The sequence below is a fragment of the Rutidosis leptorrhynchoides genome, chromosome 5 (assembly GCF_046630445.1).
Source record: "Rutidosis leptorrhynchoides isolate AG116_Rl617_1_P2 chromosome 5, CSIRO_AGI_Rlap_v1, whole genome shotgun sequence".
Classification (NCBI taxonomy): Eukaryota; Viridiplantae; Streptophyta; class Magnoliopsida; order Asterales; family Asteraceae; genus Rutidosis; species Rutidosis leptorrhynchoides.
The window spans coordinates 409185260-409257348 of record NC_092337.1 but is presented as its reverse complement, the minus strand read 5'-3'; the positions used below and the strand labels follow the sequence as shown (position 1 = coordinate 409257348).

At 32.9% G+C, this 72089-nt stretch overlaps 2 protein-coding genes across 2 annotated transcripts; one reads left to right on the top strand and one right to left on the bottom strand.

The window, feature by feature from the left end:
• The first annotated feature begins 42041 nt into the window (after positions 1-42041).
• Positions 42042-42606, top strand: LOC139849918 (secreted RxLR effector protein 161-like). The gene is made up of 2 exons (XM_071839530.1): positions 42042-42164; positions 42352-42606. Exons 1-2 carry the CDS (start codon positions 42042-42044, stop codon positions 42604-42606), a joined length of 378 nt encoding a protein of 125 aa, XP_071695631.1.
• A 3265-nt stretch (positions 42607-45871) lies between these two features.
• Positions 45872-46829, bottom strand: LOC139849917 (uncharacterized). Its single transcript, XM_071839529.1, has 2 exons — positions 46483-46829; positions 45872-46394 (listed from the first exon to the last, which is right to left on the bottom strand). The coding sequence occupies exons 1-2, from the start codon at positions 46827-46829 to the stop codon at positions 45872-45874; spliced, it is 870 nt and encodes a 289-aa protein (XP_071695630.1).
• Between the last annotated feature and the right edge of the window lie 25260 nt (positions 46830-72089).

Here is a 72089-nt window from a genome sequence, read left to right as displayed (position 1 = left end):
CATAAAACTAAAATCAACACGTCAAACATCATGATTACGGAAGTTTAAATAAGCATAATTCTTTTATATCATATTTTATTTCCTTTATTTTATATTTAATTGCACTTCTAATTATCGCACTTTTATTTATTGTTATTTCATTTTATCGCACTTTTAATTATCGTACTTTTTAATTATCGCAATTTAATTTTTATCGCATTTTTATTATTCGCAATTTCATTATCGTTATTTACTTTACGCTTTAATTTAAAGTCTTGTATTTATTTTATATTTTACATTAGGTTTTAACTGCGACTAAAGTTTTAAAATCGACAAACCGGTCATTAAACGGTAAAAACCCCTCTTTATAATAATAATATTACTTATATATGTATTTGTATTTTTATAAAAGTAAACTAATATAGCGTTGAGCTTTGCTTAAAGATCTCCCTGTGGAACGAACCGGACTTACTAAAAACTACACTACTGTACGATTAGGTACACTGCCTATAAGTGTTGTAGCAAGGTTTAAGTATATCCATTCTATAAATAAATAAATATCTTGTGTAAAATTGTATCGTATTTAATAGTATTTTCTGCTAAAATTTAATAGTATTTTATACCCCTCTGCTTCCACATCAAGTATTTTTGTTAATCGCACTTCTAATTATCGCACTTTTATTGTTATTTAATCGCACTTTTAATTATCGTACTTTTAATTATCGCAATTTAATTTTATCGCATTTTTATTATTCGCAATTTCATTATCGTTATTTACTTTACGCTTTAATTTAAAGTCTTATATTTATTTTATATTTTACATTAGGTTTTAACTGCGACTAAAGTTTTAAAATCGACAAACCGGTCATTAAACGGTAAAAACCCCCCTTTATAATAATAATATTACTTATATATATATTTGTATTTTTATAAAAGTAAACTAATATAGCGTTGAGCTTTGCTTAAAGATTTCCCTGTGGAACGAACCGGACTTACTAAAAACTACACTACTGTACGATTAGGTACACTGCCTATAAGTGTTGTAGCAAGGTTTAAGTATATCCATTCTATAAATAAATAAATATCTTGTGTAAAATTGTATCGTATTTAATAGTATTTTCTGCTAAAATTTAATAGTATTTTATACCCCTCTGCTTCCACATCAAGTATTTTTGGCGCCGCTGCCGGGGAACTAACATTCGCCGAAGCGAAACGCCATATTTTTAATTTTTAAGTTATAATTAGTTTTTGTAAAATTTATATTTTTGTTTAAAAAATTAAAAAGATAAAAAAAAATTAAAAGAAAAGCTTTTAAAAAGAGAAAAAAAAAAAAAAAAAGTATTTTAAGTATATTTTTAAGTTTTTCTTTTATTTTTACAAAATTATAAAGTATTTTAAGTTTATTTTTAAGTTTTTATTTTAATATATTTATATTTTAAATATAAAACAGAAAAAAGAAATTAAATATAAAATAATACGTGACCCGTCATTTGAACCAGTCCAGTTGAACTGGTCCAGTTCAGTCATGCGACTCGCATGACCCAACCCCTAAAACCATGCGACTCGCATGAAGGGTCTGACAGGGCCACATTCAAACCCTAATTTCGCATTTAATGCGTATTAATTTATTATTATTATTTAAACCCTAGTTTTATTTATTATTATTAATTAAGTTTTAGTTATTTAAATTAATTATTACTTTTAACTAGTTTTAATTATATAATACTTAATACTTTAAATTATAAAATATAAAAATAATATTTTTATAAAATCTAATATTTTTATAACTTTTTATAACTTTTATATTTTGTCCCTTTTTAATCGTTGTAGCGTAATATTTGTATTTTTTTTAGCTCATAATTAATTTTAAACTTAGTTTTCGCTATAGTTATTTTTACTCCTATATTTTTAGGCTTCGCCGTAGAACTCCTTAAGTGCTTTTTCTTTAGACTAAGATTTAGGTGCTTTAGAATTTTGCGACGCCTTTTTACGTTTTAGTTTCTTTTTAAGTTATTTCCATTTGGGATTTAGTTTTTCCTGTAAGCTTTAATATTTTTAGACCTTTTACTATGTATCAATTATCATTTCAATTAGTAATTTCAATTTGCGATTATAATTTTAAGTTAGTTGTAGTAATAAGGTTAGGTTAGTTAAGTATTTTTAAGTTTTTATAAGTTTCTTTTATTTTTCCGTCACCTTTTATTTTTCAACCATTTTTCTTTTTCGACCTTTTTCGACGAACTCTTTTTCTCTCTTATTTCTCGCTATTCTAGTTTTAGGACTTAGAATTTTTTCTACTTCTTATCTAAATTTCTTAAAATTACGAAAATTTATTTTAAGTAGTTAAATTGATAGACATAAAAATTTTCTGGTTCGTAGTAATAGTTGGATTTGTACGTGGACCGGGTTATTGGAGCCAAACAGTCCTCAATTATATTGAGACCAAACGAATCCTGCCCCTCTGCTGCATCTTTTGGCTATTCGAAACGTGGGCAAAATCAGAAAAGTCTATTGATTGGATAACTTATTATAATTTTTCTTTCCTTTTTAAAACTAATAGGATATTCTGTGAATGCACCGAGCAAGACGTTCATCACCTTTTGTACGTTCACCACCTGTAACTCGATCAAGACATCGTTTAACAAATATAACCGCCGTTGATTTTTCTTTAGAATCGTCATCCAGTCGACCAAGTACTTCAGTTCAAATTTCCGATAATCCATTTTTTGAACCCAACCTCACAATTGAGAATCCAGAAAATATTCAGGAACGGTTCATAGATCCTGAACCATTAAACTTTCCTCCGGAACCACCAATCATTCAAACAGAGATTGTTGAGGAACGAACTATTAAATCAGAACCATCTAGTGATACCGATTCAACAAATTCAATTATGGAGAATCTGGAACCTTTAAGTATGGAAGACCGAATGAGAGCTAAACGCACTGGCCAAGGTCACGCAATTACTCATCCAGACATTAATGCGCCAGATTATGAAATCAAAGGACAAATTCTACACATGGTGACTAATCAATGCCAATTTAGTGGTGCGCCGAAGGAAGATCCAAATGAACATCTACGTACCTTTAATAGGATCTGCACACTATTTAAAATCCGAGAAGTGGAGGATGAACAGATATATCTCATGTTATTTCCCTGGACTTTAAAGGGAGAAGCCAAAGATTGGTTGGAATCGTTACCTGAAGGGGCGATTGATACATGGGATGTTTTAATTGACAAATTTCTTAAACAATTCTTTCCTGCATCTAAAGCCGTAAGACTTCAAGCAGAAATTGTTACGTTCACACAAAAGCCAAATGAAACTCTATATGAGGCGTGGACAAGATATGGAAAGTTGTTAAGAGGATGTCCGCAACATGGTTTAGACACCTGTCAAATAGTACAAATATTCTACCAAGGATGCGACATCACTACAAGGAAAGATATAGATATAGCAGCTGGTGGTTCGATTATGAAGAAAACCGAAACTGATGCTTACAAAATTATTGATAACACTGCTTCCCACTCACATGAGTGGCACCAAGAAAAAGACATCATTAGATCATCTAAAGCAGCTAGAGCCGATTCTAGCCATGACTTAGATTCCATTTCCGCAAAGATAGATGCTTTCGAGAGACGAATGGAAAAGATGACTAAAGATATTCATGCTATACGAATTAGTTGTGAGCAGTGTGGAGGACCACATTTGACAAAAGATTGTCTCAGTATTGAATTAACAATGGAACAAAGAGAGAATATTTCATACATAAACCAAAGGCCTGGAAATAATTATCAGAATAATTATCAACCGCCAAGACCGATTTACAATCAAAACCAGAATTATAACCGAAATATTCCATACAACAACCAACAAGGTCCTAGCAATCCACAATTATCCAATAATACTTACAATCAGCAAAGACCTAATTTTCAAAACAAACCACCACAACAAACCGATGATAAAAAGCTAAATTTAGAAGATATGATGACGAAGCTAGTTGAAACTCAAACGCAGTTTTTCACATCTCAAAAACAAACCAATGAACAAAATGCTCAAGCATTTAGAAATCAACAAGCTTCTATTCAAAATCTGGAACAAGAAGTAAGTAACCTAGCAAGGTTAATAGGTGAAAGAAAACCGGGAAGTTTACCTAGTGATACAAATGCTAACCCCCGGAATGAAACAGCTAAAGCTATTACCACAAGAAGTGGTACAACACTTAAATCACCTGAAATACCTGTAACTTCTGATGAAACTATTCCTACTACACAAGAACCACAACCTGATCAAGATAAGGAAAAAGAACCGGTAGTTGAAAAGGTTAATGAAGATAACACAGTTAAGGCTAAACCTTATGTTAAACCATACCAACCACCACTTCCTTACCCGAGTAAAATGAAGAAGGAAAAACTTGAAGCCGAGCAATCCAAATTCTTGGATATGTTTAAACAAATAAATGTAAATCTTCCTTTCATTGATGTGATTTCAGGAATGCCAAGGTATGCTAAATTCCTGAAAGATCTAATCACTAATAGAAAGAAAATGGAAGAACTCTCGGCTGTTACTATGAATGCTAATTGTTCAGCAGTGCTGTTGAATAAGATACCAGAAAAACTATCTGATCCAGGAAGTTTCACAATTCCATGTTTTCTGGGTAGTCTTAGTTCAATAGAAGCATTGGCTGATTTAGGTGCTAGTATAAATCTAATGCCGTATTCACTATACGCTAAACTAGACCTTGGAGAATTGAAACCAACAAGAATAAGCATACAACTAGCCGATAGATCAATAAAATATCCTAGAGGGATAATGGAGAACATGCTAGTTAAAGTTGGTACTTTAGTATTTCCAGTAGATTTTGTTGTTTTGGACATGGAAGAAGATTCTCAAGTTCCTCTCATATTAGGAAGACCATTCTTAAACACGGCTAAAGCAATGATAGACGTGTTCGGTAAGAAACTGACCCTAAGTATAGAGGATGAGAGTGTTACCTTTTCAGTTGATAGAGCAATGCAACAACCACAATCTGCAGATGATACATGTTATTATATTCAAACTATAGATGCACATGCAGAATTATTAGAAGAATTTCCAGAACTACAAGGAACAGGAGAATGTTCTTTAGGAGAAGGTAATGAACCAATTGATGAAGCTGAAATGTTAGCTACACTTATAGCTAATGGATATGAACCAACAACAGAAGAAATTCAAATGCTAAAAGAAGAAGACAGATATCGATATAAATCATCGATAGAAGAACCTCCGAAATTAGAGTTAAAGCCACTTCCAAACCATTTGGAATACGCTTATTTACATGGTGAATCTGAATTACCTGTAATAATATCGTCTTCTCTTACTGAAAATGAGAAATCACAACTCATTTCTGTGTTGAAAGCTCATAAACCAGCCATTGCATGGAAGATTCATGATATTAAAGGAATAAGTCCTTCGTATTGCACACATAAAATCCTTATGGAAGAAGGTCATAAAACGTATGTGCAACGCCAACGAAGACTAAATCCTAATATGCAAGATGTAGTTAAGAAAGAGATTATTAAACTGCTAGATGCAGGTTTGATATATCCAATCTCTGATAGTCCATGGGTAAGCCCAGTTCAATGCGTGCCTAAGAAGGGTGGCATGACTGTCATCACAAATGAGAAAAATGAGCTTATTCCTACTAGGACTGTAACAGGATGGCGTGTGTGTATTGATTATAGAAAATTAAATGACGCCACCAGAAAAGATCACTTTCCCTTACCTTTCATAGATCAAATGTTGGAAAGATTAGCCGGAAATAGTTACTATTGTTTTCTAGATGGATTTTCCGGATATTTTCAAATTCCAATAGCACCCGAAGATCAAGAGAAAACCACATTCACGTGCCCTTATGGTACTTTTGCTTACAAACGCATGCCATTTGGACTTTGTAACGCCCCTGCAACCTTTTAAAGGTGTATGATGGCGATTTTTCATGACATGATAGAAGAATGCATGGAAGTATTCATGGATGACTTTTCAGTCTTCGGTGATACATTTAAATCATGTCTAGTTAATCTGGAACGAATGCTAATTAGATGCGAAAAATCAAATCTAGTACTTAATTGGGAGAAATGCCATTTCATGGTTAAAGAAGGCATCGTTCTTGGACATAAAATTTCAAAAGAAGGAATTGAAGTGGATAGAGCTAAAGTAGATGTAATTGCTAAACTTCCACATCCCACCAATGTTAGAGGAGTTAGGAGTTTTCTAGGGCATGCCGGTTTTTACCGACGTTTCATAAAAGATTTTTCTAAAATTGCCACTCCTATGAATAAACTCCTAGAAAAGGATGCGCCATTCATCTTTTCAGATGAATGTATCAAATCTTTTAATATTCTTAAAGAAAAACTCACTAATGCACCGATCATGATAACACCAAATTGGAATCTACCATTTGAACTAATGTGCGATGCAAGTGATTTTGCAATGGGAGCCGTTTTAGGACAAAGGATTGAAAAACAATTTCAACCTATATATTATGCTAGTAAGACATTACAAGGAGCACAAACGAACTATACAACTACTGAAAAAGAACTCCTTGCTATTGTCTTTGCTTTTGACAAATTTCGATCATATCTAGTTCTAGCAAAAACGGTGGTCTATACCGACCATTCTGCTCTTAGATACCTATTTTCAAAACAAGATGCTAAACCAAGATTAATCCGTTGGATCTTACTCTTACAAGAGTTTGATATTGAAATCCGAGATAAAAAAGGAGCAGAAAATCTCGCCGCTGATCATCTTTCTCGTCTTGAAAATCCCGAATTAGAAGTTCTGAATGAATCGGCCATACAAGACAACTTTCCTGATGAATATCTATTGAAGATAGATTATAAAGAAATCCCATGGTTTGCAGATTATGCAAACTACTTAGTTTGTGGATTCCTTGAAAAAGGATTATCGTACCAAAGACGAAAGAAATTCTTCAGTGATATAAAACACTATTTCTGGGAAGATCCACATCTGTTTAAAAGTTGTCCCGATGAAATAATACGCCGATGCGTATTTGGAGATGAAGCTAGTAAAATTTTAAACCATTGTCACACAGGACCAACAGGAGGGCATTATGGGCCTCAACTAACAGCAAGAAAAGTATATGAAGCTGGATTCTATTGGCCTACAATTTACAAAGACGCACACCTTCTTTGCAAATCCTGTGATGCATGTCAAAGGGCCGGAAGAATAAGTCAACGTGATGAAATGCCACAAAATGTCATCCAAGTATGTGAAGTATTTGACATTTGGGGTATTGACTTTATGGGTCCATTTCCAAAATCTCATAATAATCTATATATACTCGTAGCCATTGATTATGTATCTAAATGGGCGGAAGCACAAGCTCTCCCAACTAACGATGCACGAGTTGTAGTCAACTTTTTAAAACGTCTTTTTGCAAGGTTTGGAACACCGAAAGCTTTGATAAGTGATCGGGGTACTCATTTCTGTAATAATCAACTTGAGAAAGTTCTTAAAAGATATGGAGTAACTCATAAAATCTCCACCGCATATCATCCACAAACAAGTGGACAAGTTGAAAATACCAACCGAGCTTTAAAACGTATTCTAGAGAAAACCGTAGGATCAAATCCGAAGGAATGGTCCATTAAATTGGAGGATGCACTCTGGGCTTTTAGAACAGCCTACAAAACTCCAATTGGAACCACACCTTTTAGACTTGTTTATGGAAAAGCGTGTCATCTTCCAGTAGAAATTGAACACAAAGCATTTTGGGCTTTGAAGACATGTAATCTTGATTTACATGAAGCCGGACGTCTACGATTAAGTCAACTAAACGAATTAGAAGAATTAAGACATGAAGCATACGATAATTCGTTAATCTATAAAGAAAGAACGAAGAAATGGCATGATAAAAGAATCAGAAGTTCAAAAGAATTTAAAGAAGGAGACAGAGTTCTTCTTTTCAATTCACGATTCAAGCTATTTCCTGGAAAATTGAAATCGAGATGGTCTGGACCATTCATAGTCAAAAGAGTTTTCCCATACGGAACGATAGAATTAATAAATTCAAATGGGATTGAATTTAAAGTTAATGGTCACAGAGTTAAACATTACATACAGGGTCCGATGGAAGTCGACAACGAAGTTAATCACAATTTCGACACCACAGCTAACTAAGTGTGGGGAGAATCAAGTCTTTAAAGGATAATATGTATTTCTGTTAGAGTTAGATTGTCTGTTTTCGTGTAATTCTCGAAAATGGAACACATATGGTCTTTCCCTAGCAGACCCTAAAGAACTAGTCTTCTCCCCCCATTCTGAATTTTTATTTTTTTTTAGGTTTTTACAAAATGAAGACTGCCTGTGAACTAAACCATGGTCTAATGCTACACGCTTTGATCACTAAAAGAAATAATGACATATTACCGAGTGAATTAGTATCAGTAATCAGAGAAAGAATGGACGGAGTTAGAAAAGGATCCAGATGCGAAGATAATAAGTTACAATTTGGTAAAGGAAAATCAAAATCCGCAGCGAAAAGAAGAGCACGACACCTAGAAAAATGTCACAAATGCGGAAAATGGTCACATGGAGGTAAATGTTCAAATAATCAAACCTATTCAAATACCGAATTTGTTACCTTATGCAGAGACGGACCGTTCATATGTTTAGAAGAAAAGACAATGAATGCTCGAGGTTACGCCTATGCAGCCATGGAAGACCAATTAAACCGACTATCTTATGAATATAATAGATCATATAACTAAGAAATCTATTTCACAGGTATGTCTGTACAGTTTTTATTTTTATTTTTAACCTTTTGATAATAAACGCTAATTTGTTCGCTAAAAAGTATTAAATTGGTATTAAATAAAATTAGGTTTGGCGACCGAAATTATTGATATCGTTCAAAAATTTATTACATCACTGCGAAATTTAACGTTTATTCTTAAGGTATAAATATCTTTAATCAATCAACCCAAAATATTTCAAAAATTCGTCATAAGTTAAATTAGGTCTTGGAACCGAAATTACTTTACCGAAAAGAGGGGCGCATATTTTTGATAATATTTGATTGATTAAAGTGGGATAAAAAGACAAAAAGATTTTTAATTTTATTTTTACCATATTTTTAAAAAATTAATATTTAAATCTTAAATTAATATTGTAAACTTTATAAAAACAATATATTTAAAATTGTAAATATTTGAAAAATTAATATAAGTTTGATATGAATTTATAAATTTTTAAATTAAGTTTGGTGTGAATTTTTAATTTTTAAAATATTAATTTTTAATTTTATGCATTTTAAATTTTGAGTTTGGTGTGAATTTTTAATTTTAATTTTGAATTTTATATTTAAGTTGTGTGAATTTAAAAACAAAAATTTACTTTATCTCATTAAGTTAAAAATATGATTTTTAAAATTCGTCGTAAGTTGAAGACTAGGTCTTTGAACCGAAATTGCTTTACCCGAGGAAGGGACGAGAACTTTTATTATCAATATTTTTAATCTTATTGATTTAAAGTATGCCAAAAACATTGAAAAAACCCAAAAATCTTAGCTTTTAAAACAATCGCTACAAAAAGACAAATTTTAAAAATTTTGTCGAGGGACGGACTAGGACATCAATCCGAAACGACCTCGTCCTAAATAACAAGGGAAACAAAATTTTAAAATTAATTTCTTAATTGTTTTATAAGTTAAAGATTATAAAATAAAAAAAAAAAAAAAAAAAAAAAAAAAAAAAAAGTAACTCCGCGACTCGCGGAGTTTTGAGTGAAAACCTCCGCGACTCGCGGAGGGACAAAATTACAGAAAAAAAATATAACCAGCTGCACGATCTGTACACACCACACACAAAAACACTGCAATTTTAACAGCCAAAAAAAACCCCCGAAAACCCACGAAAATACACCCAAAAACACTCCAAAAATCTCAATTTTTAACCGTTAATCACCAAATTTTTTGCTATAATCATGTTGAGAAGGATGATATCTAGGAACTACTCAAGAAAACAGGTACAATTACACCCCAAATCACCTTTAAATCCGAATTTTAGTGTGTTCTTGAGCATATTTTCATAATTTGAATTTTGTTAATTTTTAGTGTAATTAGTGTTAAATTGTTAGTATATTATGCATGTATAACCTAGATTGATGCTTGTTAACATGATTTGAAGCCAAAAACTTCAAAATCTTTAGAATCTAGGGTTTGTGTTCTTGAGCAATTTGGGGCTTTTTGATATAAACAGGTTATGGCCGATTTTTGTCATGAATTGTTGCTAAATTAAGTAGTGTAACATGTTTAGGTAGTTAATTGATCCAAACTTTGAGCCTAAACATGTTTTTGAGAATTAAAGTAGACTTTTTAAGTCTAAAAATTCATGAACTTGGATAATTTGATATAAAGGCCATTTGAAACTTGTTTCATTGCTAGTAGTGATTATTTTGGCATGTTATTTAAGATAAATGCTTATGAACTTGATGTACATTTTTCGTATATGCTTATTTGACAAAGTGTAGACTTGACAAAAATATGAAAATGAGCACTAGTTTGATTTGAATGCCATGTAACAAGTGTTTAATTGCTATAATGATTATTGTTGACATGTTTAAGAGTTTAAATGTGATAAAACATTGTACACATTTTCGTATGTAAAAGTATATAATTGTTATTTTTAGGAAAATATGTATAAAATATGTTATGAATTGAACATGTCATCATAATTGTTTCAAGTTATTATTTTGCTAACACTAATGCATATTTGGATGCAAAAATTTTGTGTTTAATATGTTTTGCAGAAAGCCGATACTGGAGGTTCAGGAGCATCATCATCCAGGCAACCAGAGCCCGAACCGCAAATGTTTCATGAACAAGAACAACATATGCAACAAGAAGAAGAAGAACAGGAGGAGCAACATATTCCTTATCACGATCAAGATCAATTATTCGTGAATCAGTTTCGTCAATTCGCTCCACATCAAAGGATTCTGAGCTTAGACATTAATGAAGATCAGTTACATCCAAATCTGAGATTTGATCGATGTTGGATAGAGTATCCAGATTATCAAAAGAACATGCACATTCTCTACAATAAGGTTGTTGAAATGCCAAGGGCAATTGACTGGGTACCTTTGGAAACAGTTGACCTTGCCGAACCGATTCGGCAATTATTGGTGCAAAGGTATGGTAATTCTCAGTTTAACGATTGGATGCGCCTATTTTCCATTCGTAGAACCATATATAGGGAATGGTGTATAGAATTACTTAGTACTATTAAGTTAAACAGTGATGTTAGGAGGATAGATGATAGAAGCTTTATTAGGTTTCTGTTAGGTGGACGAATGTACAGAATGTCCATGATAGATTTAGCAAGGGCCTTACAGATTTACACCCCTGCTGAACTTTTGAGCCCCGACTGTAATAGCCTGATTGCCCAAGGAGAAAGGGTAGATAGGGAATTTGATGTTAACGCTGTCTGGAGGCGTATGTCACACTTTAATGAATTTCACGCCAGTGGAAATCATACATACTTAGATATAGACAGAGCTGAACTCCGGGTGATTCATAGATTCTTAGCAAACACAATTACACAAAGGGGTAGGAATAAGGAGAAATTGACCGTAAACGATTTGTTCTACCTTAAGTGTATTAGAGACCCGAGGAGTTTCGTTAACATTCCCTATTGTGTTGGTTATTATCTCGCTAATGTAGTTTCGGGGATGAAATCGGGGAGTATTATAGGTGGTGGTATTTTCATTACTCTCATTGGAGAGTATTTAGGTGTAGATAAGCACCAAGGGGGTCCAATGAACGAAATAGAGGACGGAGGTGAAACTATAAGTTCAAACCTTTATCACGGTGCAAGGGTATTATTGATGAGACGTGGTCGGGTATATCGATACGAGGGACCTCAGCGACAGGTAGAGAGAGGTTCGGATGACGAGATGGAGGAGGCGAACAACATTATAGGAGTTGTTCGGGAGACTGCTCTTGATTTAGGTATTCGTATGGAGGATGAATACATGACGAACTATGATAGGCATATGCAGTACGAGGCATGGCAACGCCGGAATGACTACGAGCATTCCCGGCAACGAGAGCATGGCCGATGGGATTATCATCAGCGCCAAATTATAAGCCAGTTGCAGCCTGGCGAGATGTATTATCCGACCCGACCCGCATACTATCCCGCACATCAGCCAGAGATGAGACCACCCTATGATTCATATGATTATGACGCAGCATACCAGTACACCTATAATCAGCCATGGAACCCGGACGCGAACATGAATTGGGATCCATATCCTAATTTCCCTCCTAACCCACCTCCTGATCAGTAGATATAAGTGGTAATTTCTATTTTTATTTTAAACACTTAACATTTCTATTACGTTTATGTAATGTTTGATATTTTTATTATTATTGTGTACTAATATTTTTCTTATAGTTCGAAAGTGGGATGCCAAAGTTCCATTTCAAATTGCATGTATGATTATATTTGTATTGTATGTATTCTCTTTTATGCACAAAACAGGGTAAAACAACGCGTTTTCAAAGACTGGCATTAAGTTCAGCAAAAGCAAGTAATTTTGACGACAATGATGCAAAATGTATGTGAAATAACAACAAGACGGAATGAACAAATGACGTGCACCATTTATCATTCAGCAAACAAACGCCAATATATTTGGAAACTTTGGTAAAAATTTAATCATTTTCACACAAATCACCCTCAATAATTTAAATTGTTACTGATTTCTTGCAAATGAGGGCATTGCAAGATCTTAAGTGTGGGAAGGGGTTAAATTCTTTCGGATTTTAAAATTTTTATATTAAACACTTGGTTACCATTAAAAATACTAGTAAAGCAGTAGTTGTATTAGAATCTAGTGCTCTCTGATAAAAAAAAAGAACAGCCCTAGTCTTATATACTGACTACCCAATTCTAGTAAAATTTTTCAAAATTTTCAATTAAATGAATTCAAAATCATGTTTATACATATTTATGAACGATAAAACTAGGTTTTAACACCGAAATTATTGTTACCTCGGAAAGGACATAAATTGAGAAACAAACTAAAATGTTAAAATTCATTTAAAATGGAATAGAGGACGATAAAAAGAAAAATAAAAAACCAAGTGTGGGAAAATTTACCAAGCTATTTTAAACATATGTCACATATATCTGTAACAAATAACTGAAAATACTTTTGCTTTGGACTAAACTAAACTATTTTACCCAATGAAAGAAAAGAAGAGATGGATCTACACGATGAATCAATTCCATCATTAAAAGGAAGTAAAGTCTTCCGAAAAAGACACGCGCTTCTTGATTTAGGTCATGAAGTTGACGTCCAGACCAGCTGTAGGTTGACGAAAAATCTAGAAAAGTCATCACTAAAATCAGCAGGAAATCCACGGACCTCAGCATCAAACAGGGTCGCCAAGTGGTCAGATTTATCCTAACCATGAGAAGGATTTATCTCGTACAATGGGGAGGCACCGTGCAAATTAGCTGGATAAGACTAATGAATCAGATCCCCAGAAAGGATAATCTCCTTAAAGATTAAAAATCAGCTTTTAAGACTGATATTACTCAATCCTAGAGATTGACCGTAAAGATTGAGAATTCAAACTCATGGAATTCAATGATATCTAAAACTCGAGCTGAAACGAGAAAATATTTTGATCAAAAATACAAACCGATTTGTTTTCTGAAAACCCTATTTTCAATGCGTTCATTACCATTGAACGTAAAATCCTAGGAATTCACCTGGAATTCATTAGGTCACCTGAACTAAATCGGGTGTCAACCGTAAGAACGGTGGTTGCATAGTGGTCAAAGACAGGACCTTGTGCCAGACCGAAAAATTATAAGGATGAGCTTTACTATTGCTCCTACCAAGGATAGTAATTGCGTCCGACACGTTATAGACCATAATCAAAAGCATGTCACGGGACATTGCCTTAACAGTTGCTTGTTCAACGCTTTCCTTTACAACCGGACGGTAGTTTGCCGAAAGGTAATATACGGGACAAGTAAACTGGACGTGTTGCTTTCCTAATACAAGGTTAGCAAGTGGGTGACACAAAACCGCAAGTTTTGAGCTAAAATTTTCAAATCTGAAACCCACCAAACCCACAAAAATATTTTGCAAACACCGGTAAAAGGTTATTCCGGAAAACTTATCTAGGGTAAAAACTAGATTTCAAAAGATCAAATGTTTTCATAAAGATCCAATTTCCTTAATGGATCTAAATTTTTATAGTCATGTGGGACTGTAAACCATATCGTTACTTCCATTGTTTATACCGCCGTATAGAAATCACTGATGTACAAAGTGTGAAGAATAAAGAAGTGATTCTAGTATTTCAAGACAATATTGCTTGAGGACAAGCAACGCTCAAGTGTGGGAATATTTGATAATGCTAAAAACGAACATATATTTCATAGCATTATTCCTCAAGAAAGACAAGCTTTTAGTTGCAATTGTTCTATTTACAAGTAATATTCGTTTAAATAATAAAAGGTGAAGACAAAAGACAGATTCGACAAATTGAAGACAAAAAGGTCCAAAGAGCTAAAAAGTACAAGATACAATTAAAAAGGTTCAAAATATTGATGAGGAACGTCTCAAAACGACAAGAGTACAAGTTACAAGACGCAAAGTACGCGACTTAAAATAATACGCAAGGACGTCCGAAAATCCGGAACCGGGACCTGAGCCAAGAAGAAACGCCCGACGCAACGGACCAAAAATATCTAGTCTACTATGCACAAGAATATAATATAATATATATATAATTATATATAATTATATATTATATATATTATTATTATTATATTACGTCGGCAAGAAGAAAACAAAAGTAGTTGGCTGAATCCAGGGTGGCCATGCGACTCGCATGGCCAGAAGCACAAAACCATGCGAGTCGCATGGTGTAAGATTGCTGGTCAGGTCCTATAAATAGCCAGTTTTCTGACGAGTTTTAGACATCCTTTTTCTCTTCCTCTTCATAAGTAATATATATTTATATTTATAATTTATATTTTAATTTTAATTATAATTCTAATAATAAGGGTATGTTAGCAAATGTTGTAAGGGTGTAAGTCGAAATTCTGTCCGTGTAACGCTACGCTATTTTTAATCATTGTAAGTTATGTTCAACCTTTTTACATTAATGTCTCGTAGCTAAGTTATTATTATGCTTGTTTAAAACGAAGTAATCATGATGTTGGGCTAATTACTAAAATTGGGTAATTGGGCTTTGTACCATAATTGGGGTTTGGACAAAAGAACGACACTTGTGGAAACTAGGCTATGGGCTATTAATGGGCTTTATATTTGTTTAACTAAATGAAAGTTTGTTAATGTTAATATAAAGATTTACAATTGGGCGTCCCTATAAATTACCATATACACTCGATCGGACACGATGGGCGGGGTATTTATATGTACGAATAATCGTTCATTTAACCGGACACGGGAATGGATTAATAGCCACTAGAATAATTAAAACAGGGGTGAAATTACATTCAAGGGTAATTGGTGTAATTGTTAACAAAGTAGTAAAACCTTGGTTTACACGCAGTCGATAACCTGGTGTATTCATTAAACAAAGTATTAAAACCTTGTTACAATTCGAATCCCCAATTAGTTGGAATATTTATCTTCGGGTATAATAATAATTTGACAAGGACACTTGCAATTTATATTTATGACTGATGGACTGTTATGGACAAAAACCAGACGGACATATTGAATAATCCAGGACAAAGGACAATTAACCCATGGGCATAAAACTAAAATCAACACGTCAAACATCATGATTACGGAAGTTTAAATAAGCATAATTCTTTTATATCATATTTTATTTCCTTTATTTTATATTTAATTGCACTTCTAATTATCGCACTTTTATTGTTATTTAATCGCACTTCTAATTATCGCACTTTTATTGTTATTTAATCGCACTTTTAATTATCGTACTTTTAATTATCGCAATTTAATTTTATCGCATTTTTATTATTCGCAATTTCATTATCGTTATTTACTTTACGCTTTAATTTAAAGTCTTATATTTATTTTATATTTTACATTAGGTTTTAACTGCGACTAAAGTTTTAAAATCGACAAACCGGTCATTAAACGGTAAAAACCCCCCTTTATAATAATAATATTACTTATATATATATTTGTATTTTTATAAAAGTAAACTAATATAGCGTTGAGCTTTGCTTAAAGATTTCCCTGTGGAACGAACCGGACTTACTAAAAACTACACTACTGTACGATTAGGTACACTGCCTATAAGTGTTGTAGCAAGGTTTAAGTATATCCATTCTATAAATAAATAAATATCTTGTGTAAAATTGTATCGTATTTAATAGTATTTTCTGCTAAAATTTAATAGTATTTTATACCCCTCTGCTTCCACATCAGAATCCCCCAACGCGAATCCTAGCTGTCTCCCTACGTTTTGGCTGAGGTGCCGAAGAACTAGATGCGGGGATAGCACTAATAGGAATAGCGGGGATAGGGGTGGTAGTGTTGAGTGGAATTGGTGCCACATCATTCTCATTAAACTCGGAATTTGGATTTTCTAATTCACTAGCTTTTCGTTTCTTTCCTAGTTCGAACTCGTCTTTTGTAATTTCCTGTATTTCTTCCTCGGGTTCACTTTCCTCCTCGGGTTCACTTTCCTCCTCAGGTTCACTTTCCTCCTCAGGTTCACTTTCCTCCTCGGGTTCACTTTCCGATATTTCTATAGTTGGTTCATCCGGAAATTGTGAGTCTTCCCCAAAAATACCACTTTCGTCATCGGATATGTTAATGACTGAAACACAATCTGAAGGTTCTGATTCAGAGTCGCTGAATGTGATAATAAGTTTCGAGCCCGACATCTATCACACAACAACTAACCCATTAGTACTTACATAATATTTACACATAAATTTTAACCAATAATGATAAGCAATGGTTTTTAAATCAGACCCGGTCAAAGTCCAGACTTACTAATGTATCCTAACGACTTATCGGTTAGACACACTAATGCAAACCTGGTTCGCTAAGACCACCGCTCTGATACCACATGTCATAACCCGTCCTTAACCATAAGAACGCGTTAGATAACGTATGATTTCATTGCGAGGTATTGACCTCTATATGAGACATTTTTTGAAAGAAAACTGCATATATTATACATTACAAACCATAACCATTATTTTTGTTACAAGCTTAAGACAATAAAAAGAAGATTAACGTTTAGCGATAATCTTCGACTTACAGACTTTACAAATGATGACAACAACACGGTTTCTAGCATATTTTACAATGCAACATCTCGGATATGCAGTTTTATTTTTGACACAAACATGCGTACGCAAGATCCTGGTTAGATCCAACATGATGCAGCGGAAGCTTTAGAAATCACCTGAGAATAGACATGTTTAAAAAAAAAGTCAACATAAAGTTGGTGAGATATAGGTTTAATGCCGGCAGCAATATATATATAGACCACAAGATTTCGTATATAAACAGTTTAATAAAAGTATTCTAAGTGGTTGAGCACTTGATAACCATACTTAACATTTTCACGTCGCATATTCCCTTTAATATGAAATCTTACTACACCGTACCAAGTGTAGTCACAAAACGAAGTACTGTGCAACCGTTGAATACTGGTCGTCCAGTCCGGTTGGGGTTGTCAGGCCCGATAGATCTATCAACAGGATTCGCGTTTACAATACCGCTGTAAATATTAGTTACCAAGCTACAGGGAAGTATGCCAGTGGTACAACTCAACGTAGAATATATTTTTCAGTTACTTGTGTCCATAACGTAAAACATAAAATACATGTATTCTCATCCCGAAATATTTAGAGTTTAAAAGTGGGACTATATACTCACTCTTGTCTTGATGATATAAATAATTTGACTCGGTCTTCCGGTTGATATCACGAACCTATCCATATATAATATATCAATATGTTTTCATTTTTAAACAAACGTTATAAATATATTCTTGTTATACTTTTAATACTTTGAATAATTCCTTAGTCCGTAGTTAGCAGTCCGATGTTAGTAATTCAATTTTAATGGTTCATTTTTAGATGTTTAATATACCCGCAATGAAATAAATAAAACCCCCAACGAAATAAATAAAACCCCATCGTATATGTATTGGTCGAGATTAATCTTGACCCATGGTACCGGTGTTGTCATATGACGTGTTGCGTACAATCATGGGATCTTATGATTAATCTTCTCGTATTGTTTACGGGTGATCCTGAACCATATAAAATTGAATTATAAGTACATATATATAAAATATCATGTTATCTTAGAAATATGTGATTTATATCATTTTTTTCCAATTGATCCCGTAGTTGAAATGATCTAGGATAACCAATTTTGTTTCGGTCATAGTTTCTTCGTTACAAATCCGTTTTCGTTGATTCAAATTGCCATCTTCTTGGATCGAGTTCTTCTTTAAGACTATGAACTGTAAATACCTTGGTTTGTATTCAAAATCATACGGCATAAGTGAAACATTAGTGAAACATATGAAGTTAAACATTTTTGTTACAACAAAATCATTTAATGACCATTTTTCTAAAAATACTTATACTTTGAAAAACCAAGTTTTACCTTGTTAAATTAGCATATACATAAGTTATATTACAGGTCTTGAAGTATTTTAAAAGTTAAGTTAGAAGGATCTATTTAGTTTGCAAACAAGTTTGAAAACATTCAAACTATGTTCTTGTTGTTAAACTTTTGTACCACAAAATAAGATAGCTATATATATATGAATCGAATAAGGTTATGAACATAGTTACTACCTCAAGTTCCTTGGATAAGTTTGCTGTAAAAGAGGAGTAAGAAGCTAGAATCAAAAGGGTGATAGAAGTGGATGAAAGATTGGAAGTAAGTTGGTGTTCTTGGAGGGTTTTCTTGAATTGTTTTTGTATGGTTTTCTTATGGTGTTTTAGTATGGTTTTTGAAGCTAGATCTTCTTGGAAACTTTGCTGAATTGATTAAGGGTTTTAAGGCTTCAAAGTATGTGTGTGTTTTGGCTAGAAAGTTGAAGTAAAATGAATGAAGATGATGATACATATAAAGGCCATAAAAACGTGGCCATGAGGAGACAAGACAAGGTTTTCTCTTGTATTTTTGTATAATAATTCATGCATGCATCCAAATTCCAATTACCTTGCTCTAAGGGCAGTAACAAGGGTGGGTTAGGTGGTGATTTGATGTGTATTTACTATTAGTAAATACGTATAGGAGCTTGGTATGATACGAGTACAAATACTCTAGGTATACGTATAGAAATTTTGTGAAAAATGGAATGAGGATTCAAATATAGCTATCTTTTGTGAATACACTTATATGGTTTTATGTATTTAAGTCTTTAAAAGTGATTAAATACATTACTTATACAATATATGTATAAACATTATATGTCTTAAGTATTTATGTCAAATAATGTTACGTATAGTTATTGTTTTGAAAACTTAAGTTAGTAGTTTCAAAATACACATATAACTTGTTGTTATTAATACAAAATGAGATATTAAAACATTTATTAATCATGTTAAATATGTATATATACATTTATATACACAAACGTATAATTATCATATATTGTATAGTTCGTGATATCATCAGTCAAACTAGACGGTCAAACGTTGTGTAAAACTCTTTTCGGAAATATAAGTCTCGACAATTTGGATTGCTTATCATGTTGGCAAGGTTTAATTTATGTAAATATTAATCTTATAAGTATAGTATGATCGAAAAAGTGCGGGTCGTTACAACATATATGAACGTATATCTCCATAAAGATTGTAATTAAAGTTCTTTTGTACAAACTGTTAATTGTGAAAATATTTTAACGGGTAGGTAATACCCGAGAAATATTTATATCTCACATTAATATGTTGCATTGTACATTCTTCAATTCTGATTCAATAATCAGTAACTATACTACTTACGTTCACAAGATATATGTATCCGTTCACTAAAGAACAACCATTTTTGTACAAGTTCAATTACATATTCTAATTTTGACATATTAGAATCCAAGTAAAGTTTTAGCAGGTGTTATCTTCCTAAAGATTACTAAATTCATATATATATTCATTCGTATTTTGTGATGAATTATCACGTCAAACCTCCAAAATTAGAACCATTAATGGTTACATCATACGCTTAAACACTTCAAATTCAAAATTCTTGAAAACACCTCGGATTGATAATCAATGATTCAGATTCGTTAACCTTGAGAATGCTGATGAAGCACCAAAAGCTATAGGTGGTCTTAATGGCCAAAAGTTTGATGATAAAGATTGACATATTGAAAAAGCTCAGATTTAGAACTGAAAAACGGATTGAGCTAACCATGAAGGAGACCATGAACAAATCACAAGGACTAAACCTGTAATCAAAGAATCTAGATGATTCGAATTCTGATGAAAATCACAAAAGATCTCCTTACGCATTCTAAATCCTTACAGAAGAATTTTCCTCATTATCATTGGATCTTAGAAAATTCTAAGATATCATCGTATCTTTCGTTATAAATATCCTCTATATTTCTGAAGATACCTTCATAACTATTCTTGTCCGAAATTATTTATCACTTCGCACTATCTGTGTTACATAATAAAGGAAACTGTTTTAGTTTCTATATTTCTATAACATACAAGTTTAAATTTTGAATCATTTGAGGTAGTGTTGGGAATTGAAGCATGAGTTAGTATAATATAATGACGTCAGGCTAACGTGATTATATTACAGTAAGTCATGCTGATAATGCTAAAAACGAACATATATTTCATAGCATTATCTCTCAAGAAAGACAAGCTTTTAGTTGCAATTGTCCTATTTACAAGTGATATTCATTTAAATAATAAAAGGTGAAGACAAAAGACAGATTCGACGAATTAAAGATGCAAACGACCAAAAAGCTCAAAAGTACAAAATACAATCAAAGTGGTTCCAATTATTGATGAGAAACGTCTCGAAATTACAAGAGTACAAGACGCGAAACGCAAAATACAAGATATTAAATTGTACGCAAGGACGTTCGAAAATTCGGAACTGGGACCAAAGTCAAATTTCAGTGCGCGACGCAACGGACCAAAAATTACAAGTCAACTATGCATAAGAATATAATATAATATATATATAATTATATAAATTATATATATATATTATATATATATTAAAAAAATACAGCAGCCCATGTTTAAATCAAGAGATGAGCTGTATTCCATACCTCCGCACTCGCGGTACTTTTGTGAAGGAAACCTCAGCACTCGCGGAGGTCTACAGTAAAGTCAGGATCTATAAATTCAGCATTTTCGGACGTTTTATTTACACATATATATTTATTTTATTTTCTTTTTCTTAAAAACCCCATGTACCAAGTATCACTCCAATTAGTAATCTCAATTTGTATTTTTAATTTTAAGTTAGTGATAATAATAAGGTTGGGTTAGTCGAATGTTTTAAAGTCTTGTAAGTCGGAACTCTGTCCGTGTAACGCTACGCTATTTTTAACCACTGTAAGTTATGTTTATGTTATTTTCATTAATGTCTCGTAGCTAAGTTATTATTATACTTATTTAAGCCGAAGTAATCATGATGTTGGGCTAAAAATATTAAAATTGGGTAATTGGGCTTTGTACCATAATTGGGGTTTGGACAAAAGAACGACACTTGTGGAAATTAGACTATGGGCTATTAATGGGCTTTATATTAACTAAATGATACATCGTTAATTTAATATATAGACTTATAATTTGACGTATTTATATATAACCACATACGCTTGACTGGGTACGGTGGGCGGGATATCTATAAATACCAATAATTGTTCATTTTACCGGACACGAAATTGGATTAATAGTTAATAGACTTGTTGAAACAGGGGTGGATTACATTCAAGGGTAATTGGTGTAATTATTAACAAAGTAGTAAAACCTTTGTTTACACGCAGTCGATAACCTGGTGTATTCATTAAACAAAGTATTAAGACCTTGTTACAATTCGAATCCCCAATTAGTTGGAATATTTGACTTCGGGAATAAGAATAATTTGACGAAGGCTTTCGCACTTTATATTTATGACTGATGGACTATTATGGATAAATCCGTATGGACATATTAAATAATCCAGGACAAAGAACAATTAACCCATGGGAATAAACTAAAAATCAACACGTCAAACATCATGATTACGGAAGTTTAAATAAGCATAATTCCTTTATTTAATATTTAATTTCCTTTATTTCATATTTAATTGAACTTTTAATTATCGCACTTTTATTTATTGTATTTAATTGCACTTCTAATTTTCGTACTTTTTAATTATCGCAATTTTATTTTATCGTACTTTTATTTATCGCAATTTCATTATCATTATTTACTTTACGCTTTAAATTAAGTTGTATTTATTTTTAATATTTTACATTAGGTTTTAACTGCGACTAAAGTTTTAAAATCGACAAACCGGTCATTAAACGGTAAAAAACCCCCCTTTTATAATAATAATATTACTTATATAGTTTTTAAATATATAGCGTTAAGCTTGTTTAAGAGATCCCTGTGGAACGAACCGGACTTACTAAAAACTACACTACTGTACGATTAGGTACACTGCCTATAAGTGTTGTAACAAGGTTTAGGTATATCCATTCTATAAATAAATAAATATCTTGTGTAAAATTGTATCGTATTTAATAGTATTTCGTTTTAAAAATAATACTATTTCCTAGTACACCTCGCAAACATCAAGTATTTTTGGCGCCGCTGCCGGGGAAATAACACTTAACGCCGAAGTAAGACGCTATTATTATTAAAAAAAAAATTTAGTTTTTACGTTATTTTTGTAAAAATATATTTACATAAGTTTTAAATATCAAAAATATAAAAAAATAAAAATATATATATATATATCTTTAAGTCTTTAAAAAAAAAGAAGAAGGTATTTTTAGTTATAAAATACTAATAAGTTATTTTTATTTAAAATATAATTATAGTTATATTATAAAAAATTTTCTATAAAATAAAAACAGAAAATTACAAAAACAAAACATAAAAAGTAAAAAAAAAAAAACAAACTGAGCCTGCAAAATTCAACCTGCATCTGATCTAAACCTGAGGTATCCGCAGTCGCGGTACTTTTTGCCAGTTGGCATCCGCACTCGCGGAGGTTTCTGATAGGTCAACACAGCCAGCATTTATTACGAAATTAGGTTTAATTTATTTATTATTAATACTAATTAGGGTTTATTAATTAATATTAGTTTTAGTTTTTAATATTAATTTGCATTTTTAGTTTAAATAGTTTTATTAATATATAAAATTAATAGTTTTATAAAATAAATAATATAAAAATAATATTTTTATAAAAATTGTACTTTTTACAACTTTAAGTATATTTTTATATTTTGTATCTTTTTATTCGTTTTAGCGTAATATTTATATTTTTCGCTCGTATTTAGTTTTAAGTCATAGTTCTTGCCATAGTTATTTTTATTTCTAGATTTTTAGGCTTTGCCGTAAAATCTCTTAAGTGCTTTTTCTTTAGACTAAGATTTAGGTGCTTTAGAATTTTGCGACGCCGTTTTATTAAATTTAGTTCCTTTTTAAGTAATTGCCGTTTTGGATATAGAATTCATTTTAAGCTTTAATATTTTTAGACGCAACTTTTAATTCTTAGTTTTTAGTTCCTTTTTAAGTTTCGACGCGCTACTTTCTTATTTTTATTTTTCGACGCCTTTTATTTTTCGACGCACTCTTTTTCTTTCTTATTTCTCGCCGCTCTAGTTTTTAGGACTTAGATTTTTTCTATTTCTTATCTAAAATTTCTTTAAATTTAAACGAAAAATTATTTTAAGCAGTTAAATTTATAGACATCAAAATTTTCTGGTTCGTAATAATAGTTGGATTTGTACGTGGACCGGGTTATTGGAGCCAAACAGTACTCAATTATATTGAGACCAAACGAATCCTGCCCCTCTGCTGCATCTTTTGGCTATTTGAAACGTGGGCAAAATCAGAAAAGTCTATTAATTTGATAACTTATATAATTGTTCTTCCTTTTTAAAAACTAATAGGATATTCAGTGAATGCACCGAGCAAAACGTTCACCACCTTTTGTACGTTCACCACCTGTAACTCGATCAAGACATCTAGCAAATATTGTCGCCGTTGATTTTTCTTTAGAATCGTCATCTAGTCGACCAAGTACTCCAATTCAAATTTCCGATAATCCATTTTTTGAACCCGACCTCACAATTGAGAATCCGGAGAATATTCAGGGACGATTCCTAGATCCTGAACCATTAATCTTTCCTCCGGAACCACCAATCATTCAAACAGAGATTGTTGAGGAACGAACCATTAAATCAGAATCCTCTAGTGATTCAAATTCAACAAATTCGATAATGGAGAATCTGGAACCTCTAAGTATGGAAGATCGAATGAGAGCTAAACGCACTGGCCAAGGTCACGCAATTACTCAACCTGACATTAATGCGCCAGATTATGAAATCAAGGGACAAATCCTACACATGGTAACAAATCAATGCCAATTTAGTGGTGCGCCGAAGGAAGATCCAAATGAACATCTTCGTACCTTTAATAGGATCTGCACTCTATTTAAAATCAGAGAAGTGGAGGATGAACAGATATATCTCATGTTATTTCCCTGGACTTTAAAGGGAGAAGCCAAAGATTGGTTGGAATCGTTACCTGAAGGGGCGATTGATACATGAGACGTTTTAGTTGAAAAATTTCTTAAACAATTCTTTCCGGCATCTAAAGCCGTAAGACTTCAAGGAGAAATTGTTACATTCACACAGAAGCCAAACGAAACCCTATATGAGGCGTGGACAAGATTTGGAAAGTTATTAAGAGGATGTCCGCAACATGGTTTAGACACCTGTCAAATAGTACAAATATTCTACCAAGGATGCGACATCACTACAAGAAAAGACATCGACATAGCAGCTGGGGGTTCCATTATGAAGAAAACCGAAACTGACGCTTATAAGATTATTGATAACACTGCTTCCCACTCACATGAGTGGCATCAAGAGAAAGATATCATTAGATCATCTAAAGCAGCTAGAGCCGATTCTAGTCATGACTTAGATTCCATTTCTGCAAAGATAGATGCTGTCGAGAGACGAATGGAAAAGATGACTAAAGATATCCACTCAATACGAATTAGTTGTGAGCAGTGTGGAGGACCACATTTGACAAAAGATTGTCTCAGTATTGAATTAACAATGGAACAAAGAGAGAATGTTTCATACATAAACCAAAGGCCTGAAAATAATTATCAGAATAATTATCAACCGCCAAGACCGATCTACAATCAAAACCAGAATTATAACCGAAATGTTCCATACAACAACCAACAAGGTCCAAGTAATCAACAAGTATCCAATAATACTTACAATCAGCAAAGACCTAATTTTCAAAATAAACCACCATAAACCGATGATAAAAAGCCAAATTTAGAAGACATGATGTCAAAGCTAGTTGAAACAGCTAAAGCCATTACCACAAGAAGTGGTATTACATTTAAACCACCTAAAATACCTATAATTTCTGATGAAGCTATTCCTACTCTACAAGAACCACAATCTGATCAAGATAAGGAAAAAGAGCCGGTAGTTGAAAAGGTTAATGAAGATAACACAGTTAAGGCTAAACCTTATGTTAAACCATACCAACCACCACTTCCTTACCCGAGTAAAATGAGAAAAGAGAGACTTGAAGCCGAGCAATCCAAATTCTTGGATATGTTTAAACAGATAAATGTCAATCTTCCTTTCAATGATGTGATTTCAGGAATGCCTAGATATGCTAAATTTCTAAAAGATCTAATCACAAATAGAAAGAAAATGGAAGAACTCTCAGCTGTTACTATGAATGCTAATTGTTCTGCAGTGCTGTTAAATAAGATACCAGAAAAATTATCAGATCCAGGAAGTTTCACAATTCCATGTTTTCTGGGTAGTCTTAGTTCAATAGAAGCATTGGCAGACTTAGGTGCTAGTATAAATTTAATGTCATATTCACTATACGTTAAACTAGACCTTGGAGAATTGAAACCAACACGAATAAGCATACAACTAGCCGATCGATCAGTAAAATATCCTAGAGGGATAATGGAGAACATGCTAGTTAAAGTTGGTACTTTAGTATTTCCAGTAGATTTTGTTATTCTGAACATGGAAGAAGATTCTCGAGTACCTCTCATATTAGGAAGACCATTCTTAAACACGGCCAAAGCAATAATACACGTATTTGGTAAGAAACTGACCCAAAGTATAGAGGATGAGAGTGTTACCTTTTCAGTTGATAGAGCCATGCAATAACCGCAATCTGCAGATGATACATGTTATTATATTCAAACTATAGAATCACATGCAGAATTGTTAAAAGAATTTCCAGAATTACAAGAAACATGAGAATGTTCTTTAGGAGAAGGAACTGAACCAATTGATGAAACTGAAATGTTAGCTACACTTATGGCTAATGGATATGAACCAACAACAGAAGAAATTCAAATGCTAAAAGAAGAAGACAGATATCGATACAAATCATCGATAGAAGAACCACCGACATTAGAGTTAAAGCCACTTCCAAACCATTTGGAATAAGCTTATTTACATGGTGAATCTGAATTACCTGTAATAATATCGTCTTCTCTTACTGAAAATGAAAAATCACAACTCATTTCTGTGCTAAAAGCTCATAAACCAGCTATTGCATGGAAAATTTATGATATTAAAGGAATAAGTCCTTCATATTGCACACATAAAATCCTTATGGAAGAAGGTTATAAAACATATGTGCAACGCCAATGAAGACTAAATCCTAATATGCAAGATGTTGTTAAGAAAGAAATTATTAAACTGCTTGATGCAGGTTTAATTTATTCAATTTCTGATAGTCCATGGGTAAGCCCAGTTCAATGCGTACCTAAGAAGGGTGACATGACTGTCATCACAAATGAGAAAAATGAGCTTATTCCTACTAGGACTGTAACAAGATGGCGTGTTTGTATTGATTATAGAAAATTAAATGACACCACCAGAAAAGATCACTTTCCCTTACCTTTCATTGATCAAATGTTGGAAAGATTAGCCGAAAATAGTTACTATTGTTTTCTTGATGGTTTTTTCGAATATTTTCAAATTCCAATAGCACCCGAGGACCAAGAGAAAACCACGTTCACGTGCCCTTATGGTAATTTTGCTTACAAACGCATGCCATTTGGACTTTGAAACGCTCCTGCAACCTTTCAAAGGTGCATGATGGCGATTTTTCACGACATGATAGAAGAATGCATGGAAGTTTTTATGGATGACTTTTTAGTCTTCGGTGATACATTTGAATCATGTTTAGTTAATCTGGAACGAATGCTTATTAGATGCGAACAATCAAATCTAGTTCTTAATTGGGAAAAATGCCATTTCATGGTTAAAGAAGGCATCGTTCTTGGACATAAAATTTTAAAGGAAGGAATTGAAGGGGATAGAGCTAAAGTAGATGTAATTGCTAAACTTCCACATCCCACCAATGTTAGAGGAGTTAGGAGTTTTCTAGGGCATGCCGGTTTTTACCGAAATTTCATAAAAGATTTTTCTAAAATTGCCACTCCTATGAATAAACTCCTAGAAAAGGATGCTCCATTCATCTTTTCAGATGAATGCATCAAATCTTTTAATATACTTAAAGAAAAACTCACTAATGCGCCGATCATGATAAATCCAAATTGGAATCTACCGTTTGAACTTATGTGCGATGCAAGTGATTTTGCAATGGGAGCCGTTTTAGGACAAAGGATTGAAAAACGATTTCAACCTATATATTATGCTAGTAAGACATTACAAGGAGCACAAACGAATTACACAACTACTGAAAAAGAACTCCTTGCTATTGTCTTTGCTTTTGATAAATTTCGTTCATATCTTGTTCTAGCTAAAACGGTGGTCTATACCGACCATTCTGCTCTTAGATACCTATTTTCAAAACAAGATGCTAAACCAAGATTAATCTGTTGGATCTTACTCTTACAAGAGTTTGATATTGAAATCCGAGATAAAAAGGGAGCAGAAAATCTCGCCGCTGATCATCTTTCTCGTCTAGAAAATCCTGAATTAGAAGTTCTAAATGAATCGGCCATACAAGACAACTTTCCTGATGAATATCTATTTAAGATAGATTATAATGAAATTCCATGGTTTGCAGACTATGCAAACTACTTAGTATGTGGATTCCTTGAAAAAGGATTGTCGTACCAAAAACGAAAGAAATTCTTTAGTGATATAAAACACTATTTCTGGGAAGATCCACATTTGTTTAAAAGTTGTCCCGATGGAATAATACGCCGATGTGTATTCGGAAATGAAGCTAGTAAAATCTTAAACTATTATCACACAGGACCAACAGGAGGGCATTATGGGCCTCAACTCACAGCAAGAAAAGTTTATGATGCTGGATTCTATTGGCCTACAATTTTCAAAGACGCACACCTTCTTTGCAAATCCTGTGATGCTTGTTAAAGGGCCGAAAAAATAAGTCAACGTGATGAAATGCCACAAAATGTCATTCAAGTATGTGAAGTATTTGACATTTGGGGTATTGAATTTATGGGTCCATTTCCAAAATCTCATAATAATCTCTACATTCTCGTTGCCATTGATTATGTATCTAAATGGGCGGAAGCACAAGCTCTCCCAACTAACGATGCACGAGTTGTAGTCAACTTTTTAAAATGTCTTTTTGCTAGTTTTGGAACACCAAAAGCTTTAATAAGTGATCGGGGTACTCATTTTTGTAATAATCAACTTGAGAAGGTTCTCAAAAGATATGGAGTAACTCATAAAATCTCAACCGCTTATCATCCATAAACAAGTGGACAAGTTGAAAATACCAACCGAGCTTTAAAACGTATTCTAGAGAAAACCGTAGGATCAAATCCGAAGGAATGGTCCATTAAATTGGAGGATGCACTCTGGGCTTTTAGAACAGCCTACAAAACTCCAATTAGAACCACACCTTTTAAACTCGTTTACGGAAAAACATGTCATCTTCCAATAGAAATTGAACACAAAGCATTTTGGGCTTTGAAGACATGTAATTTGGATTTACATGAAGCCGGACGTCTACGATTAAGTCAACTAAACGAATTAGAAGAATTGAGACATGAAGCATATGAAAATTCGTTAATCTATAAAGAAAGAAAGAAGAAATGGCATGATAAAAGAATCAGAAGTTCAAAAGAATTTAAGGAAGGAGACAGAGTTCTTCTTTTCAATTCACGATTCAAGCTATTTCCTGAAAAATTAAAATCAAGATGGTCTGGACCATTCATAGTCAAAAGAGTTTTCCCATACGGAACAGTAGAGTTAATAAATTCAAATGGGATTGAATTTAAGGTTAATGGTCACAGAGTTAAACATTACATACATGATCCGATGTAAGTTGACAACGAAGTTAATCACAATTTCAACACCACATCTGGGAGGTTCGAATCTTTTTAGGGTAATATGTATTTCTGTTAGAGTTAGATGTTCTGTTTTTGTGTAGTTCTCGAGAATGGAATCCGAATGGTCTTTCCCTAGCAGACCCTAAAGAACTAGTCTTCTCCCCCCATTCTGAATTTTTTTTTTTTTTTTTTAGGTTTTACGAGATGAAGACTTCCTGTGAATTAAACCATGGTCTAATGCTACACGCTTTAATTACTAAACGTAATAATGACACCCTTCCAAGTGAAATAGTATCATTAATCCGAGGTAAATTGGACGGAGTAAGAAAAGAATCCAGGAACGAAAATAATAAATTACAGTTTGGTAAAGGAAAATCAAAATCCGCAGCGAAAAGAAGAGCACGACACCTAGAAAGATGTCACAAATGTGGAAAATGGTCACACGAAGGAAAATGCTCGACGAATCAGACATATTCCAATACTGAGTTTGTTACTTTATGCAGAGATGGACCGTTCATATGTTTAGAAGAAAAAACGTTGAATGCTCGAGGTTACGCCTATGTAGCTATGGAAAACCAATTAGTCCGACTATCTTATGAGTGGGCTAAAGCAGGTCACTAAGAATTCTATTTCACAGGTAAGTATGTACAGTTTTTATTTTTATTTTTTTATTATTATTTTAACCTTTTGATAATAAACGCTAAATCGTTCGCTATAAAGTATTAAATTGGTATTCAATAAAATTAGGTTTTGCGACCGAAATTATTGATATCATACAAAGATTTATTACATCACTGCGAAATTTACCGTTTATTCTTAAGGTATAAATATCTTTAATTAATCAACCCAAAATATTTCAGAAATTCGTCAGGAGTAAAACTAGGTAAAATAGCGGAAATTACTTTACTGAAAAGAGGGGCGTATATTTTTGATAATATTTGATTGATTAAAGTAGGATAAAAGACCAAAAAGATTTTTAATTTTATTTTTACCATGTTTTTAAAATTAATATTTAATTATTATTGTAAACTTTTTAAAATCAATATATTTAAATTTGTAAATATTTGAAAAATTAATATTTTTAATATAAGTTTGTATGTATAAAAATAAAATTATAATTAAAGTTTGGTGTGAATTTTTAATATGAAATTTTAATTTTATGCATTTTAAATTTAAGTTTGGTGTGAATTTAAAAACAAAAATTTACTTTATTTCGCTAAGTTAAAAATATGATTTTTAAAATTCGTCGTGAGTTGAAGACTAGGTCGTTGAATCGAAATTGCTTTACCCAAGGGAGGGACGAGAACTTTTATTATCATTATTTTTAACCTTATTGAATTAAAGCATGCCAAAAACATTTAAAAAACCCAAAAATCTTTACTTTTAAAAACTGCGTTTAAAAATGACAAATTTTAAAATTTTGTCGAGGGACGGACTAGGACAACGATCCGAAACGCTCTCATCCTAAAAAAAGAAACAAAATTTTAAATTTAATTAATTATATGTTTTAAAAAGTGTAAGGTTTTATATTAAAAAAAAAACCGCACTCGCGGTACTTTGTGGGTACCCACATCCGCACTCGCGGAGGTTTGGAAACCCAGTTTCATAAACTGGTCGACAGACCAGTTTCCCCAAACACAAACACACCCAATTTTTTTTTATTTTTCTGCGAAAAACCCACAAAAACCACTCCCAATTTCGCGATTTTTCACCGATAAACATCAAATTTTTTGCTAAAATCATGTTGAGAAGGATGCTACCAAGAAGTTACTTAAGAAAATCGGTAATTTCTACATCTAAATACCCTTTAATTCGGATTATTAGCGTTCTTGAACAAAAAAATTCATAATTTGATTTTGATGATTTCTAGTGTAATTGTGTTTGAATTGATTGTATATTGTGCTTGTATAACCTAGATTGATGCTATTTAACATGATTAGAAGCCTTAAACTTCAAATTTTGAGTAATCTAGGGTTTGTGTTCTTGAGCAAAATTGGGGCTTTTGATATAAACGGGTTATGGCCGAATTTTGTTGTTAATTTATACTAAACTGAGTAGTGTAACATGTTTAGGTTGCTAAATGATCAAAACTTTGATCCTAAACATGATTTTCAAAAATTAAAGTGGACTTTTTAAGTCTAAAATTCATGAACTTGATTAATTTGATATAATTGCCATTTGAGACTTGTTTAATTGCTAGTAATGACTATTTTGACATGTTATTTGAGTTAAATGTTTATGAACTTTGTATACATTTTCATATGTGCTTATTTGAAAAAGTGTAGAATTGTAAAAAATTGTGAAAATGTGTATAAGTTTAAGTTTGATTTAACATGTTATTGTAATTATGTTAATTTGTTATTTTGCTAACACTAATGCATATTTGGATGCACAAAATTTGTGTTTGATATGTTTTGCAGACTGAAAGGGGTGAATCTTCATCCGCATCTCAGGCTCACAATGCTCCTCCTGAGAATGCAGCAGAACAGGAGATTAATGACCTATATAGACCAGAACTACCACATCAATACATTCCATATTCAAATATAGAATTGGCAGATTTACATCCTAATTTAAGGTTTGATCGACATTGGATAGATTATCCAAAATACCAGAGGAACTTGCACACCCTTCAGTCTAATATTGTTGAAGTACCTAGAGTCATAGATTGGGAACCATTAGAAACAGTTGGATTAGCCGGTCCAATCAGAGAATTACTTACACAAAGGTATGGTAATTATACTTTCACTGATTGGGAACGTTTGTTTAATATACGTAGGCGTGTATATAGAGAATGGTGTGTGGGGTTATTGTGTAGTATTGAAATAAATGATCGGGTATCTACCTTAATCGATCGTAGTTTTATTAGATTTTTATTAGGAGGAGTGATGCGCCATATATCTCTACTAGACATGGCTCAGGCTTTGTGTATATATACGCCTGAGGAGTTGGCATCTACTGATTGTCAAGGGTTGATACTTAATGGTAGGAGAATTGATGAGAATTTTGATATGAATGGTGTATGGAGTAGAATGACTAGGCATACCCGATTTCGTGGGGGGAATAACTCTTACACTGATATTGATAGAGCTGAGCTAAGAGTAATCCATAGGTTCTTAGCAAATTCGATTACACAGCGAGGTAAGAACAAAGAGAAAGTAAATGAGAATGATTTATATTATCTCATGTGTATTCGAGACCCACAAAGCGCTGTGAGTATACCTTATTGTGTGAGTTATTATTTATCAGCTATAGTTAAGAGTATACGGCCTAATGGGATAATAGGAGGTGGTATCTTTGTTACCCTAATGGTGTATGGAGTAGAATGACTAGGCATACCCGATTTCGTGGGGGGAATAACTCTTACACTGATATTGATAGAGCTGAGCTAAGAGTAATCCATAGGTTCTTAGCAAATTCGATTACACGGCGAGGTAAGAACAAAGAGAAAGTAAATGAGAATGATTTATTTTATCTCATGTGTATTCGAGACCCACAAAGCGCTGTGAGTATACCTTATTGTGTGGGTTATTATTTATCAGCTATAGTTAAGAGTATATGGCCTAATGGGATAATAGGAGGTGGTATCTTTGTTACCCTAATTGTTGAGTATCTCGGTGTGATAGAAATCGAGAGGGATTAATAATTGCAGCACCGGAACCCCGTGATACAATTGGTTTAAAATTATATCATGGTGCTAAGGTTTTAAAGAAAAAACATAACGTTGCAGCACCATATGAGGGCTCACACCCACAGGTCGAAAGAGATCAGCAGCAAGGTAACGCGGGAGGGGGGAATGAGATGACAGAAATGCAACTTTTTATGGCTCATCATGAGTATGAAATGGCTAGACAACGAGCATTTCAAGATTGGCAGTATCATCAAAACCAAATCATAAGTCATCGTCCACACATAAATGCAGCTTACATTGCGACTCCAATGCCCGTATTTCCTCCCTGGACTATACAGACCCGACCACCGTACCCTACATATGACCCAGCTCAAGCATTCTACAGTACATACGGCTATGAATGGGATCCATACTGGCACCAGCCTTATCAACCCTGATTTCTTTTATTTTTATTTTTATTTATTTGATAGCTTGTAATTTTATTCTTTTAATATTTCTTTTGATATTTTAATAGTTTTTATTTTCTAACTTTTATTATTAGATTTTTAATAATTTTTGAATGTGGGGTGATATACCCAACTTCAAAAATATGTATATATATGTTTGTAGTTTTTCTCATGTACAAAACAGGGTAAAACAGCGCATTTTCAAAGACTGGCATTAAGTTCAGCAAAAGCTAGCACTTTTGACGACAAAACGAAAAACAAATGTGATGTAACAACAAGACGGAATGAACAAATGATGTGTACCGTTTATCATTCAGCAAACAAACGCCAATATGTTTGGAAACTTTGGTAAAATTTAATCATTTTTCTACGCTAATCACCCTCAATAATTTAAATTGTTACTGAATTCTTGCAAATGAGGGCATTGCAAGATCTTAAGTGTGGGAAGGGGTTAAATTATTTCAGATTTTTAAAATTTTTAACTTAAACACTTGGTTACCATTAAAAATACTAGTAACGCAGTAGTTGTATTAGAATCTAGTGCTCTCTGATAATAAAGAACAGCCCTAGTCTTATATACTGACTACCCAATTCTAGTAAAATTTTTCAAAATTTTCAATTAAATGAACTCAAAATCATGTTTATACATATTTATGAACGATAAAACTAGGTGTTAACACCGAAATTATTGTTACCTCAGAAAGGACATAAATTGAGAAACAAACCAAAAATGTTAGAATTCATTTAAAATGGAATAGAGGACAATAAAAAGGCAAATAAAAGAAAATAAAAGTCAAGTGTGGGAAAAATTTACCAAGTTATTTAAAACATATATCATATATTTTTTATTTTTTTTACAAATAACTGAAGATGCTTTTTCTTTGGACTAAACTAAAAAGTTTTACCCGATTTACTGTAAGAAAGATGGATCTACACGATGAATCAATTCCATCATTAAAAGGAAGTAAAGTCTTCCAAAAAAGACACGCGCTTCTTGATTTAGGTCATGAAGTTGTCGTCCAGACCAGCTGTAGGTTGACGAAAAATCTAGAAAAGTCATCACTAAAATCAGCAGAAAATCCACGGACCTCAGCATCAAACAGGGTCGCCAAGTGGTCAGACTTATCCTAACCATGAGAGGATCTATCTCGTAAAATGGGGAGGACGCCGTGCAAATTAGCTGGATAAGACTAATGAATTAGATCCCCAGAAAGGATAATCTCCTTAAAAGATCAAAAATCAGCTTTTAAGACTGATATTACTCAATCCTTGAGATTGACCTTAAAGATTGAGAATTACAAACTCATGGAATTCAATGATATCTAAACTCGAGCTTGAACGAGAAAATATTTTTATCAAAATTACAAACCGATTTGTTTTATGAAAATCCATTTTCAATGCGTTCATTACCATTGAACGTAAAATCCTAGGAATTCACCTGGAATTCATTAGGTCACCTGAACCAAATCGGGTGTCAACCGTAAGAACGGTGGTTGCATAACATGGTCGAAGACAGGACCTTGTGCCAGACCGAAAAATTATAAGGGTGAGCTTTACTATTGCTCCTACCAAGGATAGTAATTGCATCCGACACGTTATAGACCATAATTAAAAGCATGTCAGGGGACATTGCCTTAACAGTTGCTTGTTCAACGCTTTCCTTTACAACCGGACGGTCGTTTATCGAAAGGTAATATACGGAGCAAGTATACTGGACGTGTTGCTTTCCCAATACAAGGTTAGCAAGTGGGTGACACAAAACCTCAAGTTTTGAGCTAAAGTTTTCAAATCTAAAACCCACCAAACCCACAAAAACAATTTGCAAACACCGATGAAGGGTTATTCCGAAAAAATTATCTAGGGTAAAAGCTAGATTTAATTTTCAAAAGATCAAATGTTTTCATAAAGATCCAATTTCCTTAAAGGATCTAAATTTTTATAGTCATGTGGGACTGTAAACCACATCGCTACTACCATTGTTCATACTGCCGTATAGAAATCACTGATGTACAAAGTATGAAGAATAAAGAAGTGATTCTAGTATTTTTATTTCAAGACTATATTGCTTGAGGACAAGCAACGCTCAAGTGTGGGAATATTTGATAATGCTAAAAACGAACATATATTTCATAGCATTATCTCTCAAGAAAGACAAGCTTTTAGTTGCAATTGTCCTATTTACAAGTGATATTCGTTTAAATAATAAAAGGTGAAGACAAAAGACAGATTCGACGAATTAAAGATGCAAACGATCAAAAAGCTCAAAAGTACAAAAGACAATCAAAGTGGTTCCAATTATTGATGAGAAACGTCTCGAAATTACAAGAGTACAAGACGCGAAACGCAAAATACAAGATATTAAATTGTACGCAAGGACGTTCGAAAATCTGGAACCGGGACCAAAGTCAACTTTCAGTGCGCGACGCAACGGACCAAAAATTACAAGTCAACTATGCACAAGAATATAATATAATATATATATAATTATATAAATTATATATATATATATATATATTATATAGATATATTAAAAAAATACAGCAGCCCACGTTTAAATCAAGAGATGAGCTGTATTCCATACCTCCACACTCGCGGTACTTTTGTGAAGGAAACCTCAGCACTCGCGGAGGTCTACAGTGAAGTCAGGATCTATAAATTCAGCATTTTCGGACGTTTTATTTACACATATATTTATTTTATTTTCTTTTTCTTAAAAACCCCATGTACCAAGCATCACTCCAATTAGTAATCTCAATTTGTAATTTTAATTTTAAGTTAGTGATAATAATAAGGTTGGGTTAGTCGAATATTTTAAAGTCTTGTAAGTCGGAACTCTCTCAGTGTAACGCTACGCTATTTTTAACCACTGTAAGTTATGTTTATGTTATTTTCATTAATGTCTCGTAGCTAAGTTATTATTATGCTTATTTAAGCTGAAGTAATCATGATGTTGGGCTAAAAATATTAAAATTGGGTAATTGGGCTTTGTACCATAATTGGGGTTTGGACAAAAGAACGACACTTGTGAAAATTAGACTATGGGCTATTAATGGGCTTTATATTAACTAAATGATACATCGTTAATTTAATATATAGACTTATAATTTAACGTATTTATATATAACCACATACGCTTGACTGGGTACGGTGGGCGGGATATCTATAAATACCAATAATTATTCATTTTACCGGACACGGAATTGGATTAATAGTTAATAGACTTGTTGAAACAGGGGTGGATTACATTCAAGGGTAATTGGTGTAATTGTTAACAAAGTAGTAAAATCTTAGTTTACACGCAGTCGATAACCTGTTGTATTCATTAAACAAAGTATTAAGACCTTGTTACAATTCCAATCCCCAATTAGTTGGAATATTTGACTTCGGGAATAAGAATAATTTGACGAAGGCTTTCGCACTTTATATTTATGACTGATATACTATTATGGACAAATCCGTATGGACATATTAAATAATCCAGGACAAAGAACAATTAACCCATGGGAATAAACTAAAAATCAACACGTCAAACATCATGATTACGGAAGTTTAAATAAGCATAATTCCTTTATTTCATATTTAATTTCCTTTATTTCATATTTAATTGAACTTTTAATTATCGCACTTTTATTTATTGTATTTAATTGCACTTTTAATTTTCGTACTTTTAATTATCGCAATTTTATTTTATCGTACTTTTATTTATCGTAATTTCATTATCATTATTTACTTTACGCTTTAAATTAAGTTGTATTTATTTTTAATATTTTACATTAGGTTTTAACTGCGACTAAAGTTTTAAAATCGACAAACCGGTCATTAAACGGTAAAAAACCCCCCTTTTATAATAATAATATTACTTATATAGTTTTTAAATATATAGCGTTAAACCTGTTTAAGAGATCCCTGTGGAACGAACCGGACTTACTAAAAACTACACTACTGTACGATTAGGTACACTGCCTATAAGTGTTGTAGCAAGGTTTAGGTATATCCATTCTATAAATAAATAAATATCTTGTGTAAAATTGTATCGTATTTAATAGTATTTCGTTGTAAAAATAATACTATTTCCTAGTACACCTCGCAAACATCACATGCTAAATTTTTAATGGAAGATGATGATTCATAGACTTTATAATCATCATTTTCCATGTTACATGACTTTTACATTCTACTTAACCTCTGAACATATCAAGAACATATATTCTTGATAGTTCTATCCTTAGTAATTCTAGTAATTTGACAAATCAAATCGTGCTATTACATTTCCTTCTGCTTTGTATATTATGATCATTCGAAACTCCATACCTACGAATTGTAGACCATTATTCGCTTGACTTGAAGTCGGGAAGGAAAAACAAGAGCATAGAGCTCCGACATATAAGGGAAAATATAAAGCCCGATAACAACACGGAAATTACAAACCGTGTATATCAATACGTATAGCAACATAAAGACACGGGAGAATTAAAAACACTATAACCCCAAGGTAATTGTAGAAGTAAACAGATTCCTCTGGGGGTAAATGAAAAAGAAGAATGACAGAAACGATAGTCAGAAAAATATCCAGGATAAGAACTGGATGGAGCATTTTCACAATCTTTGGAAGTATGAATCGAGAAAGAAAGTATAGAAGTGGTGAAGGTAATGAAACAGAAGAAGCTAATTTATAGCAAAATTCTAGACACAACAATCAAAGCAATTTTAATTTCCTTAATTACCGGAGAATCAAATCTTATACAGATTATAAATATTTCCTTTAAATCCCTTGAATTCCGGAAATCACCTTTAATTATGTCAAAAGTTAAGGCAAACTGATATTTTCTTATTTCAAACTTTTAAGATAACTTCATTTATACTCTTCCTATAATCGAATCGTTTTATCCATATTATCCAATGTTGATAAAACAATATTTTCAACTCATATTCATCATTCTTGTTGTAAAGAATGACAATCTCTATCAAATTTCACGACTATAATTTTCATGAACTCCTCTCTATTTTGTCTACCCTAGCGTGGTGGCATAAACGCTTAAGGTTTAAATGAGCTCGATATTATTCATAACACATTTTATATATCCAATTTACTGAAATGACTTGTATAACATCATCATTTTGAATGATCTCCGCATTAATAATAAAATGCACTTCGTAGAAGAACTTGTAGAAATTATGGTTTGTATGATTTTAATTCTTGAAACGGAACAATATTCTATCAGTTGGAATTCACGCAAGGCCCCGAGCATACCTAGGAACGTGAAAACCAAATAAAACGTAAATATCCTCGTCTATGTACGAACAACACCGATTAATGGCAACAACTAAATTTCGAGACGAAATTTCTTTTAACGGGTAGGTACTATAACAACCCTCATATTTCCATACCTGAATTGACTAATTTGACTATAGGGTTGTTATCCATACGTAATATATAATTAAATTTGACATTGATCAAATATTTATTTTTAGTCGACACTTTTTGTTAACTAAAGTTTACACTAATTATATAAAATAACTTTAGTTAATATTAATATTAATGCGTATTATATTTAAAACTATATGAAACATAATTATTAATTAAATGATAAGTTATTTTAATCATTATATATTTATTTTTAGCTTATAAAAAAAAGAGATTTTTTTTATAAATTAAATAATGAGTCCATGAATTTTGACTAAATATTTTCAAAAACAAAAACTTATTAAAAACATTTTTAACATGTTTTTATTTTTTGTCAAAATTGGCACCTTTATTTTATTTATATTTTTTCTTTTCACCAACCATTTTTTTCCTATAAATACCCACTTCTATTTCATAAAAACTTGTATCAAATCTTTGGAAAAACTCTCTCACAAACTTGGGAAAGTACTTGAGGTATTTTCTATATTTTTTATCGAATTGCTTTTATTTTTTTGTATATTCTTTAAAAATTTGAATTTAATATATATAAATTATTTTTACATGTTATAATTAGTATTATAAGTATTATGATGTATAAAAATAATTTTGATAATTTATGGAATATTATTTATAATTAAATACGAATTATGTAGTATTTAAACATAAAAAAATATAAAATTCATAATAAAATATTAAATAGTAATAAAAATAATTATAATTTTTTTTTGAGATTATTATACTTTTATAAACAAGCGAAAATTATAAAAATTAAATAAATGGGACGATTAGTATTTAAAAAGAATTTACTTTTGCATTATTCTAAACTGAGAGAAATAATAAAGAAAATACAAAATAAATATAAATGTGTATTAAATATTTTTATAAAATTTTTATATGATTAGTAGCATCACTAGATACTTTAAACAAAATATAAAAATTAATTTTAAATTATTTTTCCTATTTATTTAATTATAGCCCGATTACAATGGTTAAATAATTAGAAAATATTAAATAAATAATATTTTGATATAAAATTTGATTTAATAATTTTTATAACATTTTTACATAATATAGAACCTGTGAAAAATATAAAATTATTTATTTAGGTCGATTTAATATTTATTACCTAATTAAATTTGATTAATATAAACCGAGTATATATATAAAGAAAAGTGGGAAATAAATACAAAAACTTGATAAAATTATTTTTATAAAATATCCTACTGAATTGTATAATTAACTAAGTTTATAAAAATTATAAATATAATATTTAATGAATTAATATTCGATTTAACATATATTAGTGTGATTTTCGATTAACATAAGTATATTACATATACTAAATTAATATTATTATTATAACTTATGGTTAATAACTAAGTATACTATATAATAAAGTATAATGCTTATAATGTAAGTTAATAACAATACATTATTAATAAACACTTATTTTATAACTATACTAATTTAATAATAATAACTTATAGTATATAATATAATATAATCAAATTGTTAATACATTAATAAATATAATATAACATATATAATAACATATAAACCTAAAGTGAAGGTTAATCAAAGATAATGTACAATTCATGTGAAATTCATCGCTACTCACGGTCGTAAGTGAATGATGTCTAGGTTGCCATTTATGGGTAAGCTTGTGGATCTCGAATGCCATGACTTAGATTCTGGTCAAGAGTCCTGGGCTTCCGGTTACATCTGGTCATTCCTGACTTATTTGATAGCAACGAAGTTTGAGTAAAGTTATACAACGTCTTGCTAAAGATTAACCCGAACTTTCTAAAATTGAAAAATTACTATAAGTGGAAACTTTCCATAAATAGTAACCTTCTGAAAATGGAAATTCTTTAGTGAACCATTACTATCAATATAGTACTATATACTATTGTCTGTTAGGTAATGTCTGATCATACGTTCTATCTCTAGGTTGAGATCTCGGTCACGTCCTTCCGTTCAATTCTTTCGTGGAATACTCTTTTGTGATACTAAGGTGATTTTCATAGCCCCACTTTTACTGTTTACTTAACTATTTATAACTTTTGGGGTGAGACACATGCTTGCTTTATAACTGTTTTACACTTAGACACAAGTACTAAATTGTTAACTATGCTGTCATGCTTTGATTCATGCTAAATCCCTACCGTAATATCGTCAATTGCTACGTTTAAATGCAAACTTAATTATTGTGAGTAGGCCTATTGAGAGTAACGTCTCTAACCATTCGACCGTTGGTCTTTGGTTACATAATAATGATTCCACGACACTGACAGTACAAGGTGTCATAGGGTAAACTTGTTTAGTAGCGATATTACAAAATGCAGCAACACTTTTAGATTGATATTTCTATATCAATCAACTTTAAACTAAATCTTGTGGTCTAAAACTTTGGATATTATTTATAAACCTGTGAATTTCACTCAACCTTTTTGATTGACACTTTAAGCATGTTTTATCTCAGGTGATGATTGAGCTAGCTGTTTGCAACTTTGTGATGATAGATTTGATGCTTGCATGGAGTCCACATCGCATATTATATTTTAGTTTATAAACATTTATTTTACGTTTTAATAATAATGTAAACATGTATTACTGCTTCCGCTGTTTTATTAACAAAGGTTTTATTTAAAAAGTCTCATATAGAGTCGTTCTCGTTTATACAACTGTGTTATGATATGATTGGTCACAATTACCCCTAGTCCATTTTGGGGGGTGTGACAAGGAGGTTTATATGAACCAACCTCAAGGCTTCGTTATGCCGTGTAATAAAGGCAAGGTGTGCATGATTGTGAAGTCCTTATACGAACTAAAATAAGCACCTAAGCAATGGAATCAAAAGTTTGACAAGATAATTTTATCAGTTGGTTTCCAATTAAATCAGTTGATAAATGTGTATATAGAAACTTTGATGATTGTGATAATGGAGTTATTATTTGTCTATATGCTAATGAGTTGATCTTTGGGATTAATCAAAATCAGGTTGACTTAATGAAAAATAATTTGTCATCAAAGTTCTTCATGAAAGATATGGGGGAGGCTGACGTTATACTTGGTATAAGGATCAAATGTGAAAGCAATGTAATAATTATTTCTCAATCTCATTATGTTGAAAAAGTGCTAAAGAAGTTCAATTGTTTTGATTGTACTTCTGTGAGTACATCTTGCGGATCCAAGTGTGATTTTGATGCCTAACAGAAGTAAAGCTGTATCACAAATTGAGTATTCTAAGGTGATTGGCTTCTTGATGTATGCCATGACTTGTACAAGGCCGAATATTGTTTAAACTGTTGGTAAATTGAGTAGAAACATTAATGATCCTAATCGTCATCATTGGCAGGAAATTAGGCGTGCGAAGAATATTATGGATTATAGTTTATCTTATACTGGATTTTCTTCGGTGATAGAAGGATATTCTGATGCGAGGTGGATAACCAATGTTGAAGATCATTCTTCAACAACTGATTGGGTTTTCATGCTTGGGGAAGGTGCCATCTCATGGCTTCCAAGAAGGAAACATGTATTACTAACTCAACAATGGAATCTGAGTGTTTTTGCATTAGCTGGTGAAGGTAAAGAAGCAGAATGGCTATGAAACTTGATTTATGAGATTTCATTGTGGCATAAACATATTGCACACATGTCTATCCATTATCATAGTGTCGCGACATTGACAAAGACTTATAGCTAGCCAGATGTACAATGAGAAGTCTAGACACTTAAGTGTCAGACATAACATGATTTCGTTAACTCGTCATGAATGAGGTGATTTCTATAGTGTTTGTGAGGTCGCAAAAGAATTTAGCTAATCACCTTACGAAGGGATTGGTTAGAGACTTGGTTGACAAGTCTGCTATGGGGATGGGTTCAAAGTTCGCAGAGACTTCTAATTATAAGATACTCAATTCTCTTATGAAAATCAAAAGCTGAATTTGATATAAAAGGCTTATGATTAGAAATTGGAGTACATAATTTTTGTATCATCCTAAGGTAAGGAATGTACCCGGACCTGCTGAATGTGAAGTTGAATTTTAGCTTCTTAATTGTTCATTTAAAAAGTGCAAAGCAGGTGCATGACTGAAGTGAACTACTTTTATGTATATATGTGAAGTTTTGCCACTTCAACAAAACTTTAGACTTTTTTCTTTGGATACATTCATGAAGGGAAATTGACAAAAATACACTTTTTTAAAAAATGTTCAACAAAAATACACTTTTCACAAAACAATTGTCAATATATCAGATTAGGTTGACCAATGTTTGATCGACCACCTCACTTTCAAAGTGGTCGGCCATCATCATAACATGGGTTAACTACCTCATTTTCAAAGTGGTCGACCACCTCATAACATGGGTCGACCACCTCATAACACTCTGGTCGATCAAGTTTCGGTCGACCACCACATGTACTTCTTTGAAAGCATTATCCCACTTTCTGCTAAACTGAAATAAAATTCATGCACACATGTTCTGATCGAAATAAATCTTTATGGTGGACTAGAGTGAGGCTGGAATCCAAGTGTTTGGGGAGACTTTGTCACTCCTTTTCTAACAGCCACGTGTTCCATCATATGTAGTAGTAGGTGGATGATCACGTGATCTAGACTCATACAGTCATACGTTGACTCCGTTAATAATAGAATTTGCATCAGCGTCAATATTAAATTTTGGTGGTCGAGTAAAATTTGGTCGACCTAAATGTAAGGATGATCGACTATGTAGTCAATCAAGATTATATTGTGGTCATCTAAACCTTTGATAATAGTTGGTCGACCGCTTAGAAAATAAGGTGGTCTACCCATGTTATGAGGTGGTTGACCAAAACTTGGTTGACCTAATGTGATATTTTGACAATTTTTGTTGTTGTAAAAAGTGTATTTTTATTGAAAAGTTTTTAAAAAGTTGATTTTTGTCAATTTCCCCATTCATGAATAAATATAAACACATGGCTTGTAAAGTGTCAAGATAGCTTTAGAGTATTTGAAAACTTATTTGAATATTATTTTCAGTTATTCAAATGGGTTAAAGAGTTCAATTCTTATAACACCTCGATTCTCGAATATTTTTAATGTGTAATGTACTAAGGTGAAAATTCAATCTTCAGAATTTTCAAGTACACATGAGTTTTGTTTAATTATTTATTTCTCATGAGTCTAATTGCACTAAATTGGAGAGGATTATTAATAATTTAATGTAATTGAGGGATTTGATCCTTTTACTTGAAAGTGGGTTAGAAGGTACGAATTGTACACTCATTAAATGAATAACGTCCTACACTCAAAAGTAGTTTAGTAACTATCTTGACTTTATGAGTAGAGGCTTACATAAGTAAGGCCTAATGACATTAATAATTAGTCATGTAAATGCTGTCGAGTGGGTGCATGTGACACCATTCAAAATAGACTTATAGTGTAAACTAGTAAATGAGCCCGTGCTTCGCAGCGAAAGTTCAGAAGAGACTCTAAGGGGAAACATAATAATAATAATAATAAAAAACAATATGCATGAATAGCCTGAGATATAGTTGAACGGTGGTTTCGAAAAAATTTAACGTTGTTTTGTTTGGGGTTTTTAAAGTTGTTTTATTGCGAGCGAGAAGATGTGGTCCGTCGAAGATTTGTTTGGGGTTTTTAAAGTTGTTTTATTGGAGTTTAGGTGGTTTTGATTTTAGCCCTTCAAGTATGGGTAATTTGACATTTTTTAGAAAAGATTGCTAGTGGGTACGACTTTTAAAGCTCTATGTACAACATTTTAAAAGCATATTTGGGGGTACTATTCATCATTAGTACCCCAACTGTATCTAATAGTATATAGAGTAATAATAACAATAATAATAATAATAATAATAATAATAATAATAATAATAATAATAATAATAATAATAATAATAATAATAATAATAATAATAATAATAATAATAATAATAATAATTTATTGAGCCCCTTAATTAATAATTCTATTATATTTTTGGTGTGAGCCAATCATAAAATCCATTTACTATTAATGACCCAATAAGACAACAATTTTATAGATAGTGACCGGCCCATTTGAGTTGGGGAGTGATATGTACACAACTAATTTTTACACATACACAATCAAATATACTTTACAGTGCTGTACAGTACAACATTATAAAGCATGTTTAGTTATGTATGTGTAAAAAATGGTTGTGTACATATCATCACCCATTTGAGTTGGTTAGTACCCCGTATATCAGAAATAATTAGTACTCCATACTAGTCCATACTATATAATAATAATAATAATAATAATAATAATAATAATAATAATAATAATAATAATAATAATAATATAATAATAATAATAATAATAATAATAATAATAATAATAATAATAATAATAATAATAATAATAATAATAATAATAATAATAATAATAATAATAATAATAATAATAATAATAATGATTCATCTTTTTGGTTAGTATCTCGATATTAACTTATTTTTAAGTCTTATAATTATATAAGTTTTATTAATTATTAGTTCATTTATGTATTTATACATATACATACTATGGAATATAGATAATGAACCGATTTAATGAAAAAAATCGTAACAAGGTAACTTGATTTTTTTATGTTTACAAAATCAAAGCTCGCTAATTAAATGTTAGTTACTTGATATATTTTGTTTTTTTTACGGCCAAAGAATAATTATATTAATAAAACGCTCCCTAACAAGGCGCTAAGGGAGAAATTACAAATGCATAGAGAGCCAAGTGTTCCAATTGGAAACTAACTTGCCCCTATGTTTTAACTAACGAAAAGAAAATAATCTAATAACATGAAAAAGACTATCTCTATTACAAAAAGCATCATTAAAAACAACGCCGTTTCGAAATCACCATAACGTCCATAACAGAGTGACCACCGAAACTATCACTTTCTTCTTTTGAACACATGATAATTGAACCCCCTCTAACCAAACAATGAATGTGTCCCATGAAGTCAAAGGAGGCAAACCACAATTTAACCACACCCGTAAAAGACGCCATAGATCCGATGCCAACGAACAACTGAAAAAAAGATGATCACAAGTCTCAACACCATTAGTAGAAACGGGGCAAACAACAGAGTTGATATCGATTCCTTTCGCTGAAAGATTCCAACGAACCGATAATGAATCGAGCCTAAACCTCCAAAGAAACACATTGACTTTTCTAGGTAGAAACTTATACCAAGAAGTCTTAGAATTCGAAACAGGGAGGATTTTGTAGTCAATATAATCGCGTACACTCTTAACAGTGTATATACCATCGACCGAAATCAAGCAAGACCAGCAATCGTCTCGGTCTGATAACGTCACACTATCAATGTCCTGGACCAACGCATTAAATAGCTGAATTTGTCTGGACCCATGTTCCCTGGACCATGTCCAAGTCCAAACTCCATTTCTACATTTATTCGCTATAGAGTCATTTTTAAACGTCCAGATGATAAATACGATTGTACCGATTAGCTAGAGTATCGTTCCCGCACCATAAATCGTTCCAAAAACTAATGTTCGCTCCATTACCGACTTGTAAGCTGAACAGATTAGCCGGAATATTGCCGTTGGTAGTATGTTTAAAGCTAGTCGACACAATGTTGGACCAAACACTCGGATAATTATCTTGAACCTTATCGAAACTTTGGCCGTGGATAGATTTAATTATTTTCACCCAAAGATCGTCGGGTTTAGTGAGATATCTCCACTTCCATTTAAGGACGAGTGCAATATTAAACGCTTTTAAACTCCCAGTATTCAAACCGCCATTTTCAAACGAAGCCAAAACTTTATCCCATTTCACCCACGACATCTTTTTATCTGACTCGCTACCGCCCCAAAAAAATCTAGCTCTTATAGACTCAAGAGAATTTAATACTTTTTTCGGACATTTAAATAATGATAACAAATAAATACCGGGCTTCCCATAACTGATTTCACCAACGTGAGACATCCGCCGGATGAAATAAGGCAAGCTTTCCAAGATGATAATTTAGAACGGTACTTGTCTATTAGTGATTCCCTGTTCGAAATAAAATTCATGTTCGACCCAATAGGAATACCTAGATATTTAGTCGGAAAAGTACCTGCACTAGTCCCGTAAGCATTGTCAACCGAACAAACTTCCTCCTCGGTAATACCTATGCCAAACACATGTGATTTGGCTACATTTATACGTAAACCCGATGCAAGGTAAAATACTTCCAAAATAAGTAAAATTCGGTTCAATTCGTGTGTACTCCATTCAGAAAATATAATAACATCATCAGCATACAAAAAATGAGACAGATGGATATTATCTTTTCCAACATTAATCCCACGAATAAGATTACATTGATTCGCGCGATGAATGGCTAAATGTAACCCTTCCATAATAATAATGAAAAGAAAAGGGCATAATGGGTCACCCTGACGAAGCCCCCTTTTGATGAGGAATTCACTTGTCGGGCTATCATTAACAAGCACCAAAGGTTTCGCTGAATGAAGGCAATTAAAAATCCAATCACACCATGTATCAACAAAACCGAGCGACTTAAGCATGAACATCAAATACTTCCAACTGACCGAATCGTAGGCTTTTTTAAAGTCTACCTTAAACAAGAGCATGTTCCTGTTCATCTTTTTATACCATGCAATAATCTCGCTAAGCATTAGGGGTCCATCAAGAATCTGTCGCCCTGATATGAAAGCGGACTAAGTGGGACTAATTAATTTGTCAATGACAAGAAGTAATCGATTCGTCAAAATCTTCGTAACAATCTTGTAGAAAAAACCAACAATCGAAATCGGTCGAAAATCCGTTATGAGTACCGGATTGTGAACTTTTGGAATAAGTGAAAAAAAAGCTAATTTAGCACCAATGGGCATAACACAAGTCGTGAAATACATACGCACGTCCCTACAAATATCAACCTCGGATAAATCCCAAAAATGTTTGTGACACTATTGATTTAAAATTCTGACTTCACTTCTGTGTAACCACTATGTGGTTTAATGTAGTTATGATTAGTCTTGTAACCATCTTATAGCTTAATTAATGTCATTGTAACCTACTTTTGTGTTAATGTCATGAACATTAGTCTTATAACCATATTATAATTAATGTCATTGTAACCTACATTTGTGTTAATGCCATTGATAAGGCTAAAAAGGAACATATATTTCATAGCATTATCCCCCAAGAAAGACAAGATTTTAGTTGCAATTGTTCCATTTTCAAGTGATATTCGTTTATATTAAATAAGTGCGAAGACAAAAGGCAGATTCGACAAATTGAAGACAAAAAGGTCCAAAAAGCTCAAAAGTACAAGATACAATTAAAAAGGTTCAAATTATTGATGAAGAACGTCTAAAAATGACAAGAGTACAAGTTACAAAACGCAAAGTACACGATATAAAATAGTACGCAAGGACGTTCGAAAATCCGGAACCGGGACATGAGTCAACTCTCAACGCTCGACGCAACGGTGTAAAAATTACGAGTCAACTATGCACAAGAATAAAATATAATATTTAAATAATTCATAATAAGAATAATATTAAATAATAAAAAGTTGTTAATTTAGCATAGTTCAGGGGTCGTAAATGAAAATTCAATTTCATATTTTGCCTATAAAAGGCGATGATTATCGATCAATTTAAAAGCATCCCTTTTTCTATCCTAAAAATCTATTATCAATATCAATATCTAAAAATCTCTATCATAATGTTAATGTAATAAGATATAACAATAATCTTAATTTTAATTTTAAATTATGATAATAATAAGATTTATGATAGAGATCGTTTGAGTGTGTAAGTCAAAATTCTGTCCGTGTAACGCTACGCTATTTTTAATCATTGTAAGTTATGTTCAACCTTTTTATATTAATGTCTCGTAGCTAAGTTATTATTATACTTATTTAAAACGAAGTAATCATGATGTTGGGCTAATTACTAAAATTGGGTAATTGGGCTTTGTACCATAATTAAGGTTTGGGCAAAAGACCGACACTTGTGGAAATTGGACTATTGACTATTAATAGATGGGGGGTATTGTCTAATTGAGTGACAACTCATTGGAGTCTGTCGAACCTATCTTCAAATTAATTATCCTAATAATTAATAATGATTATGGTTGTCCTATTTAGTGACGTTCATATTGAATCTATTATAATCATTTAATTAATTATTCGGGTTGGGTAATTGATTATTCAAACTGATCAAGTGGGTAAATTAATATTCATATCTAATCAAAACAGGGGTAGATTACATACAGTGATAACTGGTGTAATTGTTGACAGAAGTGATAACTGCGTCACAGTTTAAATCCTTAATTAGTTGGAATATTTGACTTCGAGTATAAGGGTAATTTGACGAGGACACTCGCACTTTATATTTATGACCGATGGACTATTATGGATAAAAACCAGATAGGTATCAAATAAACCATGACAAAGGACAATTAACCCGAGTAACAATTAATTAAAATCAAAACGTCAAACATCATGATTACGGAAGTTTAAATAAGCATAATCCTTTTATTTCATATTCTATCGCAATTTTATTTATTGTTATTTTATTTATCGTCATTTATTTATTTTACGCACTTTAATTATTGTCATTTATCTTTACGCTTAAAAATATAAAATCGACAAACCGGTCATTAAACGGTAAAAACCCCCCTTTTATAATAATATTACTACTTATATATATATATATATATATATATATATATATATATATATATATATATATATATATATATATATATATATATATATATATATATATATATATATATATATATATATATATATATATATAATATAGTTTTATAAAAATATAGTACGTAATCACTAGCTCCCTGTGGAACGAACCGGACTTACTAAAAACTACACTACTCTACGATTAGGTACACTGCCTATAGTGTTGTAGCAAGGTTTAGGTATATCCCATCCGTAAATTAATAAAACTTGTGTCATATTTTGTAGTATTTCCTAGTAAAAATAATACTATTTCGTACCCTCACGCTACATCATCAAGTTTTTGGCGCCGCTGCCGGAGAGCGCTAAAACGCTATATTTTTAATTATAATAATATTGAAATAAAATATAATAATATAATAATATTGAAATAGAATATAATAATATAATAATATTGAAATAGAATATAATAATATAATAATATTTTAGAATCAAAATTTGATACGTAAAGTTTTAAAAAGTCGTATTTATTAAATACTTCAGGGTATATTATGTAACTTGTAATTAATAATTTCTATCATATCGCTTTCATGTGAATAGTAAATTAATTAATTTCTTTTCATTTACTATTCATGAATAGTAAATGAATTAAAAAAAAAAGTTTTGAAAAAAAATAATAATTATAAAAAAATTATTAATTTGTAAAAAAAAATTATTTTTAAAAAAAAAAAAAAACGTACAAAAAAAAACATAAAAAAAAAACAAAACAAAAACGTAAAAAAAAAACAAAACAAAAACGTAAAAAAAAAAAAAAAATTATTAAAAAAAAATATATTTTTTTAAGATTTTGTCTATAAAAAAAAATGTTTTTTTTAGTTTTATTACCTTTAGATTTTTAGACTATAGTCGCAACTTTTAGTATTAAGTTTAGTTTTGCCATAGTTATTTTTACTTCTAGAATTTTTAGGCTTTGCCGTAAAATCCTTTAAGTGCTTATTCCTTAGACTAAGTTTTAGGTGTTTTAGAATTTTACGACGCCGTATTTCGCACTACTTTCTTATTTTTATTTTTCGACGCCTATTTTTCGACCTTTTATTTTTCGACCTTTTTCGACGAACTCTTTTTCTTTCTTATTTCTCGCTATTCTAGTTTTAGGACATAGATTTTTATTCTACTTCTTATCTAAATTTCTTAAAATTACGAAAATTTATTTTAAGTGGTTAAATTAATAGACATCAAAATTTTCTGGTTCGTAGTAATAGTTGGATTTGTACGTGGACCGGGTCATTGGAGCCAAACAGTACTCAATTATATTGAGACCAAACGAATCCTGCCCCTCTGCTGCATCTTTTGGCTATTCGAAACGTGGGCAAAATCAGAAAAGTCTATTAATTGGATAACTTATATAATTTTTCTTTCCTTTTAAAAACTAATAGGATATTCAGTGAATGCACCGAGTAAAACGTTCACCACCTTTCATAAGTTCACCACCTATTACTCGATCAAGACATCTAGCCAATATTGTCGCCGTTGATTTTTCTTTAGAATCATCATCCAGTCGACCAAGAACTCCAACTCAAATTTCCGATAATCCATCTTTTGAACCCGACCTCACAATTGAGAATCCGGAGAATATTCAGGGACAATTCCAAGATCCAGATCCACTAATCATTCCTCCTGAACCACAAACCATTAAATCAGAATCTTCTAGTGATTCGTATTCAACAAATTCAATTATGGAAAATCTGGAACCTCTAAGTATGGAAGATCGAATGAGAGCCACACGCACGGGCCAAGGTCACGCCATTATTAAGCCAGAAGTTAATGCGCCAGATTATGAAATCAAAGGACAAATTCTACACATGGTATCTAACCAATGCCAATTCAGTGGTGCACCGAATGAAGATCCTAACGAACACCTTCGTACGTTTAAAAGAATTTGTACACTATTCAAAATCCGAGAAGTGGAAGATGAGCAGATCTATCTCATGTTGTTTCCCTGGACTTTAAAGAGAGAAGCCAAAGATTGGTTAGAATCGTTACCTGAAGGGGCGATTGACACATGGGATGTTTTAGTTGAAAAATTTCTTAAACAATTCTTTCCGGCATCTAAAGCCGTGAGACTTCAAGGAGAAATTGTTACGTTCGCGCAAAAGCCAAATGAAACATTATATGAGGCGTGGACAAGATTCGGAAGGATGTTGAGAGGATGTCCTCAACACGGTTTAGACACTTACCAAATAGTACAAATATTCTACCAAGGTGTCAACGTTGCTACACGAAAAGACATCGACATAACAGCTGGTGGTTCCATTATGAAGAAAACCGCAACTGAAGCTTACAAAATTATTGATAACACAGCCTCCCACTCTCATGAGTGGCACCAAGAGAAAGATATATATCGTTCATCTAAAGCGAGCCATAACTTTGATTCCGTTTCCGCAAAAATAGATGCTTTCGAGAGACGAATGGAAAAGATGAATAAAGATATTCACGCAATACGAATTAGTTGTGAGCAATGCGGTGGACCACACTTAATGAAAGACTGTCACATTGAACAAACGATGGAACAACGTGAGAATGTTGTCTACATGAACCAAAGGCTGGAAAATAGTTATCAGAATAATTATCAACCGCCAAGGCCAAACTTCAATCGAAATCAAAACATTCTTTACAATCCAAAAGGACCCGACAATAACTCGTATAACCAACAAGGTCCGAATAACCAACCAACTCAAAACAACACTTTCAATCAACAAAGACCTAGCTTGTATAAACCGCCACATCAAACCAAAGAGAAAAAGCCAAATCTGGAAGAAGTGGTATTTAAGCTAGTTGAATCTCAAACACAATTTATTGAAACTCAAACCCAAACGAACGAGAGATTTGATCAGTCATTAAGAACTCAACAAGCTTCCATTTTGAATCTAGAAAAACACGTAGGTACTCTTGCTAGCATGATGAGTGAGAGGGAACAAGGAAAGCTACCGAGTAATACTGAAGTAAATTCTCGGAATGAGAATGTTAACATGATATCAACAAATTCTGAAAAACCAATACCAGAAGTTGGGGAGGTTTTAGATGTAAGTAACAATGAAGAAGTTACACCACCACCACCACCCGAGTATGTAAAGCCAGTGGTGGCACCATACAGACCACCCATCCCGTTTCCAAGAAAAGGAGTTGAGTATGAGCAAGTAATAGGTAATAAAGTTTGTGATACCTCTGGAAAGAAGAAGAAGAAGAATAAAAAAGTGCAAGAAACAAAAACAGTAGAAGTAAACCCGGTGAATACAGTTCCACCAAAACCTCCACCTAGGGTAGGTGATCCGGGTGAATTTATTGTTCCTTGTCTACTTAGTGACTGTGTCATGTATGATGCACTAGCAGATTTAGGTTCAAGTGTGAGTGTTATGCCTCTTTCATTATATAAGAGATTAGGTGTAGGTGAGTTAACTCCAACGGATATGAGTGTTCGACTCCTTGATCAAACCATTAAGCACCCAGTTGGAATTGCTGACAACCTACCCGTTCAAGTAGGTAATTTAACCTTTCTAGTTGAATTCATTGTCATTGACATAGAAGAGGACTCAAACGTTCCTCTAATTTTAGGTCGACCATTCTTAGCGTCCACCGGGGCGCTATTTGATGTAAGAAAGGGTAGAATGACACTTAGTAATGATGAGAAATCGATCACCTTTATGATTCGACAGTCTAAATATCCACAAACCAAAACCGTTGAACCGACAAAAACGATTGGTAAGAACCATGTTGTTTTACCAACTCCAACGGTAATGCTTAACAATAATAGAACGCCTAAGTGTGGGGAAAATGAAGTAACACCTAATGATGACTTGATAATAAAGAACCCCATAGTTGATACGAAATTAAATAACCCCGTTATTAACAGTTCAATGAAGAAACTTTTTAAACGGGTTATTGATGCTAAAAGTAAGGGAAACTTTAAGTTATATAACCGGTTAATATCCAATCTGTCGCCTAAAGAAAAGGCGAAGCTAGTTGAATTTGTGGATATTACGGAAAAAGCTGGTCACTGGCTTAAAGCAAAAGTCACAGATATGCAAGTTGATTATGGACCAAGAGAAATTAACGATGAAGTTAATCACAATTTTGACACCACGGCTACCTAAGTGTGGGGAGATTCAAATGTTCTAAAAAGAAAATGCTATCTAGAGTTAGTTGTTCTGTTCTCGTGTAGTTCCGAGAATGGAACCCGATTGGTCTTTTCCGCTAGCAGACACTAAAGAACTAGTTTTCTCCCTCCATTCTGAATTTTTGTTTTGTAGGTTTTTTTTATGAAATTAATATGCATTTTAATTTAAGTTTTTAAAAACAAAATTTACTTTAATTCATTAAGTTTAAAAAATGATTTCTAAAATTCGTCGTGAGTTAAAGACTAGGTCGTTGAGCCGAAATTGCTTTACCCGAGGGCGGGGCGACAAATTTTGTTATCATTTAATTTTATTGATCTAAAGTATGCAAAAAAAAAAATATTATATTAATTTTTGAACGTAGGGGTTATATACCAAACTTCAAAAATATGTATATATGTTTGTATTTTATGTTATGTACACAACAGGGTAAAACAGCGCACTTTCAAAGACTGTCATTAAGTTCAACAAAAAGCTACTAATTTTGATGACAAGGCGCAAAATATCAAATGTGATGTAAAATAATATGCTTACAAACTGGGTATTTTTAATCACTTTTCTACACTAATCACCCTCATGAATTTATAATTATAGTCTGATTTCATGCAAATGAGGGCATTGCATGATCTCAAGTGTGGGGAAGGGTTATAAATTCTCTCGGGTTTACACTTAGTTTATTTGCCAAATTTTGTGAAAATTTGAAAAATTTTCAATTAAATGAACTCAAAATCATGTTTATACATATTTATGAACGATGAAAACTAGGTGATAATACCGAAATTATCGTTACAAGATACGGACATAAATTGAGAAACACCCTAAAACGCTTGAATTCATTTAAAATGAAATAGAAGAAAATAAAAAGGCAAAGAAAGAAACTAAGTGTGGGAAGAATGTACCAAGTTATTCAATTTAAAACATATATCACATATTTTTGTACAAGATTATTGCAGGTACTTTTGCTTTGGACGATACTAATCAGTTTTACCCGGTTTACTGTAATACATTTGAAAGAAAGATGGATCTACACGATGAATCAATTCCATCATTAAAAGGAAGTAAAGTCTTCCGAAAAAGACACGCGCTTCTTGATTTAGGTCATGAAGTTGTCGTCCAGACCAGCTGTAGGTTGACGAAAAATCTAGAAAAGTCATCAATAAAATCAGCAGGAAATCCACAGACCTCAGCATCAAACAGGGTCGCCAAGTGGTCAGATTTATCCTAACCATAAGAAGGATTTATCTCGTACAATGGGGAGGCACCGTGCAAATTAGCTTGATAAGACTAATGAATCAGATCCCCAGAAAATGATAATCTCCTTAAAGATTAAAAATCAACTTTTAAGACTGATATTACTCAATCCTAGAGATTGACCTTAAAGATTGAGAATTCAAACTCATGGAATTCGATGATATCTAAACTCGAGCATGAACGAGAAAATATTTTGATCAAAAATACAAACCGATTTGTTTTCTGAAAAACCATTTTCAATGTGTTCATTACCATTGAACGTAAAATCCTAAGAAATTCACCTGGAATTCATTAGGTCACCTGAACCAAATCGGGTGTCAACTGTAAGAACGGTGGTTGCATAGCATGGTCGGAGACAGGACCTTGTGCCAGACCGAAAAATTATAGGATGATCTTTACTATCGCTCCTACCAAGGATAGTTCTAGCATCCGACACGTTAATAAGACCATAATCATCTGCATGTCACGGGACATTGCCTTAACAGTTTCTTGTTCATCGCTTTGCTTTACAACCGGACGGTAGTTTACCGAAAGGTAATATACCGAACAAGTAAACTGGATGTGTGCTTTCCGATACCGGGATAGCAGTGGATTACACGAACCTAAAAGTTTTAGCCAAAATATTGATCCACAAATATATTTTGCAACACCGATGATGGATCAAATCAGAAAACTTATCTAGGGTAAAAGCTAGAATGAATTTTCAAAAGATCAAATGTTTTCATAAAGATCCAATTTCCTTAATGGATCTAAATTTTTATAGTCATGTGGGACTGTAAACCATATCGTTACTACCATTGTTTATACCGCCATATCAAAATCACTGATGTACAAAGTGTGAAGAATAAAGAAGTGATTCTAGTATTTCAAGACTATATTGTTTGAGGACAAGCAACGCTCAAGTGTGGGGATATTGATAAGGCTAAAAAGGAACATATATTTCATAGCATTATCCCCCAAGAAAGACAAGATTTTAGTTGCAATTGTTCCATTTTCAAGTGATATTCGTTTATATTAAATAAGTGCGAAGACAAAAGGCAGATTCGACAAATTGAAGACAAAAAGGTCCAAAAAGCTCAAAAGTACAAGATACAATTAAAAAGGTTCAAATTATTGATGAAGAACGTCTAAAAATGACAAGAGTACAAGTTACAAAACGCAAAGTACACGATATAAAATAGTACGCAAGGACGTTCGAAAATCCGGAACCGGGACATGAGTCAACTCTCAACGCTCGACGCAACGGTGTAAAAATTACGAGTCAACTATGCACAAGAATAAAATATAATATTTAAATAATTCATAATAAGAATAATATTAAATAATAAAAAGTTGTTAATTTAGCATAGTTCAGGGGTCGTAAATGAAAATTCAATTTCATATTTTGCCTATAAAAGGCGATGATTATCGATCAATTTAAAAGCATCCCTTTTTCTATCCTAAAAATCTATTATCAATATCAATATCTAAAAATCTCTATCATAATGTTAATGTAATAAGATATAACAATAATCTTAATTTTAATTTTAAATTATGATAATAATAAGATTTATGATAGAGATCGTTTGAGTGTGTAAGTCAAAATTCTGTCCGTGTAACGCTACGCTATTTTTAATCATTGTAAGTTATGTTCAACCTTTTTATATTAATGTCTCGTAGCTAAGTTATTATTATGCTTATTTAAAACGAAGTAATCATGATGTTGGGCTAATTACTAAAATTGGGTAATTGGGCTTTGTACCATAATTAAGGTTTGGGCAAAAGACCGACACTTGTGGAAATTGGACTATTGACTATTAATAGATGGGGGGTATTGTCTAATTGAGTGACAACTCATTGGAGTCTGTCGAACCTATCTTCAAATTAATTATCCTAATAATTAATAATGATTATGGTTGTCCTATTTAGTGACGTTCATATGGAATCTATTATAATCATTTAATTAATTATTCGGGTTGGGTAATTGATTATTCAAACTGATCAAGTGGGTAAATTAATATTCATATCTAATCAAAACAGGGGTAGATTACATACAGTGATAACTGGTGTAATTGTTGACAGAAGTGATAACTGCGTCACAGTTTAAATCCTTAATTAGTTGGAATATTTGACTTCGGGTATAAGGGTAATTTGACGAGGACACTCGCACTTTATATTTATGACCGATGGACTATTATGGATAAAAACCAGATAGGTATCAAATAAACCATGACAAAGGACAATTAACCCGAGTAACAATTAATTAAAATCAAAACGTCAAACATCATGATTACGGAAGTTTAAATAAGCATAATCCTTTTATTTCATATTCTATCGCAATTTTATTTATTGTTATTTTATTTATCGTCATTTATTTATTTTACGCACTTTAATTATTGTCATTTATCTTTACGCTTAAAAATATAAAATCGACAAACCGGTCATTAAACGGTAAAAACCCCCCTTTTATAATAATATTACTACTTATATATATATATATATATTTATATAAATATAGTTTTATAAAAATATAGTACGTAATCACTAGCTCCCTGTGGAACGAACCGGACTTACTAAAAACTACACTACTCTACGATTAGGTACACTGCCTATACTGTTGTAGCAAGGTTTAGGTATATCCCATCCGTAAATTAATAAAACTTGTGTCATATTTTGTAGTATTTCCTAGTAAAAATAATACTATTTCGTACCCTCACGCTACATCATCAGCCATGAACATTAGTCTTATAACCATATTTTGGTTTAATGACATGAAAATGTAACTTATTCTTATAAGTTCAATGACATTAATATATTGTCATGTAACCGCTTGCTGATAATTATGGAAGAGCTTTATGGAGATTTAATTTGCCACTTAATTCTCATAACAGAAGCCGAGCCAGAAAAACAATTCATTGGGGCACAATTTTTTTTGCAAAAAAAATGCAAAATTAATAAAACATCTGAAAAAAATGTCAGAATAGTAAGACAAAAATATAAAATAAAAAACAATTTTAAGACAACTTAAAAATGAATGATCTAAAATAAAAACATCAATAACATTATCAAGTAATATTAGAAATATATTTTTTCAATAAGCTTTATTATACATACACTAAGAAAATTTTACACAACTAAAAAACAGAAACACAAAATTCATATAGTAGTTATTCTGTGTTTATACTACTCCGTATAACTTAATACAAATAGAGACGCACTTTAATTTATTTAACTGAGAGGGAAAACTCCATATTACTTTCTAATTTTTCTATGGTTTCAGATAGATATTACAGAGTAAATATATAGATTTCATAGAATTTCATATTTCTTAAGGGTTCCACAATCTTTGTAAATTGGCTACGTGGTTACACAAAGCCAAATCTTAGTGGCTTTTGAAAAGTAGATACGGAGTACTACAGAGTACTATATGTAATAAGAGGTATACTTTCTCATTCGTTGGGGTCACGTGCCCACATGTAACGACCCGTCAAAATCGCTATTGACGCGGCACGTTAATCATTGATTCCACAGTGAGGTTTTGACCTCTATATGATACGTTTTGATAAAATATTGCATTCATTAAAATAAGTGACTTTCTAAACATAGAAAGTTATAAACATGTGGGCGAGTGCTTAGGTATAAGCAAAACCCCAAAATACATAAGTCTTTAATTTACAGGTTGACATCACAGTCCAATTATTTATTACACAACGCAGTTTTATTTTGAATGCAATAAACTTTGTACAAAGCATGAGAGACTCCATGCAGGCAACAAGCACATCACAGCGGAAGCATTCTAAGGACCTGAGAATAAAACATGCTAAAAAGTCAACACGGATGTTGGTGAGTTATAGGTTTAATTGCTCGAGTCATAAACATATATAAAGATAGACCACAAGATTTCATCAAAAGTTTATCAATAGATTCTACGTAACAGAGCACCCTGGTAACTAAACTTAACGCTATAGTGATAATTACCCCATTCGTTTTAATACGCGCAAAGCAACGTGTCTTAAACTCAAATAACATACGTCCGTTAAAAGGCTAGCGCTCTAGCTCGGACGGGGATGTCAAGCCCTATGGATCCATATATAATTATTCGCGCCCACTAGTCCATATCCTATGTACTGGCAGCTACTAGTTACCAAAGCTAAGGGATTTTCGGTTTAACTCAGTGTAGAATTTAGTATGTACTTGTGTCTTATCGCGTTTAAAATAAATTGCATGTATTCTCAGCCCAAAAATATTTAAAGTATTTAAAAAAGGAGACTATAACTCACAGTTCAATATTGCGATTCAATATTGTAGGCAAATTGCATAGACGTAATGATGGTAGACGACTGTATGGTTGGCCTTGGATTCAAGAACAATACCCCGAACAATACCCAATATTTCCTTAGCTTAAAGCGGTTTGAAACCCGAATTAAAACACCCTCGAATATACTTTATTATTATTAAACTTAAATTAAAATTATAATTATAATTATAAATATAAAAATTGATTAAAGAAATTTAAGTGTGAAGAGTTCGTGCAGGAATCTGGCGTATTTATAATACTTTTCGATTTACTGTAGCTCATGCGATCGCATGAGTTTTCAGTGTTTTTGCCATGCGATCGCATGGCCGCCTTTTCCGTTTTTGTTTGCTAGTTCGTCGACATCAAATAGTGTACTGTAGCAAATAGTGTTTACTGTAGCAAATAGTGTTACTGCAGCAAATAGTGTTTACTGTAGCAAATAGTGTTTTACTGTAGCAAATCACTGTAGCAAACTCGTTTTCACTGTAGCACTGTAGCAAAATACGGTTTCACTGTAGCAAATAGTGTTTTACTGTAGCAAATTGTGTTTTACTGTAGCAAAGTAATTTTTACTGTAGGAAAGTCGTTTTTACTTGTACATATATATATACATACATATAATTGTTCATGAATCGTCGAGAGTAGTCAAAGGTAATTGTATATATGTAACAGTTCTAAAATTTTGAGACTCAATCTAACAGACTTTGTTTAACGTGTTAAAATAATAAATCGTATAGAGAATTGGTTTAAATAAGTCAAAAATTTTCGGGTCATCACAGTACCTCCCCGTTAAAGAAAATTTTGTCCCGAAATTTTGAGTAGTACCTGTTTCATGAGCGATATCAGTGAACAAATGTGGATACTTTTGCTTCATCTGATCTTCACGTTCCCAAGTAAACTCGGGTCCTCGTCTTGCGTTCCAACGAACCCTAACTATCGGTATTTTGCTTTGTTTTAATTGTTTGACCTCACGGTCCATGATTTCAACAGGTTCTTCGATAAAATGGAGTTTATCATTGATTCGTATTTCGTCAAGAGGAATTACGACATCCTCTTCAGCTAAACATTTCTTCAAATTTGACACGTGAAATGTGTTGTGAACACTACTAAGTTCTTGCGGTAGCTTTAATCGATAAGCAATTGTTCCAATTCTTTCGGTGATTTCAAAGGGTCCTACGTACCTAGGACTTAGCTTTCCTCGTTTACCGAATCGTACAACGCCTTTCCAGGGTGACACTTTCAACATGACTTTGTCGCCCACTTGAAATTCTAGCGGTTTTCTTCTTACATCAGCATAACTCTTTTGGCGACTCATGGCCGTTTTTAATCGCTGTTGTATTTGAATGATCTTTTCGGTGGTTTCATGAATAATTTCTGGTCCAGTAAGTTGTCTTTCTCCTACTTCACTCCAACAGATGGGGGATCTGCACTTTCTACCGTAAAGTGCTTCAAATGGCGCTGCGTTGATGCTCGTATGATAGCTGTTATTGTATGAAAATTCTGCCAACGGTAAGTGTCGATCCCAACTGGTTCCATAGTCAATCACGCATGCCCGTAACATGTCTTCCAATGTTTGTATTGTTCTTTCACTTTGACCATCTGTCTGTGGGTGATAAGCGGTGCTCATATCTAATCGAGTTCCCAATGCTTTTTGTAATGACTGCCAGAAACGTGATGTGAATCGGGTGTCGCGATCAGATATGATAGAGATGGGTACACCATGCCTGGAAACTACTTCCTTCAAATATAGGCGTGCTAATTTCTCCATACTGTCTGTCTCCTTTATTGGTAGAAAGTGAGCTGATTTAGTTAGACGATCAACTATCACCCAAATAGTATCATGACTACTTGCAGTCCTTGGCAATTTCGTAATGAAATCCATGGTTATTCTTTCCCATTTCCACTGTGGAATTTCTGGTTGTTGCAGTAATCCTGACGGCTTTTGGTGTTCAGCTTTAACCTTTGCACACGTCAAACATTTGCTTACATAAGTAGCAATTTCTGTCTTCATATTAGGCCACCAATAGAACTTCTTGAGATCGTGGTACATTTTCCCATTTCCTGGGTGAATTGAGTACCTCGTTTTGTGTGCTTCATCTAGTACTAGTTTCCTTAGGTTACCATGTCTTGGTACCCATATCCTACCAGCAAAATACAGGGTTCCATCGGCTTTTACTTCAAGTTGTTTTTCTAACCCTTTGCTCATTTCACCTTTTTCGTTTTCTTCTTTTAAAGCTTCTAACTGTGCTGCTTGAATTTGCTTTGTGAGATCAGTACGAATTGTAATATTCAAAGCTCGGACCCTAAGAGGTTTTACTATTTCTTTTCGACTTAGGGCATCAGCTACAACATTAGCTTTTCCGGGGTGGTAACGGATTTCACAATCGTAATCGTTTAACAACTCTACCCAGCGACGTTGCCTCATATTGAGTTGTTTTTGATCAAAAATATGCTGAAGACTCTTATGGTCGGTGTACACTGTACACTTGGTGCCATATAGATAGTGTCTCCATATTTTGAGTGCAAAAACTACTGCTCCAAGTTCCAAATCGTGCGTCGTATAGTTCTTTTCATGAATTTTTAGTTGTCGTGAGGCATATGCGATAACATTTGTGCGTTGCATTAATACACATCCTAAACCTTGGCGTGAAGCATCACAATAGATCACGAAATCATCATTTTCTTCCGGTAATGACAAAATGGGTGCAGACGTTAACTTCTTCTTTAATAACTGGAATGAGGATTCCTGTTCTGTGGACCAATCATACTTATTTCCCTTTTGAGTCAATGCAGTTAAGGGTTTGGCGATTCTAGAGAAATCTTGAATGAATCTTCGGTAGTAACCAGCAAGACCTAAGAATTGGCGAATTTGTGTTGGAGTCTTCGGGGTTTCCCATTTACTAATGGCTTCGATCTTGGCGGGGTCAACTTTAATTCCATGTTTACTGACAACATGGCCCAAAAATTGTTCTTCTTGTAACCAGAAATCACACTTTGAAAATTTTGCGTACAATTCTTCTTTCTTGAGTATCTCCAGTACCAGTCTTAAGTGTTGCTCATGTTCTTCCTTGTTCTTCGAGTAAATCAATATGTCGTCGATAAAAACAATGAAAAATTTGTCTAAATACGGTCTACAGATGCGATTCATTAGATCCATGAATACTGCTGGAGCATTAGTTAATCCAAAAGGCATGACTAGAAACTCATAGTGACCGTAACGGGTTCTGAACGCGGTTTTAGGAACATCTTCTTCCTTCACTCTCAGTTGATGATATCCGGAGCGTAGATCAATCTTAGAATAAACACTTGATCCTTGCAATTGATCAAACAAATCATCAATCCTCGGTAATGGGTACCGATTCTTGATCGTTAATTTGTTTAATTCTCGGTAATCTATGCACATTCTCATAGATCCATCCTTCTTCTTGACGAACAGAATAGGAGCACCCCAAGGTGAAAAACTAGGACGAATAAATCCACGGTCCGATAATTCTTGCAACTGGTCTTGTAATTCTTGCATTTCTGAAGGTGCAAGTCTATATGGAGATCGGGCTACAGGTGCAGCTCCTGGTATGAGATCAATCTGGAATTCTACACATCTGTGTGGAGGTAGCCCCGGTAATTCTTCTGGAAATACTCCGGGATATTCTCTTACAACCGGCATGTCATTAATGCTTCTTTCTTCAGTATCGATCTTCTTTACGTGTGCCAAAATAGCATAACAACCTTTTCTTATAAGTTTCTGGGCCTTCATACAGCTGATAAAGTTCAGCTTTGAGTTGCTCTTCTCCCCATAAATCATTAATGACGTTTCATCCTTACGAGGGATGCGGATTGCTTTCTCAGCGCAAACAACTTCCGCTCTTGTTTTGGACATCCAGTCCATGCCAACGATTACGTCAAAACTTCCTAATTCTACGGGTATCAAATCGATTTTGAAGGTTTCACCAGCGAGATTCATTTCGCAACCATGGCAAATTTTATCGGCTTTTATCAGTTTACCATTAGCTAATTCTATAGTATATTTATCGTCTAGAGGTAATGATGCACATTTTAGTTTAGAACTAAAGTCTTTACACATATAAATTCTATCTGCACCCGTATCAAACATAATAGAAGCTAGTTGATTATTAACGGTAAACGTACCCGTGACAAGATTAGGATCCTCACGTGCTTTACTGGCACTAACATTAAATGCCCTCCCACGTGCGGGTTCTTTGTTCTTCTCCTTATCAGGGCATTGATTTATAAAGTGACCAGACTTCCCGCATCCAAAACATTTCTTGACATCGGTCAGTTTTGTCTTTACTTCAGAAACGGTGGCATAACAATCTTTCGCCACATGTCCTTTCTTGTTGCACTTATCACAGACCACTTGGCAATAACCTGCATGATGTGTGTAACATCTTTTGCAGAACGGATGGGGTCCCTTATAGTTTGAACTTGCAGTTGCCCCATCTTGTTTACCTTTAAAAGTTTCTTGTTTCTTCAGGTGAGTACTTTTGCCCTTATAGTCTTCCCATTTCCTCTTTCCTTCAGTTGTCTTGACTTCGGTAATTGGTGCCTTAATCGAACTCTCTGTGATCTGGTCCATGAGTTGGTGTGCCATTGTCATGGCTTCCTGCATCGTATTCGGTTTGGACGATGTAACATTTCCTTTGATATTGATCGATAAACCGTCAATATACATTTCTATCTTTCGTTTCTCATTTGGCACCAATTCGGGACACAACAAGGCTAGTTCCATGAAACGCTTTTCATAGTTATTGAGATTCGCGCCGATAACCTTCAGATTACGTAACTCAGATTCCATTTTTCTGATCTCGTTTCGAGGACAGTACTCCTCGATTAGCATCTTTTTCAGTTCTTCCCAAGAGATATCATATGCCGTATCTATTCCTTCTGCTTTAGCATAATTGTTCCACCAAGTAAGTGCACCATCTTGCAATGTGCATGAAGCATACTTTGACTTGTCTTCGTTCGCACAATTACTGATTTTGAAAACGAACTCCATCTTTTCAAACCATCGGGTTAGACCGACTGGTCCCTCAGTTCCACTAAACGTCTGTGGTTTGCATCATTGAAAAGTTTTGTATGAGCATCCGTTTCGTGAATTTGTGTTTACGGCTGCTGCTTTGGCTGCTGCTTCGGATGTTGCTTTTGCTGCTTCGGTTGCAGCAATTCTTTCATTCACACGTTTCTCGACTAGTTGCTCAAACTCAGCATCCGACATTTGAGACATGTTTCTTCAATAAACACAACAGATATAATTTAATCATATAGAATATTATAGGTAAAATGAGTTGTCAATAGTTAATCGTAGCATATTAATAATATGAACCGATTATTATAAAAGCCTTTTCTTCTTATTAGCATTTTATAATTATTTCTAGGGTATTACCTACCCGTTAAGTTCATACATAATAGCTAGTACAAGGAATTAACTACTAAAATCCTAATAATATTCCACTATGAAAAATTATAGGGAGTTACTACATTATTATGTAATAATAATAATAAGAAGTAGTAATAATACAAATAATCATTCCATGCATTTATTATTAATAAACCAAAATAATACAATACCATACAATACTGATATTTTACATATGCTTATTTTACATAACAAGATAGAGTAGCACACATAAGTAATAAAATAGCGCATGGAAGATTTATGGTTGCGAGGTCGTTCATTCAGAACTATCAGAAACTTCTTCCCATTTGGTTCTCTCTGCCAATTGTTTGTGTGCACATGGTCCGACAGACATTCTGGCAGTGTATTTTATTTTTAGTTGGGGTTTTGAGGTACCCGTTACCTCAGTGGGTTTAATACAATAAGGGTGGTTACGGATCGAATGGTCCTGTTCTTTTTTAATAATTAAGGACATTTTATTATTGTGGTTGTTTTTATTATCTATAGCAAGTTGGAATTTCTCCTTAGTGATCTCTTTTATTTCATTAGCGAAATCCTCCTCCTTACTGATCTCGTCTGATGACGAACTGTCTGAGTCATGTGTAGGAGAATATGATGACGAACTGCAAGAATATGTACCGGTGGTCATGAACCGAAATATGCCAGGCGTAATCGGCACAACCCGCCCGTCGGCGGTATATCTGGACCAATGTCCATATTTGTTTAGAAATGGACGATCCTCGTTTACTCCAGGGATCATGGGTCCATGCCAACGATACTGTGGCTCCGGAAAACTAAAGGTGGGTGGAGCTGGAACCTCCTCTGGGTTTACCGGGAGTTGAGATTCCCCGGCTAACACAATTTCTTCTTTAATAGGTATTGGAACGCCCTTTTCAGTTGTGGATAGAATAGATTCAGTGTCCGATTCCGAGTCGTACAAAATGATAGGATTAGAGGAAATCATCTATCACATAATTGAAACAACAATTACGTTAGCATATAAATATATCCCATATAATGTTTTTGACCAAATAATAAGCAAAAATCAGTAAAAACAGATATGGTCATAGTCCAGACTCACTAATGCATCCTAACAATTACCAGTTAAACACACTAATGTAATTTCTGGTTCCCTATGACCTCAAGCTCGGATACCAACTGTAACGACCCGTCAAAATCGCTATTGACACGGCACGTTAATCATTGATTCCACAGTGAGGTTTTGACCTCTATATGATACGTTTTGATAAAATATTGCATTCATTAAAATAAGTGACTTTCTAAACATAGAAAGTTATAAACATGTGGGCGAGTGCTTAGGTATAAGCAAAACCCCAAAATACATAAGTCTTTAATTTACAGGTTGACATCACAGTCCAATTATTTATTACACAACGCAGTTTTATTTTGAATGCAATAAACTTTGTACAAAGCATGAGAGACTCCATGCAGGCAACAAGCACATCACAGCGGAAGCATTCTAAGGACCTGAGAATAAAACATGCTAAAAAGTCAACACGGATGTTGGTGAGTTATAGGTTTAATTGCTCGAGTCATAAACATATATAAAGATAGACCACAAGATTTCATCAAAAGTTTATCAATAGATTCTACGTAACAGAGCACCCTGGTAACTAAACTTAACGCTATAGTGATAATTACCCCATTCGTTTTAATACGCGCAAAGCAACGTGTCTTAAACTCAAATAACATACGTCCGTTAAAAGGCTAGCGCTCTAGCTCGGACGGGGATGTCAAGCCCTATGGATCCATATATAATTATTCGCGCCCACTAGTCCATATCCTATGTACTGGCAGCTACTAGTTACCAAAGCTAAGGGATTTTCGGTTTAACTCAGTGTAGAATTTAGTATGTACTTGTGTCTTATCGCGTTTAAAATAAATTGCATGTATTCTCAGCCCAAAAATATTTAAAGTATTTAAAAAAGGAGACTATAACTCACAGTTCAATATTGCGATTCAATATTGTAGGCAAATTGCGTAGACGTAATGATGGTAGACGACTGTATGGTTGGCCTTGGATTCAAGAACAATACCCCGAACAATACCCAATATTTCCTTAGCTTAAAGCGGTTTGAAACCCGAATTAAAACACCCTCGAATATACTTTATTATTATTAAACTTAAATTAAAATTATAATTATAATTATAAATATAAAAATTGATTAAAGAAATTTAAGTGTGAAGAGTTCGTGCAGGAATCTGGCGTATTTATAATACTTTTCGATTTACTGTAGCTCATGCGATCGCATGAGTTTTCAGTGTTTTTATCATGCGATCGCATGGCCGCCTTTTCCGTTTTTGTTTGCTAGTTCGTCGACATCAAATAGTGTACTGTAGCAAATAGTGTTTATTGTAGCAAATAGTGTTACTGCAGCAAATAGTGTTTACTGTAACAAATAGTGTTTTACTGTAGCAAATCACTGTAGCAAACTCGTTTTCACTGTAGCAATGTAGCAAAATACGGTTTCACTGTAGCAAATAGTGTTTTACTATAGCAAATTGTGTTTTACTGTAGCAAAGTAATTTTTACTGTAGGAAAGTCGTTTTTACTTGTACATATATATATACATACATATAATTGTTCATGAATCGTCGAGAGTAGTCAAAGGTAATTGTATATATGTAACAGTTCTAAAATTTTGAGACTCAATCTAACAGACTTTGTTTAACGTGTTAAAATAATAAATCGTATAGAGAATTGGTTTAAATAAGTCAAAAATTTTCGGGTCATCACAGTACCTCCCCGTTAAAGAAAATTTCGTCCCGAAATTTTGAGTAGTACCTGTTTCATGAGCGATATCAGTGAACAAATGTGGATACTTTTGCTTCATCTGATCTTCACGTTCCCAAGTAAACTCGGGTCCTCGTCTTGCGTTCCAACGAACCCTAACTATCGGTATTTTGCTTTGTTTTAATTGTTTGACCTCACGGTCCATGATTTCAACAGGTTCTTCGATAAAATGGAGTTTATCATTGATTCGTATTTCGTCAAGAGGAATTACGACATCCTCTTCAGCTAAACATTTCTTCAAATTTGACACGTGAAATGTGTTGTGAACACTACTAAGTTCTTGCGGTAGCTTTAATCGATAAGCAATTGTTCCAATTCTTTCGGTGATTTCAAAGGGTCCTACGTACCTAGGACTTAGCTTTCCTCGTTTACCGAATCGTACAACGCCTTTCCAGGGTGACACTTTCAACATGACTTTGTCGCCCACTTGAAATTCTAGCGGTTTTCTTCTTACATCAGCATAACTCTTTTGGCGACTCATGGCCGTTTTTAATCGCTGTTGTATTTGAATGATCTTTTCGGTGGTTTCATGAATAATTTCTGGTCCAGTAAGTTGTCTTTCTCCTACTTCACTCCAACAGATGGGGGATCTGCACTTTCTACCGTAAAGTGCTTCAAATGGCGCTGCGTTGATGCTCGTATGATAGCTGTTATTGTATGAAAATTCTGCCAACGGTAAGTGTCGATCCCAACTGGTTCCAAAGTCAATCACGCATGCCCGTAACATGTCTTCCAATGTTTGTATTGTTCTTTCACTTTGACCATCTGTCTGTGGGTGATAAGCGGTGCTCATATCTAATCGAGTTCCCAATGCTTTTTGTAATGACTGCCAGAAACGTGATGTGAATCGGGTGTCGCGATCAGATATGATAGAGATGGGTACACCATGCCTGGAAACTACTTCCTTCAAATATAGGCGTGCTAATTTCTCCATACTGTCTGTCTCCTTTATTGGTAGAAAGTGAGCTGATTTAGTTAGACGATCAACTATCACCCAAATAGTATCATGACTACTTGCAGTCCTTGGCAATTTCGTAATGAAATCCATGGTTATTCTTTCCCATTTCCACTGTGGAATTTCTGGTTGTTGCAGTAATCCTGACGGCTTTTGGTGTTCAGCTTTAACCTTTGCACACGTCAAACATTTGCTTACATAAGTAGCAATTTCTGTCTTCATATTAGGCCACCAATAGAACTTCTTGAGATCGTGGTACATTTTCCCATTTCCTGGGTGGATTGAGTACCTCGTTTTGTGTGCTTCATCTAGTACTAGTTGCCTTAGGTTACCATGTCTTGGTACCCATATCCTACCAGCAAAATACAGGGTTCCATCGGCTTTTACTTCAAGTTGTTTTTCTAACCCTTTGCTCATTTCACCTTTTTCGTTTTCTTCTTTTAAAGCTTCTAACTGTGCTGCTTGAATTTGCTTTGTGAGATCAGTACGAATTGTAATATTCAAAGCTCGGACCCTAAGAGGTTTTACTCTTTCTTTTCGACTTAGGGCATCAGCTACAACATTAGCTTTTCCGGGGTGGTAACGGATTTCACAATCGTAATCGTTTAACAACTCTACCCAGCGACGTTGCCTCATATTGAGTTGTTTTTGATCAAAAATATGCTGAAGACTGTTATGGTCGGTGTACACTGTACACTTGGTGCCATATAGATAGTGTCTCCATATTTTGAGTGCAAAAACTACTGCTCCAAGTTCCAAATCGTGCGTCGTATAGTTCTTTTCATGAATAGTGTTTTACTGTAGCAAATAGTGTTTTACTGTAGCAAATTGTGTTTTACTGTAGCAAAGTAATTTTTACTGTAGGAAAGTCGTTTTTACTTGTACATATATATATACATACATATAATTGTTCATGAATCGTCGAGAGTAGTCAAAGGTAATTGTATATATGTAACAGTTCTAAAATTTTGAGACTCAATCTAACAGACTTTGTTTAACGTGTTAAAATAATAAATCGTATAGAGAATTGGTTTAAATAAGTCAAAAATTTTCGGGTCATCACACCACACTTTTATACAAGTAGCTCCGCCTCTGTCTCATAATGTCTTTCATTTCATATTTTGGGTTTCTATATAAGAAGGATAAAGGATTTATTAGAACTAGAAACAACGAAAAACACATAATACTCTCTAGTGAACGAGTTCCTACTTTGTGTCAAAAGTTAGAACATAATCTTTATCTTATCTAAAGTGATATTTCGTGTAACTTTGACAATAAAGGTCAAATAATTAATTACGAAAATTGATAACACAATTCAATAATATATCCGATCATTGATTATTTTATCCTACGCGTAAAGAACCCCAACCAACATGAAGTGTATTGAAAGAATACATAAAATCAACATTTTCTTGGTGACGTTGTACGTAAGAATTTTATAGATAGTCAAGGGTTTCTAGAATTTGGCGGTTGGTGGGGTTTAATAACAAATACACTTCTGTATAAACTTAATGAGCTTAATGTTCTAGTCATATATATTGGATGCATGAAATTGCATTATACATGACATAAATTAACCATGTTAGCAATATAGTCATTTAATTTTAATCATTTACATGTTTAATCGGTTTATATAGAGTTTAGTTATTAAAAAAGACATGTATTATAATTAGACTAGTAAGTCTTCAATATAACTTTTTTTATATTATGAAAATTATATCAATTTCGTTTTCATTGTAGAATGGTTGAAAAGTGTCTCGAGTGTTTTATACTTTTTTTTTTTTTAAGGCGAGTGTTTTATACTAAACGTGACGAATGTATCAAAATTTTCTTACAATGGTGAACAGGGGCGGTGTCAAAGAAGTACAAATGGGGTCATATGACCCCCATGGTTTAAAAAATTTTACTAGTAATTTTTTTTTTTGACCCCACTACCAAAAGTCAGCCCACTTAGTAGTAATTTTTTTCGTAAGGAGAAAGTGTAGTTTTTGGGCTCATCTTGGGATTTTTTTTGCTATAACTTTTGCTGTTTTTTTGGATATAATTGGTGCAGTTTTTTGTTAGAATTTATGCACTTTTTGAAGTATAATTTGTGCAGATTTTCTGGGTTGTTTTTAAGTTGTTTTGGCTATTTTATACTTGTTTTTATGCTGTTTTTTGGGATGTTTGGAAGATATTACTAAACTGTTTTTGTGCAGTTTTTTATGCTATTTCTTTTTGCAATATATAATAGTGAAGCTTGTTTGTGTAGAACTACTGTAATTGTTGCATTTTTTTTGCCCCCAGTGTTACAAAATCTTGGATCCGCCACTGATGGTGAAAATGTATGAACATTTTTTTCTTATTAAAAAGTTAAAAACTGTATCAACTTATTATCATGAATATCAAACAATCGACAAAAGGTTCCTTCAAAGTTCAACCGGCATCAATATTTGTTGAATCCAAGATCGGTCGATTGGAGCTTTTGTTAACAGAGTTGGTTTAGGCTAAGAATGTGATGTTTTCTGAAGTGAGATCTTAAAACTTGGCTCCAAAATATGTAGTTGATATATTGACGTGAACGGAGCTAAATCCTTTGTAATATTTGACATCTGCGTGGCTATATCTTATGGCATGCATGGTGTTTCTATCTATGATAGATTTATCAATTAATAAGAGATTTTTTACAAAATCTTTTAGGATTGTTGTTAAAATACTTGTTGTATTTTTAAATTTTCAGTAACTCCAATCTCAAAGTCAACATAACCGATACGTACAATTTTTTAAAGCATTTTAACGACATACCATAAAACCGTCCTTATAAAATTGATAATTAAATAATGTTTCCTTTAAAAAAAACGTTTATGATTTAAGTCAATATATATAGCTTATGTTTAACCTTTTTAGAATAAACTAGTCAGGATCCGGCCCACGCGATGCGGCGGGGACTTTCGGCCTGTGTATTCATATTTAACGTAGCGTTGTGTATTTACAGAGGGGAAAACGACTCATGTCTTAAGCGCCGTTTTAGATGTCGTTGTCTTAAGCGTTTTTTAAAAAGTGTCCGTTTCGAACGTAGTTAGTTTCGTTTTGTTCCTGAAAACTTTTCGAGTGTAATGGTGCTGTCGGAAAAATTTAACTTGCGGCGAACAGAAGGTACGAGTTGTCGTTGTGTTGAACGTTTTTTAAAAAGTATCCGTTTCGAACGTGGTTAGTTTCGTTTTGTTCATAAAATTATTTCGAGTATGACGCTGCCGTCGAAAAAATTTAACTCGTGGCGAGCGGGAAGATACGGGTTGTCGTTGTGTTTAGCGTTTTTTTAAAAATTGTCTGTTTCGCGTATAGTTAGTCCCGTTGGGTTCGTAAGATTTTTTGTAATTGAATGGTGGTCTCGAAAAAAATTAACTCGCACCGAGGGAGAAGATAGGGCCCGTTATAAATTCGGGTGAAATTAATTTCTTTTATTTTAATAAAATTATATATTTACACTTTTAACCCCTGAGAAAGTGTGAACTTAAGGGGTCGTT

What these genes read in the sequence shown, in the direction of transcription:
- LOC139849918 (XM_071839530.1), top strand. Translation starts at nt 42,042, where the DNA reads ATGGGGGAGGCTGACGTTATACTTGGTATAAGGATCAAATGTGAAAGC. An exon ending in ATTGTTTTGATTGTACTTCT is followed by an intron (nt 42,165 to 42,351) that starts GTGAGTACATCT and finishes CATCATTGGCAG; the next exon opens with GAAATTAGGCGTGCGAAGAA.
- LOC139849917 (XM_071839529.1), bottom strand. Translation starts at nt 46,829, where the DNA reads ATGTCGTGGGTGAAATGGGATAAAGTTTTGGCTTCGTTTGAAAATGGC. An exon ending in AACGATACTCTAGCTAATCG is followed by an intron (nt 46,395 to 46,482) that starts GTACAATCGTAT and finishes GACATGGTCCAG; the next exon opens with GGAACATGGGTCCAGACAAA.